This window comes from Sebastes umbrosus, chromosome 20 (genome assembly GCF_015220745.1).
Source record: "Sebastes umbrosus isolate fSebUmb1 chromosome 20, fSebUmb1.pri, whole genome shotgun sequence".
NCBI lineage: Eukaryota > Metazoa > Chordata > Actinopteri > Perciformes > Sebastidae > Sebastes > Sebastes umbrosus.
Window position 1 is genome coordinate 12,243,408 of NC_051288.1, and position 72,089 is coordinate 12,315,496.

Here is a 72,089-nt window from a genome sequence, read left to right on the forward strand (position 1 = left end):
TAATATCATTACTATTAAAAAGAAAAAGTGTAATTTTTGTATAATGACTTAACAGTAATTTTGGTAAACAGGCGTACTCGCTGTAACTAGTAGGAGTAGAGCAGGATTAGGGGGTCAGCTGACTTTTAAAGGCATCTGGCACACTTCTGTGACAGTCCTCTGCGGGGACAGAGATGTGATAGATTTAAAAAGAAAAAGCAGTGAGTAGCAAGACAACAAAATCAAAACCACTTGCTCTATTGAAAGCATATTGCTGTATTTTCACATGTAGGATACATCTGTAGTTACTCAAATGATATTTCACTGGAGCACATGTTTGAACATACAGATACAAACAGGGTGTATAACCCCCCAACAATACTTCGCCAACAGGGCACAATTTTGGACTTCTTTTGTAACCATCTTCACACTGGAAAGGACGGATGTAGCAGGAAAAGGGTAGGAAGAAGAAGAGAAAACTGAATTTATCTCCATTACTTGTAAACCACATACATCTCTTTTTTTTTTCTTAAAAAGTTTCTTCTGTTATTCACATTAATATACTTTACAAAGGAGGAACCGCCACTCGTTCAAAAGAAAAGCTTTGACATACGGTGCAAAATGGCAACACTCAAATTCACCACTGGTATTCACAAACATTTACCACATTAATTCATCAGCAGATCTCCCACGTACTGTAAGTACAGCAAATCGAAGTGGGGGTAAATGCGTCATCAGGACTTGACCGAAAACTTAGTTGACCTGTAACGTCACTACGTCCATCTCAGTTTTCCAACATTTTTTTAAAACATCTCACCAAATAAACTTCACACATTTTTAAACATTATCGCCTAGTTAATCATATTTTTTAAGGACTGCAGCGATAGCTAGACAGTAAATTTGGCAGATTGAGCTGAACCACAGAACACAAAAGACTGAATTTACATTCAGAAATTCAAATGTTTCAGCTCGGCATGAACATGAACAAACCGCATCCAATATATTAAAAAAAAATGTAAATAAACTGGCTTCATCAAGAGCTGATCCTGACTTCTTTCATACACCAGACACTTTAAAATAATTAGCACACCATGATACAAATCTGTAAATTACAAAAATAAACACAAACATTTTTGTTCACACGTTGAAAATTTGGATTAACTACATTAATAAATAAAAAAGAGTTAATCATATATGAATTTGAAGGACGGACGTAGTTCTGTTTGCATACCTGTGTTTTCCACCTCTAACACTTTGCTGGACATTTTCATATCTGTTTTTAATCTTTAAATAAGATTTTCTGCTTTAACATGATGAAGTGTTAAAATGCATGAGCATGAGCATGAATATGCATGTATGGATCTACATGTATGTACGTGTAGTGTGTGTGTTTGTGTCTACAGCTTTATGAAGCCATGGCATCCTGGAAGCCCCACGTTTCTAGCAGTGAAACCTGGAAGCTCTCAGCACACAGGGGCGGGTTGTCGAAGGTGGCGCACCTGCCAGCGCGCCCGTGGTTGAGCTCGGAGTCGATGTAGAGAGCGTTGCCGTCGCCTCCACCTGATCGAGCACAAGGGCACACAGTGTGTATAAGTTAGTAAGTACAATTAGCATTTCTTCTAATGGTTTTCACTTGAAAAAAAAATCCCACCCTACGATTCTCTTACTCTCACAGTACATTGTTAAATCAAAAATGTAGTGTTAAATGTGGGGAAAGTTTAATGTTAAATGTGTTCAATGAAAGTTGAAAAATCTCCACTGTGGCTGCTGCATAACTGAAAACCCTCTACGTTTCTCTACCACATAAAAAGAGAAAAGAAATGCCAAAAACACAACAATAAGATACGGTACTAATCCACTCACCCACTATGATGGAGTCAAAGTTGCCGGCCATGAACATGGAAGTATTCTTGGAGGTGAGGTTGAAGTGGCGGGCGGAGAGGAAGGGCGACAGCTCTCCGACGGGTTTCTCTGGCTGCTGTAAGACATTGTTGTCGGAGTTTTGCCCCTCAGAGGAGGCTGTGTCTTCCTGGCCCTGAGTCTTGATGGAGGAGGCCAACTCAGGGTGGTTGATCACCACCCACTCGTAGCGCTCCATCTCTGGCTTCATCTAGCGAGGGAAACCGCCATTCATTTTCGATTACACAACTGAGCATCACACATTGAACGGAGTAGTACTGCACATTTAATTACATGAGAACAAACACCTATTTTCTTAACGGTATCATACGGAGCCTATTAAGGGTAACCGTGATCATTTTTTGGAGGATTACTTCTGCGTTCCCTCGCAATAACTTATCTTTTTCCATTCCTTCTGAGCGATACAACATGTCTATCTGGCAGTGCATACATGATCCATACTGCGGCGTTGCCCTGGGCGGACTGAGTGGAAATAGACGTACTGCATCGCTCAGAAGGAATGGAAGAAGAAAAGTATTGCAAGAGAACGCAATATATATATTGCAAGGAATGCAAAAGTAGTCCTCAAAAAATGTCTTGCTGTGACCCTTAATGGGCTCCGTAGTATCACACCTATACAATGTGACAATAATACTATCTTAAAAACCCTGATAATTAACACAAGAGATACTTCATGCATGAAATGACTTGACTACTATTTTGCTTTGGCAAAAAAATATATGTATATATATTAGGGCTGTCAATCGATTCAAATATTTAATCGCACATTTTTTATCTTTTAAAAATGTACCTTAAAAGGGAGATTTGCCAAGAATTTAATGAGCAAAAATGCTTGCTGCAAATGTATGTATTTTTTTATTATTGGAAATTGATTAACAACACAAAACATTGACAAATATTGTCCAGAAACCCTCACAAATACTGCATTTAGCATACAAATATGCTCAAATCATAACATGGCAAATTGCAGCCCAACAGTTAACAACAGCTGTCAGTGTGTCAGTGTGCTGACTTGACTATGACTTGCCCCAAAACTGTATGTGATTATCATAAAGTGGGCATGTCTGTGAAGGGGAGACTCGTGGGTACCCATAGAACCCATTTTCATTCGCATATCTTGAGTTTAGAGGTCAAGGGACCCCTTTGAAAATGACCATGACAGTTTATGATGTCAGTATCTTTACTCTAGCTTTAACACTGAGCCTACTACAACCTTCGAAAGATCGATTGCGTTAAAGAAATTAGTGGCGTAAAAACGAATTTGTGTTAACTTTGACAGCTTGCATTGTATGTTATTTATCTATAAGACTCTACTACAAAAACTTCCTCATTAACTCTGCTCTGTGGTCTCATATAAATACTTACTGTCAGGTCACAGGATATTGTAACTTTAGCTGTACCGCATGTTTAAACTGAACTCTGAAGAACTGATTTCAAATACTACGCCCTTAATAATGTAAGCAGCTGCAAAAAAACAGTGAACCTAAAATCAATAGACTATACCTAAATAGTTGCAATTCCAATGGCAATTGCTTTTCTTAACTGTAGATGTTTATTCTTGTACACGGGTCTCTCTTGAAAAAGAGATCATGATCTCAATGAGACTACCCGTTTAAATAAAGGATTAAATGAAATAAATAAAAAAACATCTGATAGACGTCATCGGTCCTTGCCGACTGTCTCCATTTTCTCCTGGTGTCAGGTGAGGGCCGGGCCAGATACTACTAGATCAAGTTACGGGAGTTTCCGATCCGTGTGTGCTTTAAGTATTAGTGCGTGAGATGATGACGGTATTTTCTGGCTCAGGCAGCCCACAGCTGAGCATCAACACGGATACCCAGTAAATAATTCATTCAGAAGGCATTAGAGAGCCGGTCTGTTGTGCTATTTCTAGCCGAGGTGTTATTAATATCACTAAAGCTCAAAGCAGAAGAGCAGGATGTGTGGTTGTTTTTGCAGACATGGCAATGCCAATAGGGTTAATTATGACCTACTAGGCAGGCTTTTCCAGTGACACTGAAATGTGAAAACAGAGTGGATGGTGCCATCTGGTGGCTATAGTGTGGTACTGCTCAAAATAAAAAACATTCCCTTCAGTTGATCCCCAGAAACCTTCTTCAGATTTACCTAAATAAACAAACAAGATATTTCTTTTGCTGAAAGGAAACACGTAAGTCAAGTATAAACTCACCCTGAAGACGAAGCACTCCCCTGTGCCAAAGAAGCTCAATTTGTTGCCTCCTCTCTTCCGCTCCTCCCAATCTGTGGACAGGAAGGCTCCACACACCTGAGGCAAAACAACAGTGGGTTTATCTCTTTGATATCTCTGCAACGACTTCATTCTCTAAAACACTTAGAGGACGGTAAGTTAATTAGTGGAAGATTGCTCTCTGTAAGCTGCCAATGTTCGTGCTGAGATCTGTTTGTAGCACCATAATCCAATCATATGACACCCGTTGTAATCACAACCTCTGACACCAATTCACAGAGTCCAGGACGAGAATAAAACCGGAGTCCATTTTGAAATGCACGAAGCTACTGTGAACCTTTCTAATAATCACTAACTGACTAACCATGTGCAGGTCAGTACAGAAGTGCCTGTAGTACACACTGCAATCGTTTTGGATTTTGCTGACCAAACATGAGTGCAGCTGCAGTCAGCAATTTACTAACATTTCCCCTTTTGACTGATATCCAAAAGAGTTTGAAATAGGAAGTGTCTAACGGTTTATGAGATGGTTACAAATACGGCTTTGTTTGGAGTCCACTTCTGCTCACTTTGTACCAAATGTCAGAAAGTAAAGCTGAGCTCATAATATAAGTTTTACGTAATATTTAACACTATATTTGGCTTTCCATAGCACCTGATTATTAGGATAGTTGACCGATCTGAGCTGCATCAATATTATCATCAAATTTCCAATGATATGTTATCAGGATGTAATCATATCCTATTTATACATTTTCCATCATAATAATATGCATTCTTAATTCCTTTCAACATGGGGGAATTATGGGAGTTTGCTGTCTGTGTAAGTGTTGCTTACATCGCCATCTATGGTCCGGATGAGGAGCAGCGTGGGTTCGTAGCCTTCACAATGTGAGTAGAATCTGGAGGGAAATGTGACAGTTTAATTCAACTTACTTTATATACTGTACACTTAACACTGGATCCAAGGATCAGCACATGTGCTTCTTAATTACTTTATTAAAGACTAATTATATCTGTTCCACAATGGCAGGCCTGCTGGTTACTGCAGACAGTCTGTTCTGTGTATAGAACAGGTTTAGGTATAAAAGGTACAAAACAAAATCAAAAAAGCTTGACAAATCGTCATCTATTAAGTTACCTGTGTTCCGCGTAATATAAATAGTTAATGGAAAAAAAGACAACTGACTTCATGACAGCAGTCTCCACATCTTTTCATTATTTGCAATTTTTTCCCCCCTTCTTTTCTGGAATTATTTTTATTGCTTTACAGCTTTTGCGTTTATATTTCCATTCAGCCTTTTGTCCATAAATCAAATTCAAAGGCTCAATGCAAAAGCAGCACCCTAAGCAGCCAAAAGCTGGATTAATGTGTCGAAGGTGATACCTGTTCAGGCTGCAGCCATGGGTGGAGGTTGTGAAGAGGAGTTGTGGTTGGCACAGGGCAAAGCGCTCGGGGATCCACGACCAGATGTCCCGCATCTCCTTGGCGCTGACGATCTCTGAGGAGAAGGTGTCGGGGTTGAGTGCCAGCTGCACGTTCCGCCTGGAGAAGCCAAGAAATAGGAACACAGGAAGAGATGGAGAGGCACAGAGTGTGAGGCCGATCGCACAGTTGGTGATGCATAAATCTTTATAAATAATCCTTTGATTATATGATTGAGTGAAGGAGCGCTATTTGAAAGAAATGCAGATGGATGTGAAGAGTAGCATAGAGAAGAGAACCCACCTAGTACTGTTGGAACTGAAATAACCAATGCAGTAAAAGCAGGAGTGAAGTGAAGATGAGACACAACATGGTGGAAGGAAAGACGTGGCAGAAACCAAACAAAAAGGAAAACAAGAACATGTGAGACAAGGATGCAAGAGCAACTTAAACCATTTCCCAGAGCATGCCAGAGTATAAAGCTTAAAAAGAACAGGACATTCAAAATTATATAGAATCTGCTGAGCTGAATAATTATCAAATGAGATAATAATAACAAAAAAAAATATTATAGATCAGCAAGATATCCATGTGATGGATTCTACTGTATACCTAGTATAGAACTGAAACTAGGTGTACAGTAGGTGTGCCAAGTAAGGTCACTAGAAGCAGCCTATTTTCTAAATAAAAAAGGCAACAGATTGCTCAATTCACCACATAAGAATCAGATTGTTAACTATACCGCTTCTGTTTGACAGTGATTCCTTTCTGCTGCAGGGACTTTTCATTTGTGAGCTGCAGCAGGGTGATCTCCTTCCGGCTAAACATGCGGATGGAGAAGGCCTTCTCTAGCAACTTGTCGGGCGTGACGGTGGAGGCGATGCCCTTGACGAAAGCCTGAATGTCCGCCTTGACTTTGCTTGAATCCTGCTGCTGGTTGCCCTGGCCTCCCTGAGCGCCTGCTTTATGCTTGCGATAGAACTTGAGCAATGCTATGGCCACGCGGAAGAGGACTTTGTAGCCCTCCACTAGGTAGACGTCCAGGACCCTGACCACGTGGCTGAAAGGCAGGTCGCCCCACACCCAGCGCTGCCAGTCTGAGTAGACTTCGAGGACATCCTGGGCTGTGGCCACGATCAGTTTGTGGGCGGCTGTGCAGTACTTGTTGGCCAGGTCGCCGAAAGTCATGCAGCTAGACTCGTAGGCCAGGAACGTCTGGTCCAGCAGGCGTCTGCCGGGCTCGTTGCAGGCCAGTATGCGGCTGACATGCTCGAAACACTGAGCCTCGTCTGTGCTGAAGTGCAGGAGCAGTGACGCAACAGCCGGTAGTGACGGGCAGTGGGAGATATCTGGGAACTGTCCAGCCACGCAGTTGATAATCTGGTGGGCTGAGGCTACTGCCTCCGTCTTCAGGCTGTACCGCGGCACAGGACTTCCATCCACAAACTCTGGAAGTGGGAAGTGGGAGGAGGGCTTCTTAGTGGCCGCATTCCCCACAATGTCACGATACACTTCTGCATCTGGGGTAACCGTGCGACAGGGAATGGCTTTGATGAGCTGCTGGTAGACTTGCGCCCGTAGCTTGTGGTTTTTGGCCCAGTAACCCTGCCGTGCCATCTGTTTGAACTCTTTCAGGTCTTTACAGTCTACCTTGGTGGGCCCGCTGCTCTTGGCCAGATCACCCATCTGGTTCCAGTCCACGAAGCTGCCATAGTCTTCTTCAGCCATGGTGCTGGAAACTTGCTGGACTGCCTGAGTGGGAAGAGAGGAGGGACGCTCTGGGGTGTTGCTAACCTTTTGCTAGCCTATTTTTCTTAACTATCCATGATGGTTACTGGAAGACACAAAGGAAAAAAAGAGATTAATGTGTATCATCATAAAAAATAGATAAATAACTGCAAAGTAAGCAAAAAAAAAAAAAGATAAATGTTGTAAAATCTCTTCAACCTACAAACAAGTCCTTGGTGAGTTCTACAAGCCTATCAGTTCCTATATAACTGGCTACCTCCTAGACTATGACATCAATTAGTTGAGGATAATACATAGACTTGGGATAAGACTTATAAGTAGACATAAAAGATGCTTTTGCAACAAGTTAGAATGGACGTATTACAAAATGGACACAGCAAATCTGTACTGTAAAACAACATAAGCAAATGTCACTAATCAGATTTGTGCTCCGGTTAAGATCTTCAAATGGAAAAGAGCATGTACATGATGCATTTCATCTGAAGCGAAAACAAGTAAATCCGTAGCTTGAATGGAATGCAGTGCAACTAAGCTATCTTAGTGATACCATGACAGCCACAAAACAACTTCAGATGTCCTGTGATGCACACAAATATGTCAAGGGCACATTTAATTGGCCGGGCAAAGTTTGATATTAAAGCAATTAAACTGGGATCTCTCATGGTGAGGGAAATACAAACTTTGTGTATGCTGTAAAAGTTATATATTTTAAAAAGGGACTGTGATACAATAAATCAGATCATTTCCCGCGACGCTTACCCACAAGGTAAATGGAGATGCATGTCCAAAGATCATGTGCAATATACAGTTTACTGAGAATGGTTGGCATACCGCATCGAATCATGTCACACACACAAGTCACATGGAGATGCATGTCCAAAGATCACTCGCAATATACTGGGAATGACAGTCATAAAATCATCACATCATTTCACATTGCCTTACAACAAGTCACATGGAGGTGCATACCAATATATTACTGTATGTACTGTAAAACTGGAAACCTAAAGTTTATGGTGAGTCTGTAGAGAGATTAACTGTCCTACTTTGTGGGTATGTTTAACTAAGTGTTGCCATTTTACATTTGACAAAGGTAGACTTGAATCCAGACCCAGCAAAAGGACTTTAGACATTTTAGTCAATTAGGGCTGCATTTAACGATTTTTTTCATTGTAGATTAATCTGTCATTTATTTTCTTAGTTGTTTGGTCTATAACTAGTCAGAAAATGGTGAAAAATGTCGCTCAGTGTTTCCCAAAGCCCAAGATGACGTCCTCAAATGTCTTGTTTGGTCCACAACTCAAAGATATTCAGTTTACTGTCATAGTGGAGTAAAGAAACCAGAAAATATTCACATTTAAGAAGCTGGAATAAGATAATTTGTATCCTTTTTTTCTTAAAAAATTACTCAACCTGATTAATCGACTATCAAAACAATTGGTGATAAATTTAATAATTTAATAGCTTGCAGTTCTAGATTAAATACGTTGTCAGAAACAGGCAATATACGCTCTCAATTCTAAGAACACTTAGATGTACGGAGGTCCACTGAACCAAAGCCAAACTCAACCCATCATGTGTGCATACATACATACATACATGGAGGCATGGTAGCATACAGAACTTACAGCTACAGTAACTTAAAATGCTGCTGAGTAAGACGCCAAACCCCACTAGCTTAGGTTCCATAAGGTTCAACTGGCCAGCAATTAAACATTAGTCTAGCTAATTTAACCTTGGGCCACTTACCCCATGATGACAAATTAACTCTGCATACTGTACAGGAAGGCTTGACATAAACAACAGGATATTGGTGCTCTGGCCCTGCGGAGTAGAGTAGCATCCATGCCAATATGACTCAAAGTGGGGTCCGTGGCACTGTGTCAGGGGGTCCGCAAAGCAATTTGCTATACATTATAAAATTGTGCTGTATCATTAAAAAGGGCATATCTGCAGATGGAGACCATTTGCACCAATAACACAAGCATATTGTGTAAATTACTCCCACACACGTTAGCTTTGGGCCAATGGAAACTCTGATATGATTGTGACACACAGCAATAAGTGAATTATTTTTTAAGTTAAAGCACTTACTTTAAGTCAATTTTTGGTAAGTTTAAATGTCTGGATTTATTAGGACTGTGTCTGTCTTGCTTCTGTTCATTTTCTGAAAGCTTTACGATCAATTACTTGAAATGTGGGCTATAAATTACAGTTGTTCCGATACGGATACCAGTATCGGTAATCTGTCCGATACCGCCAAAATTCGTGGATCAGGTATCGGAAAGTACGCCAGTCTAAGCACCTATCCGATACCATAATTTATCAACCCAGAAAACAAATCAACTTAATTAACCAGAAATCAATTCTTCTTAGTAGTAGTAGTCAGAGCGAGGAAAATGTCAGCCATTTGAGAATATTTCACAGTAGTAAATCTGTTAATGTATTACAAAGGGTTTAACCTGAGCCAGGTATTACAACAAAGATAGTAATCATATCAAATCCATTCATGGTCAGTAGTAAACAGCTGTTTAATAATAACAACAACAACTAGGTGTATTTTTATCACGCTGGTATCGAATCGGTACTTGGTATCGGCCGATACCGAAAGTTCAGTATCGGAATCAGTATCTGGAAGGAAAAGATGGTATCGGATCATGTCTTCTATAAACGCTGTCAAGTTGAGTCCAAATGCAATTTGAATAAAATCCTCCTCTGTTTAAAAGGTATATCAGTGGTATTAACATTTAATAACATTGCGAATTCCCCTGCTGTGGAACTAATAAAGGATTATCTCATCTCATCTACTCATGATTCAAACTGGAATGTTATTCTGTTCATCACTATGAAACAGGTCTTAAGTATTTAGGTTGAAACGTTTTAGAATACAAATACTTCCAATGTAATCTAAGAGTAGAAATGGTAGTAAGCATGTGGTTAATCGGTGTTACGATTAAGAGCGGGTCCTGCCCTGTAACGGCTCCCGGGCCCTAAAAAGTCTGAGAAACCATTCTCTAATGTTATGAATACAGTATGTATTGTTTATTGTTTATTTGTTTTGCGCAATTTAAGACTATACAACATAACAAAAAAATAAATGAATAATATAAAGTGCAGGAAGAGGCAAAAAAAACACTGGGCTTATCTGAAGCCTCCACCTAGAGACAAGATTAATATAAAGAAATAATATGATTACATAATAGTGATAAACAATTAGGACAAGATATATATAATAATAACAATAAAAATACAGTAAATATATAAAAAAAGACAAGTGTGTGTATGTGTTGCATGGAAGTGTATGGTTAGTGTTTGTGAGGAGGATCATGATTTAAATATCTATAAAGACTTCTTCAAACAACATTGCGAATGGGAAAAAATAAAAAAAACATAAAAACAGATATAGATGTATCCATCCTGATCCTGAAAAGAGGTTAGCCTGCTTAACTTACATAATGCATATGTATATTAGTCTACACATACAGGCTACCATCTGTACAATAGATGAGAAATGACAATGAGTTGGCAGCTACACTGCATATTGCATAGAATGAGCACTAACAGCTCCCATCAGTGTGTTCATGCAATTTGCTCAAATCCTTTGCAAAAATCTGCAAAAATACTATAATAAAGCTATATATCTATTGCAAATTAAATGTGAACACTTTATGCACTGAATGGAGAAGGAAGCTGACTACAGTAAAAGCTTATTGGTGGTGGTGCTGGCACATTATTAAACTGTCCCTCTGCACAACTGGACATGACAGGGTTAGGTAACGTTGCTGTAGGCGAATCAAGCACTTTGGAGGAGAAAGCAAAATGCACATACAAAGACATTTAGCAGAGAAATGGCTAACGTTACAGTGTCTGCCACATTATCCCTGAGTTGTAGGTTAACATTACAGTATCTGCAAAATGCACGCAAAGCTGCATGAACTGTAGTCGTGTATATAACCTAATAAACGTCAGCTAGCCATGCAGAGGTGATAGTAACCTGTGCACACCGTGGTGCACACGGCTCACAGGGTATTTAACAGTAAATCTGATCCACCCTTTTCCATTCACACTTGCCAAGTTAGCATTTGCTGTAGCATTAGCTAGCCCGCAAGCTGCTCCTGTCAGTGCACGTATAAGCAGCTAACAAAAACCTTAAACCAGACACACACAGAACAAACTAGCAGCCTAGACACACGAAGCCATGCACATATCAACCGAGTAACCATAACAACCTAGTATTAATAATGTGTTGCTAAGGTTACAGCAGCAGCTAGCATGAATGTTACCGCTTCATCTGGTCCGCGGGCTGTCTGTCTGTCTTGGAGTTGTGATTTCGGCTTGAATTTGTGGGAAAAGCGATGCATTTAAAACACCAAGGAAGAAGAATAACCTCTACTGCTCAACACTGAAGACTGGTAAGCAAATGATAAGTAGCTGACAGCGAGTAAACTGCTGTTATCCTTACCTGGATGGAGAGATGTCTTGAGACGAGCAGCAGTGTTCATATTAAGTTGCCTTCGCGCATGCGCAGTGGCTCCAAACCTCGTTACGGTCTGTCAGTGATGCTGGAGCTGCAATGAGGGGCTCAGGTGGGCTGCTTAGAATAATATATACACTGTTTATAGACACTTCTCTAATGCACAAGAACTTCTATTAGAAAACAATTTGACGATTTAAAGAGGGTGAATTAAGAAAAACAACTAGATTATATATCCACATACCTCCATAACACTGTTAAGAATTTCCCAGTAAAATAACAGTAAAGAACTGGCAGCAGGGTTGCCTTTATGTTACTGTAAAATTAACATTATTATACTGTCGCTGAAATTTACAGCTTTGTACTGTTAATGAAAAATACAGTTTGAACTTTTTTTTTATTAATTTCACAGTATTTTACAGTTAATTTACTGTTTAAAGATACATTATATAGCTGTTTTTCACCTTTCTTTTACATTATCTTAATGATTTGTTTTAATGCACTATTTAGGTTGTATTTTTTACATACTTTTAATAAACATTTGCCGAGATGAATAGACTTAGCAGGTTACAGACATAGGAATAGTCACACTAAATACAATTAAAGGCACTAGTTAGGAAAAAGGCTATAATAGATTTATAATAGAATGTCTGTCTATAGCTGGCTACAAGCACAGAATGCAAACCATAACAACATGTGAGTGAAGAACGGAGCTAATTCACTGATTTTACAATCATGTACAATGTACAAGCCTCACATGTGCAGATCAGGTCCCAGAATTCAAGAAATACTGCATGAAACTGTTACTGATGATACTTTAGACAGTTGATCAGCAGTAAAGTGATGTTTTTTAAGAATGCATTATAGTTCAGTTCAAAAACGGCCTATGAGCGTAATTTAACAGGTTTTCTTTTGTATTAACAGTAAAGCACTGTTTTTAGCAACAACAGGTTAATACTGTTGAAATCCTGCTGTAAATTAACACCAATTGTTTACAGTGTAGGCTTACTGCCGTATAGGAACACCACAAGATATTAAAACCCGTAAGATTTACACAAAATTAGTTACTATATGTGGTACAAACATAGTTTTAAAGTGGGACGAATTCCTGTTTGATCTTTTACTTTCAACATCTACAAATACTAAAACAAAATACTTATTTGGAATATTGAGTGTAGCTGCTAGAAAAGCAATTACTAAGAAATGGCTTAAACCAGATACCCCATCATTGGAGAACTGGTATGATGTAATTTATGAAATATTTGTAATGGAAATAATTACTTTCTCAATGAGGCTTCAAGAAACTAAATTTGAGGAAATTTGGAAGCAGTGGAAAAAGTATATTTCCCCAAAATGCCCTTCTTTTGTTTATTTTTTATTTTTTTCTAAATGTAATTTTTTTTATTATGATTTATTTTATCTTATTATTTTACCTTACACTTTCACACTTTCAAAATGTCCCCACTGCTGGACTAATAAAGGAATATCTTATCTGATCTTATGAAAAGCACCCCATGTTCTATTTGAGTGTTCTATAATTTCATTGGTCCACTTCATATTTGTATCTAGCTAAGTATGTTTATGTAAATGTATGAGTAAAACCAAATAAAGGAAAAACAAAATGAAAAAAAAAAAAGATAGTAAAACCAATAAAATTGTGCACCAAACACAAATATTATGCAGTTTCTTTCATGATTTATTTCTAGAAGCCAATTTTTCACTGATGTGATCAGGTTACAATGCAGATCAGATCACAGTATCTGATTTTTCTTGTTTAACTTGCAGACTGTGAAATGAGTGATGGCACTGGGACAGGACAGGAAGTAGCCTACCACAGCGAGGGCAACAAACCCTGCTTTTGTCCTGTGCTCAAAGCAACCCGCCAAAACACAGCCGTCCAACACATGACACTTATTACTGCTAATTAAATTGTGGAGCCATCATTGCCTTCCAGGACTCAGAGTAAAATGTTGTTCGGCCTTGTTTTGTCCCTCGTAAACACGGCTGATGTTTTTCACGTCCTAATTTACTACGACCTTTTACTGCAAAATGATATGTGTGTGTTTAAGCCTTAGCCAAAGATTTAGCCCCATTTGGCTGGAAGCTTACTTCAATAATAAAAGAGAAATCCATCAACATCTCGGCATCCATGACACAATATTAGACTTCTTCATGATTGTGTTTTGTCTCTCTTGAAGATGCACGAGTTCCTCATAGCCAAAGGGGACGCCCCACAACCTCTGGCTACTTTAAACAGCTTGTGCTAATCAATTTGGCACTAAAGTATGTTGGAAAGAAGAGCGCAACCACCATGTCACATGATAATCTGCAGAAACTATGATGATTTCACATTTCTCTCCACAGTCTAAAACATAAAACATGTATTAGTAACCCCAGATGCATGTAAAATGGATGGGTGTGCATGCAAAGTGTGTGTGTGTGTGTGTGTGTGTGTGTGTGTGTGTGTGAGAGTGAGAGAGAGCGACAGATGGGTGTAAAGCCAGTAAGCCTTTAGGTCCTAGCTTATGGAGGTTTATGCTCATCAGATCCTGCTTCTCCTACACACACTGTGTGACATCACTCCAGTAACCCCACCCCATCCTCCTGTCTCACATGTACACACTACTGAACACACGCAAAGAGGCATACAGGTGCACACAGACTTGTTTACACCCGTAAGACGACACAGAACCAGGACCTGAAACCGACCTGAAAGATCTGGCCAATCCTGTACCAATTAGTAAAGTAGTCCCCCTGGGGTTTCACTCTAAATACAACTTAATTAGGGAGTTAGACATACAATGATGTTTGTACAATTAAATAGACATCTATAGCCTAGAGAGATTTACAGTATGTGTGCGTGCAAAGTGAAATGTGTAGTTCTTTTGTCTCTCGGCGGTTGTCCTCGAACAAGGCAGTAAGTTGCACTGTGCAGCGGGCTAAACAAAGCCTAAATACATATTTATCCACAAAAACTGCTAATTTTGCTAATTCATAAATCTGTAAAAATTAAACCATTTGCCAGTGACAGCTTTTCAAATGTGAGGACGTGCTTGCTTTTCTTTGCTCTTTTGTCTTTTTGCCGTTCATCAGACAAATGTGCAAAAATGTATATAAATAAGCATAACATAAGGCATATGTTAGGGTAATCGATTAGTTTATTAATAAAACATAATCAAGAGATAATCAATGATTAAAATAATCTTTAGTTGGAGCTCTCGAAGTCATAGATCCCTCTCCATATACGGTGTGATCTGTAGAGTCTAATTGCAGCTAGAAAGCTTCCTGTAGCCTCCACTTGGCAGGTTTATTTCAACTGACATTGGTACTGTCAGCCAATCAGGGTTCATTGTTGTGGCTGCTTACTTGTTCAGGGGAGTTTGGTACAATACGGCATCTGGGCCCTTAATTCGACTGCTAATTGTGTTCATGGCCTTTTTTCTAAGAACTCCCCTGTTTGTAGCATCGCTGTGTGTCAGCTGATCCAGCGACATATGTGTCATCTCTATCTTTATCAAATGGGATGTTGTTAATTAGCTGGCGTGGAAACTTTCGACTTGCTGTACGGCGCTGTGTTCTGCAGTCCTCCTAATTACTGTTACATGTTCATTCTCATGATCATCCTTTTCAGAAGCCAATTTTTAATAGATCACAATACCATTTTTGTTTCTGTCATCTTTTTCAGTTTTTTGTAGAGTTCATTTGCTTTGATTCGAGTACCCAGAGTTGGATTTTTTTTCCCCTCAGTGCTTTAAGAATTCCCTTTTCTTATTCATTCAACCTATAATTATTATTATTGTTTTTTTTTCCCATTACCATTATACCATTTTCTTTTTACAATTATTTACTATTATTTTAAAATGCACTGAGATAGAGACCTCATTTACAATATAGGCAAGTAAAAAAATATCAAACAAACAATCATAGCCACCAAGAAACACCAATAGGAAACTTAATAGTAAATAAAGCAATTATAATTTAAGGCAAATTAATCAGCTAAAACAAAAACAACGGGAAGTTAAATGGGATAAAATTTGTAATTTAAATTGCCTCAATAAGCTTCGAAGCAGAGGACAACATGTTTTATTATTGTAGAAGAAACCAAAACGTTTGCTCACAGTTTAGCCACATGCTATTCAAAAGTTACCTCCACATACCCGTAGATCCAATAACAAGGATACTTGTACTCTGTGACTCTTTCAATATTTGTAACATTCTTAGTTTAGTAGAGATAATGATATTATCAAAATCAATATTTTTGGCTCTAGTGAAAAGCATGAATTTCGTTTTATCTGTATTAAGGACTAATTTATGATCGAAAACAGCAAAGCAACAGTAAAGGGATTTAGCATCCGCATTACAGTACAAAATAGAATCATCAGCATAAAGATGTATATTACACCAAGTTACAGAAGAAGCATAATTTCTTCCATAATTTCCAGTACAGTCTCTGCTCTGCAAGAACACCTTGGCATTATGGCGCCCTCTTCAGGTACCTGGGTGACTCTGATCTGTCGACCTGTGTGGCTTTTCTACTTAAATCCAATTTTAGTGCTTTGTCACCAAAAGTGCAATTTGTGCATGATTTAATAAACCAATATTGTAACTAAAAACTACAGCTGAAGCTTAGTGAAACATACTTATCTTTTAATATTGTGAGACCCCTTAATAACTTGGTTTCTCTCTCATACATTCCCATTCTAGCACTTCAAAATGAAACCTCCAAAGACATAAATCTGATAAAAGTCTGATTGAAATATTTGACATCTGTGTTACGACCCAGTAAATCAGAATTACGACTTAATTGTTATCTATAAAGTTTCCACTGGGTATTTTCCTGGGTCTATTATTACGCTTACTATTGTCACTGTCATTAAATTTGTACTGTCTTTTGTCTGTATTGTGCCATTCAGTGCCAGAGGTTTGCACCATTTGAGCTATTTAAATGAGCTCCCTGCTTGAGTATCAATTCACAACCGAGGCTTAAGTCTAGTCGGCAAAGACTGAAAGAAACTGTGTCACCCAATAGCGTGGGCTCCATTGTATCCGTGAAAGGCCTAAGCAGCACTCTGGGTATTGTTTTCTTTAAAGGGGAGTCAGGTTACCTTGACAACCGCAGGATGCCTACCCATAGGCCCTGAGACAGAGAAAAGACACGGCCAGAGAAGGAGGGAAAGAAAGCGAAAAGAGACAAAAAAAGGAGGCGAGATACTTCCCAGCCCCGACTTTATTTCCCTTTTTTTTTTAGTTTGTGTGTTTTGAAAAACAGGCCTGATGGTTGCCAGTGGGCTGGGACGGAGACCCAAGGAGGTGAGGATGTGTGTGTGTGTGTGTGTGGTTGTCCATGTGCTGGTTTGTCTTGTTCGCTGAGCTGTTGACATCTCTGTATCTGTCTCACATTGACACACAGCAGCAGTTTGTTTTTGTTTAAGTTCAGTATTTCTGTCAGTTTATAATGAACATGTTTAACACACAGGCTGAAAAAGGCTTTCATGCAGTCATGCTGGTAACAGCATTACTTGAAATCTATTTATGCCTTCAGACTTCATTGATGCAATTCATGGAATGTGTGACCATTCATTTGCAATATAAAGTCTGAAGACTACAAGAGACCTTTAGTGCTTAAACCCAAAAATGGTGGTGGTGTAATTGTTTATCAAAAGTGCAATCGTGTTTTTCTCTGCCCAAGACATAACTACATTTATTACTGAGCATGTTGAACTTACTGGGATTTTGCAATGTCTTTGTTTTGACAGTGAGATCCGGTGTCCTGCAAACAGAGGGCCATGCATGTTGCACTGCGGCCACGCAGGTAAGGCTCAGCATCGCTAGATCAGTGGCCAGGATGTAGTAAAAATGTACAGTAGAGAGTAAGTAACTGATGCACCGTGCCTCATCCATGCCCGCCCCTGCAGTGTGCACCGACATTTTGCTTTACTTATTTTAACTGGCTGAAAGCAAAACATTGCAAATGTCTTTCTCATTTTGAAAGCTGATAGCATAATGTGTAAATGATTATATCCGTAATTACATTTTCCTTTTACGTGAAGCTGGACCTCCCCAGCACATGACATCACCTACAGTACATATATACAAAGTAATCTGTTTTAAAGAGGACCTATTATTCTTTTGTGCTTTTTTCCCCCTTTCCTTTAGTGTGTTATATAGTTTTTTGTGCATGTAAAAGGTCTGCAAAGTTACAAAGCCCACACGAAAGGGAGTTACTCTCCCCCAGAGAAACACTGCTCCTGAACTGTCTGAAAACATCTTGCTTCAAGTCCCGCCTTTTCTTCTGTAACGTGATGATGTCACCAAGTAACACATTTGAATGAAAATTGTCTAGCAGCTAGTTTGGCACGCCCTCAAACAAAGCTTGTTAGAGCGAAGCTGTAGCGGAGTCCGAAGAGTTTGGTTCGGTTGACCAATGACGTTTCAGACAGAGGACGTTTTTCGAACAATGAAGCATGTAAACACGTTCTAATAGAGACCCACCTGAAAAAGAGCATATGTCCTCTTTAACATGATCTCTCCTGTGCAGCTTTACAGCTCTGCTACTTTTCCGTAGTAACCAAAGACGTAATGTTGCGATGAGTGCTCTGACATCTTTGATGAAATGCCCATTGATAGAATGAAATGGAAATAATTTGTTTGGATCTGAATCTGGAGCTTTATAGGCACAAGGGGAGCCTTGAATCTATTTGTACATGTACTTGATTTTGGCTACGCCGTGTTTCTTCGGGTAAGGGTGGGTGGGTTTACTGGCCTGATGAAAGCGAGAGCGAAGCGACTGCTCTCTCCGCACCAGTTAAGCCGAAGCTGGGAGCCCATGTGAGCGGTGAGCAGACACATGCTCCTAATGGCACATCACGCTTCAGATATTTGTTTTGACACACCAGGGTCCTCACGTGAAGTCATGGAACAAGTTAGTTCTCCATGTATTTGGCGAAAGGCGAAGTCAGGCTGGACGCTTTTATTGCATTAGATCCGCTCATAAAAATCAAATATATGAAGTTAAAAGGAGATTTAACTGGTTGGTTATGACATAAATTATTAAAAGGTGTCCTTTTATGTCATGTCCAATACGTGGCTCATAAATAGTGGCTACTAAGAAAATATATTGATGACATATCTGGGGTTGTTTACTCTACTGCGTATAGCCTATCCCACAGCTGTGTATGTGTTTATTAAAAAAAAAGATGATGCATAAAACTGGGCACAAGAGATTGAGAAAATAGAAATTATAATTTGATTAAAAATATGTAGGCTACCCACATATTGAGTCAGCTGTATAACCTGAAATTGAGAGTGTGCTGAACACTAGTTAGCAAGTGAGCAGGCAAGTTAAAAGTAAAAGTTAGATAAAGTTAGCTAAAGAATAATGGATAAATGAAGTAATGAATAGATAAATAGTTCGGTAAATGTAATGGATAAACAGTTGAAATAGTGAGGTAAAAGTAGCCAAATGGATAGGCTGAATGGTTGAAGTGTGTTAGATGGACTACAGTAGCTAAAACCATGGCTCAAACTAATGAATAAACAGTTGAGATAGTTAGCTCAAAATAACAAACAGTTGAAACAGGTATCTATTGGACAAATGGTTGAAATAGCTAGCTAAAAGTAATGAATTAAGAAATCAAATTGTTATCTTAAAGTAATGGATACATTCTTGAAATTGATAGATTAAAGTAATGGATGAATGCTTGAAATTGTGAGCTTAAAGTGATGGATAAGTCTTTGAAACTTAAAGCTTCTGCTCTCCAAGATAGAAGTACAAATGCAAACTTGACCAAACCGACCCAAATATAGTTCAATCACATAAGAAATATTGTAACAAAAAAACACGTATAAACTGTGTTGAATTGCACCATGGGGTACTTGAGTTCAGACAAAAAAGGGGTTCGGGAACCACTGACTTGTTTGCTTTAGCATTTCAAGAGGTTTTTCTGTGTGTATTGTGCCCTCTAGTGGATGCCTGGTGATCTGCTTGTGTCTGTCTGTGCTCACCCTGCTGCTCCAGAGCCTCTGGGTGCCACTAGAGATGACCAGGGATGAACCTGCTGGGAGGTCACCTGAGGAACAAGGTAAAACACACACACACACACAGTTTAGTTTAGAAGTGGACTTTTGTTAGAAATAACAGAAGCCCTAACTTTTTTTAATAGCAGGTAAAAACATTCATGCATTCATGGAGCCATATAGCCATGGCGTTTGAGCAACACTGATTATGAATAACAAAAATAAACCCATCACATAATCTCAGTCAGATCATGTGTTGTCTTCATACTAAGCATTGATTGGGAGAAATAGGGCAGCAGCAGTGTATATTTAGCAGAGATTTTCTGTATTTTCAGAGGATGAGACTCTGATCCGACTGTCTTCCCAGTGTTAGATGAAGCTTTGTACACAATTCGCGGTGGGTCCTCCCATGTGTCTGACAGTTGTGGGTTTGTGGCCAAGATATTCCTGTTCAACTCAATTGTCTGGCTAAACTGTTTCCCTAGAGGACGGTATTTAAGGCGGCAAAAGCTTTCTTCCTGGTTTACAAGGACGAGACAAATGTTGTCAACAATCTCCTCCAGAGTGCGCTTTTCTGTAAAATCAGCATTCTTTCTTTTACACCCGAGGAATAAATTAGCATTATTCTGGCGCCGTTTGTCTCCTTCAGGAATTCTTAAACATCATCAGGAAACATTTTGGAAATAGACTAAGCAAGCTCCACTCTGTGTTAGAAGTGGTTCCAGCGGACTCTAACTTGTGTTCAATGGGTTATTATTTGTTGCTTTTATCAGAAATCTTGATTTAATAATTCAACAGTGTTTGTATCATTTGAATAGTTTCTGATCATGTTTTTCTTTTTCAATTAGATCAATTCGATTTACAGACGCTGGTTCATGTTGCATTTGTTTGTTTTTTTGGAAGTTCCTTAATTCAAAGTAACTTCTTAATTATATGGAACCCATATATAGAAACCCATTTATACATATCATTTAATTCCGAGGTCAGTAAAAGCAGATATTTTATGAGGGTTAATAATAAGATAAACAGGTTTAACTTTAGACAGAACAAACTCTCTTTTGCGAAAGACTTAGATAAGATAATTCTGTTTCAAAGTCCTCACATGAGGTCTTTTTTAATCTAAACAGGACTTTTTTTATTCTGATGTTTAGTTATCTAAACATCCCAATCCTTTTCTTCTCAAATTCTAGGACAATTGTTGTTGTTTTTTTAGCAGACAATATAAACCACCAGTACATCTCAGCCACAGACCCACATTGCTCGGTGCGTTGAAGGACCCACCACGAGTTGTGTACAAAAAGCCACCCGGCGACAGTTGTGTTGGAAAACATACCACATGCGGTCAGCACACAAAGTTAATCCAGCTCAAACTGACCAAATGCTTAGTCAGCCAACAGAACTATTTAAAAATGTCTAAAAAGAAAAACACGAAAGTAAAAATGGTAATCTAAAACATAAAATAGTGCAGAAGTTAAAATATAGGAATAAAATGTAACGTATATTAAATATAAAATAAAAAATACATAAATACATCACTATAGTTCTAATTATTTTTAATAGACTTGAACATGATGATACGAAATGACATAAAACTGAATTGTCTCATTCAATTTGCAAATATATTGTACTTATTTTTAACTAATTTTAACTCTATATTCATGTTTCTTGATTTATCTTTTACTATGTTTATATTATGCACCAATACACTCAAGCAAATTCTTTGTACGTGAAACTTGGCAATAAACCTGATTCTGATTTCCTCTATGAAAAAGAAATATGTTGATTCTGACACAGTTAATATAAGTGGATTATTATTATTTAATTATAACATTTTATTATTGTTATAAAAACATATAAGGAGCTTTGTGCTGCATATTTTTTGTCTCCATGTGATCTGACAATATGCAGTAACAACTTAAACTATATTTTCTACTATGTGAGGACAAGTGAGTATTGCACACACGTACCCACACATCATTTTATAAGCTGCACACACACACATCTTTATGAGTTTTTAAATGATTTGGTCATATAGTTATCTCACCCAACTGGCATTAAGTTATTACAGGACCCCACCTCCTCTGTCCCATTCATCTTTCATTGCGTCTGTGCCCTAAGGGCCCCTGGGCATGCAAGTAGTGATACGCTGACAGTCAGCTGAGCAAACAGAGACGAGGTGACATCACCAGTCTGGTGGATTTTACTGTGTGTCACAGGTTAAAGCTCTTTCCCCAAGGGGATCCTTACTCTGACCTCAAATCAACCCCAGCAACCCCCCCAATATAACACTCAATATTCCTCACTGCCAACACTTTTCCTTTTTGCCTCATTCAGATGTTTCAATCAAGACATCCTGGATCTTGAATAGCTTATTTAAGCTCCATTCAGCACGCTTTTAAAACGCACAGTTTTTTTTTTTTACAGTTATGGTATGTCTGGTAACGACCGTAGATTGTCTGGCAACTAGCAGAATAAAACAGTATTTCAAGTCAGTCAAACACTTTACACTGGACGACCTATCAGAGAAAATACTGTACAAGACGTACTGTAGAGTTTTCATTTAACATTGTTCGTTAAAAACAGTAATTACACTGTATATAGACACTGTAACCCACATTTTATGGCTTCACAGCAAAATTGTGAATATTGGAAGTCTTTTTTCTTTGAATACACTTTACTATTGTTTAAGACAGTGGTTCCCAACCTGGGGGTCATGACCTCCCAAAGGGGCTCCAAGATCAATCTTAATGGGTTAAAATGTGATTAAAGAAATATGATTGAAATAATAGATATTTATGTTACATAAAAATTGTTTTATTTATTTTAAATTGAAGTTTTCTTTCTCCTTGTAAAATATTAGACACTTTCACCTCCTCAGGCCTCTAAAACTATGAAAAACTAAACCGCTTACAACTCATTTCTGCATCAAGGTTACTTCCTGTGACGAGGGGTTGCAAAGACATTGAGCGTTGAGAGCAATATTTTAAAGGGTCACAAGCCAGAAACAATTTGGGAACCCTGGGTTAATGCATGCACAACGAACGCAAAAATCAATGTAAATGGGCTGTTTGTGAATAGCTTGATGTCAGCAGTTTGAGCATAACCTTCAACCATGAAGGTGTCCGTGGAAACATTCACAAAAACACCTATACATCTACTGTATATGAGTGTATGTGCCCATGTGTGTGTGGGCCGCCACTGAAGCTCCAGTTACACTCACAATATTTTGTTGTCAGATATTATGGCAATCTTTATCTGTCATGAAATAGTCCTTCAGGAAAATTCCCCGACTAGATGCCATTACCCCCTACAGGGAACATGGAAAATACACATAGCCATAATTTGCTGCTTCATTTGCAGCAGATCAGGTTAAGAAAATAGCATTACACAACCCTGCTGTTTCATGATGCACAGAACAGGATTTGCCATGACATAATACACCATATTACTACTTAAACATTATGATAGGGATACGGTATGTACGTGACATGACGTGTTTTGTACGTACTTTATGTCCCAGGTCAGCGAGGTCTTGGCTTTCGTAGGCTGGCTCTTCGCTTGGAGGCTTTGAGCACTCAGGTGCAGCGGCTGAGCAGAGAGAGAGGACAGGTCAGCGAGCTGACCAGAGATGATCTCAGTGTGCTGCTGCAGAGGTATTTCAACAACATCTGTAACATATAAACAACAGAATATAGCTTATTGTATTTCTTCACACAGCGTGGTTACATGTGGGGGGTTGTTTTCCAGCTTCAGACAGGACCAGCAAGGCTTAGCCCGCTTGGTGGAGAGGGAGCTGAAGAGAGTGTCTCAGAGGCTCGACCAGCTCAGCCGTCACCAACACCATCAGTCTCACACACCACCACCACCACCACCACACGATGACCTCAGACTACACACAGGTAAAGCCCCTTTTATCACATGGAATTTGCCTTAAATTATTTGATTTTGATGTTTTATTGGTTTTGATTTTAGAGTTTTGTTTTTACATCAGAAAAATATGGATTTATAACATGATATCAATGATTTTGCAAGCAGCACGCTCATAACTACGATGCTCTATGATATGAAGGAAGCTAAAAAGGATAAAACAGACTAAGGATCTGGGTCCGGTTGCACAAAGCACCTTGAGTTTTCATATGGACTCTTCTCGTGAACACGGTAAACATGACCCCATTTGAATGCACCAGGTGATACCTGTTGTGTTTTCGCCTCACAAAGTTGGCCTATAGATAGTAAAAAAAAAGGGAACTTCACAGGAATTTCACCATGATGTTCAGCAGACGGATGTTCAGACTCAGACTCCAACACAAACTACACGGAAGCATGTAAAACCTCAAAGTTATATCAAGTGAAGCCCGTCTTGCAAAACAGTGTTGGCCGCGGTCGTAGTATGCGGGGGAGACCGTAGCTTTGGTCTCCAGGGCCAGACTCAGCCCCGGAGGCTGAAGCAGGAAAAGCCAACACTAGGATCAGCATTGATTCATGGAGAGACCTTCGTCTGGTCAGCTAACATTACTGCCAAGCAGGTGAAATATAGAGTGATATTGTTGTTTTTAGCTGACGTGTGTCGCCTCACTGTGTTGAGCGATGCTCGTTCATGTCTATGTAAAGCGAGCAAGCGCGAAACCCGATGCTGACTTTCGTTGACTTAACGTCCACAGGTGTCGCTGTTAACAAGCATTTCTGAAAGTTACAAACAGTCCCTTTAAGTTAACATTTTATGGAAACCTTAACTCAAACTTAAAATCCTAACTTGAGGTGTTTTGTGTAACCGGCCGCTGTGCGTCCACTTTTCTCTGGATGGAGAGTTTGGGAGACAGTTTTGTATCTCAGTCTTTAGGTTTGATTTGTCATGTCCTGTGGGTGGACTAGTACATACCCCAAAACAGAATTTGATTTCAGCAGATAGGGTGGATCTATGGGGTTTAGATTAGTCTGACTGGGGCCCCACAGTGAGATTTATACAGGTGTATTAGGCTATTACATACAAATCTTGCCTGGTTTAGCTTTAATTTTACGATGCACTTTGCTAAAAGCAGCTCATTGTCCGAGCTAAAACAGAGATTTTAGGGTTTGTTCCAGTTATAATATGCTTTAACGTCCTGGCTACGCCAAATAAATACACTCTCCCCCTCCACCGCATGCTGCCAGCTTCAATAATGACAAGCTTTTCTGTGGTTTACTGCAGTGGTAGCGTGATACTCCGAGCCAAATGCACGGTTCATAGCCTCAATAGAGGTTAACCACACAGTGAAATTAACAAGCTGTGATAATGGAGGGTGTGAATGGGAGGGGGGGTTAAAGGGCACTGGGTGCAGGTGGTTATGGGGGATGAAGTCCTTGAATAGAAGTTTAACAAGTCCCTCAGAGGCAGTGCCGATCAACTGGCCGTGGGGAGGAAAAAAAGTTTACATCTACGCTACGACCCTCCAGAGAGGTGTCAGGTGAGAGTCGGGCTACGCACCCGGGTTGGCACGCAAGGGGTTGTGTGTGTGTGTGTGTGTATGTGTGGGGGGGGGGATGACATGCTTACCTCCCTTCCTGAAAAAGGGAATTCATAAAGCCGGGGCCACACAGACACCATACCGTGAGGGTACGCACTTGTCGACACACACATGCCACCCGCATGCACACGAACACACACTAACCCCATCACCAGCCTGTTCGCCCCCTTACCCTCCGCCTCTCACATTACCTCACACCCATAAAATACGACCGAATTACCCAGGAGTCCTTTCACCAACTTGTCTACTCATACTCTTGTTTTTGCAGAGGGAGCACTTTTTTTTGCTGTTGCTCCTATAGCATATCACTGTTTTTAGGCGTTCACACCTCGGGGCTACGGGTTTTCTTATCTTTTTTTCTCTCTTTTCTGTTTTACTACGTTGTTTTACATAGTTAAGGACTGTGTATTTTGGCGAGGGCTGGCATTGTAAAAAGGGTATGTTTGGTAGGAGGCAGGTGGGTCAGGTGTGTGTGTGTTCATTCCAGTTGATTGACATTGGCTAGAGATGGTGGGGGGGCTTACGGGAAAAGGGCCTCTGAGAACACACTGCCTCTACTCTAATGCCTCTTACACGCATGGCAGCACCGCACTACATCGCGCTGATGGCTGCTATTCATTGTGAACATTTCAGTCGAGAGGTTGTATATCAAAGTTATTATCCACTGTTCTTCATTACCCACGTCGAGTTAAAGCCACAATGTGCTTTTTGTTACTCGTGGAATAATGATACATTCAAAATGGTCACATTAAGAAAAACTGTGTGTGTGTGTGTTACGGCTAATATCTTAACCCACAGGGCCCAACGAGAAGTGTGAGGTGCCAATGGATCGCGCGTATCCGGTGTGTGCGGAGAAAGTGGAGGTGAGAAAGTGGAAATATATGTGGTAGCATAAACTTAATGGCTCTGTGTGTGCGGTGCACTGTTACGGCTGTACTGAAGTGCTTTCTTCGACTTAAAGGGGCTATATGTAAGAATCAGAAATTGCTTGTTAACAGTGACACCTGTGGCCGTTAAGTCAGAGACAGTCAGCGTCCCGTTGCTCGCGCTCGCATCAAAACAGTGACGCGACATACACGAGACTGAGCGTGACTGACGGACATCATGTTGATTAACGTTAGCTTCCATGGAGTTTGTGTTGGAGTCTGAGTTGTGGTGGGGGCTGGTTGTTTGTTGGCGTTAGCGGACCCCATTTCTAACCGAACGTTAGCTATGGTTGCACCTTTAGCCCTGAAGCGTGCATGACGTCACATGTTGGATTTTCCCGGAAAAAACACTTCCTGCATTCTTCACATTAAAAGCGGTCTACAGGCTGATAGAGAAAAAACAGAAAGTCACGAAAGGTCAAATTTTTTTAGGTTAAGTTACAAACTATTCACACTATTAAAAAACATCTATATGTGTAAAAACTTACATACAGTCCCTTTAAAGATTTAATATTTAGTTCCCAGTATGAGCTGGATATGGAAATACCATTTTAACATAATGGGTATTACAATATGTTATTAACACTGTACATCACTAAGAATGTGCCTCGTTATTTTGTCTGATTTAACATCTGTCTCCGTGGCAGTTCCTGCGGGCCCGTTGGCAGTCAGACCCCTGTTATGCCTTTTACGGGGTGGATGGTACCACCTGCTCCATATTGACATACCTGAGCCAAATAGAGGACTTTTGTCCCCCTCGTCTCGGAAGAAACCATTCTGCGCTGCCATGGCACCCGAAATCTCACTCTTACACAGCGAAGGTACAAATTAAGCTCATGATCTACACTACTCTTTTCTATCTGATGTACACTTTGCACTATCCTACTGTTTCACACTACGATTGTACACAGGCTGAGATACGCACAACTCTGAGCCCGCTGTATGAGGTCATCAGCAACAACAGCGGTCCTGCCGTGAACTTCATCCGGTCCAGAGTGGAAAGGATGTCAGAGCGGTGGTCACAGGCTGCTCTGAGGATGAAGCAGAACAGCAACAAGACAGCCTCGACCCAGATGAGGGTATAACCAGCAAGACGTTAATCCCAACATATGTTTAAGATGGATTTTAGACTTTATAACGTCCCTACCTCCCACCCTCTAGGTGCTGCTTTATCCCGGGGCCCTGGCTGGGAGTGTTGGCCAGCGTTTTGCAGCCCTGGTGGAGAGAGGGGGTCCTCTAGGGGAGCTGGTCCAATGGGCCGACCTCAGCGCCTGTTTGACAATCCTGGGTCACAATCTGACCTTCAGCACTTCACAGCACCAACTCCACAGGTTGGCACCACTGTCATATACCACTATGTTCATCTGACACAAAATATGATGTGTATTTGCTGTGTGTTTATTGTGATTGATCCAGCCTGGTAGGTGCTGCACCAGGCCGAGGCAGTTGTCCAATCCAGACGCCCCTGACCTTTGACCTCATCTACACCGACTACCACGGCCTTGCTCACCTGCAAGGCGCCATGGGACTGGCTTTCCTGCATTACCAGTACGACTACATAACCACCAAATGCATAATTATGTTTCTAGTGTATCAGCACTTCTCTTTTCTCTGAATAATATTACATCTTTATTTTACATTTACACAGTTTGAGAAATTTTGCAATGAGCTACAAATGTGTTTCATGGTCTTAAGGATCAAGAACTTTAATGTAACAGTAAATAAAAAGATTTATAAACCCTGACCGCCACATTATGATTATCATTATTAAAATAGACACATCCTTATAGGCCTTTAGGATAGTTCGGATGTTTTGAAGTGGGGTTGTATGAGGTACTTTTCCATAGTCAGTGTTTTACCTACAGTAGATGACGGTCGACACGCCTCCAGCTTGGAGAAACAGACAGGAGTTACAACACAGAAGAAAAAACAATGTACTGCTGTGGACACGGCCGGCAGCAAAATTTTTTAGTATTTTAGCCACCTAAAAGAAAGGCTGACCTAAAAAAAACAAAATTACTTTAAGTGTACGCTATATTTAGAATATTTTCACCAGTTTACCTTGCTATCAGGCAGCCCTTTCCAACAAGGAACTGAAGCCGTTGTTTGGTGAATCCGAACTAACCAAAGTCTCACAATAACACGAACAAACTAACTGATCGAGGCAGTGGTAGATCAGCAATTCCTGTTTTCTGCGAGGTAAAATTACAAGTTTTTCCAATGTGAGTCTGGTGGCTTTGGCGAGAGCATAGATAACGGCTTCAGTTCCTCGGTGGAAACATAGACTGTATAGCTGTCTCACAGAAAGGTAAAGTGGCGAAAATATTTTAAATATAGCGTACACTTAAACTGATATGGATTTTTTTTAGGTGAGCCTTTCTTTTAGGCGGCTAAAATACGTTTTGCTACCGGCCCCGTCCACACCAATATTGCTTTGCTTCTGTGTGGTAACTCCTGTCTGGTCCTCCAAACTGAGGGTGTGCTGACCATCGTCTACTGTAGGTAATACGCTGACTATGGATCAGTACGTCATACAACCCCACTTCAAAATACCCAAACTATCCCTTTAACTAAAAGACTGACAAATATGGAAACTGTTACAAATTAAATTTGTTGAAAACCAGCGTATGAATGTACATTACATTTTGTAATTAACTATTTTTTATAAAAATCGTTCTAGGTGTCGCTTCAGAATCGTGGACTCTTTTGGCACTGAACCAGCTTTTAACTTGGGGAGTTATGCTCATAGTCATGGATATAAAACACTGTGGGGCAGCTGGGGTCTGCAGCCTCTGCAGTACATGACCATGTTCCGTAAGTCTCTGTTTACGTGTATTTATTTATTTGTGTGTGTGAGACCACAGCTGTGACACCGCATGAAGGCAACAGAAACGCACTACTCGACACACATTTCCAGACGTATTTCTATCTTGTTGCCACAGCACTGATCCTTCACATACACCCCTCTAAGCGTCTTCACAGCGAAAGGATTAATAGCTGAGGTTAAATAAACTTGGTGCCCAGACAGAGCTTTCATTCCAACACCTCTCCCTGTCATCTTTCCCACTCTGCCGGGAGACGGAGGCGAGCTGGCCGACACTGGGCCGAGAGCCACTCTTCATGCACGCCTCAGCCGGGAAACACTGTTTATTTGTCCTGCTGAGGGGGAGACGGGGATGGATGTTAGCTGATGGTGGGGAAGGGGCAGAAAGACAGAAACAAAGACACAGGAAGTGGAGAGAAGCTTGAGAAAAGAGCTGGCGGGTGTTTATGCTCCTGTTTCGAAACGAGGGAGAGGAGGATAGTCGATTGAAGGATACCAAACAGACAAGCAGACGAAGCAGAACTGTAAACACTGAAACTAAAGAAACTTCATTCCTTCACGGCTTCCCGTCAAACCCCCCCGCGCGTTGCACGAACCTTATCATATCAGTGTGCTGTTGCATATCTCTACTACTCTGATAGGTGAGCCGAGACAGGTGTAAGAGACAAGTGGGGTCAAATGGAGCTGGAAAGGAGCCAGGAGCTGCGTGCTGCTGTACGGGGGAATGAGGGGAGATTTGGCAAAAGTACCTTGAGATTCAGCTCAATGTGATGCTTACACACACGTCCACACACACACACAACTTTGCCAGCACATTCCTAGTAAAGTAAATACTCATCTTTCACACCTTCTTTAGTGTGTCGGAGGGCAGCAGGGTGGCAGCTGCCTATCCAAACAGCCGGTTAACCTCTCATTTCCTTTAACAGCTGATTTATACTGTACAGCATGTTTTTCCTCTCGCATAGATATTTACCTTTAATATTTCTGGCCTGTGTTGTCCAAAAGTAACTTTAATCTGAACTGCTCTGTGCTCTGCGATCTCTAGCTCACACTCCTGATAACTCCTTCCTGGGCTTTGTGAGTGAGGAAGCAGCGAGGCAGGAGGCGAGGGAGGAAGAGCTGGAGCCGGACGCCTACAGGAAAGACAGGATAGCCGTCGTCTATGGCAAGCAGGACTACATGTGGCAGGTATACTGACCAAAAAAAGTAAAGCATAAGTATGTAGAAAAGTCTGCGAGTTTGCAAGAAACTGACTCTGTGTCCTGTATGTCTCTGTATGTGTGAATATATACCAGGGTAAATCTGAGTATGTGGCGGTGATCAGTGAGGAGCTGGAGACCCACGCTACAGTCTACCAGCCTCCGGGGCTCGCCTCTAATCTGCCCAGCTTCATCAGAAACCACGGCCTGCTGACTCAGGAACACTTTCTGCGACTTCTCCGCAGAGCCAAGGTCAGATAAGAGCTCATCTCACAATCAAGCTATCAAATCAGTGAATCAGAAATGTTCAACCCGATATCACGGCAAAGCGTGTCAGTGTCTCGTTTTGCCTCGCCGAGGCGTGAATATCACATGCGTGTATGAGGGTGCAGTACCAGCAGGGGGCAACAAAAACAGTTAGTTAGGTTTAGAAAAACATCATGGTTGACCTTAAAATAAGTATATAAACTAAGTACAATATGTACGGAAACAACGTAACATCAGTACGGAGAACACGTCACTAAAAAACACATCAAAATGATCGTGTCATTCAGGCGCCTTTCCGTGCGATCGGGATGAATCATTTGAGTGCATCTATTGTTTCTTAAGTAGGTTATCACTGAGAATTTGACATGTCACCGCTGCTGCTTCCCACTCAGGTGTTTGTAGGTCTCGGGTTCCCCTATGAGGGTCCAGCTCCCATTGAGGCGATAGCCCTGGGCTGTGTCTTCCTTCAGCCACGATTTGACCCGTCACACTCATCAGACAACAATGACTTCTACAAAGGCAAGCCCACCACGAGACAGGTAGGTAACTCCTCAAACTGAAAGAAATTAATTGAATATAAATATTGTACATCAATGTTTAGATCTTAAGACAGTTAATAACTTTGGATGACAGATCTCCTCCCAGCACCCTTATGCTGAGAATTTCATCGGCAAACCCCACGTGTGGACGGTAGACGTGACTAACAAGACTGATGTACGGGAGGCCGTCAGAGCCATTCTACGCACAGAGGTGGTGACCTGAGAACAAGCAGCTATACTATATATAGACACACCTTATAATACTATACACTTAAGTTACTGTAGCGCTGAATAAAGGTCCATGTGTATGTTTTTGCAGGTGAAGCCTTTCACTCCCCGAGAGTTCACTTGTGAAGGAATGCTGGAGAGGGTTCGTGGTTATATCGTTCACCAGGTACAGAGATGTAGCCACATAGGACAGACCTGTTGCTCTTTCTACCCGATTAGACTCCAGACATGGCCCAATCTTAATCTATAAAATAGGCAGATTTCAAGCAAGAGTTTTTGTGACATAAAATAGTCTAAAAGATGTTTTTAAAGGCTTTTCCACCCTGCTGAATTCTTACGATAAAAGAGAAACCATTCAGTTGTCTTTTGGCTCAAACTCTCTGCATTGTCAACTTTCTTTCTCTTAAATCCCTCCAGAGTTTTTGCAGTAAATCTGTCCCTACTTGGCCACCAGAAAGCGCTCTAAGGGTGCACCTGGGTCCCCTGAATCAGTCATGCGTGAGTGTGTGTCGACGGTCCTCCCTCGTGTGCGAACCTGCTCTGTTTCACCACCTAAACAGTCCTGCTGCGTTCGCCAGGTGAGGAATCAGCAGGTACACACTGTACCAGAGCTGGAAAATTACCAATGAAAGGGCCTTTACAATATATTGTCTGTGAACTTACTGTAAAATACATGCAAATGCTTTATGCTGCCATTTTGTGCTGTATGCAGCTGAAAATCAACAAATATTTGGTCATAGATCACAAGTATGCATTCAAAATGTACGCTCCTAAACCAGAACATCCATACAAAAAATGGCAAATCAATAAATACTATGTGTGTATTACAAATACACAAGTAAACACACTTTCATTTCTAATTTTTTAGACTCAAGATAGGCTGCTCCAGCATGGGAGAGGAAGTCAACCACCTGTTTCCTTCCTACACCCCTTGGGGTCGACACTGTGGCCTTCAGCAGCAGCCTCTGCTGTTCAGTTGCGCCGGCTCCGACCCCTCTCACCGCCGACTGTGTCCCTGCAGAGCTCACCTACCTGGACAGGTGGCACTGTGCCCTGACTGCCTCTAGGTCTAGATACACCAAACCGACGTCGAAGGCTGACCGTTGCGTCGCTTCATGTCGCCTGTGTCTTCGCCAAAAAGTTGCACTCAAACACACCGCAAAGACTACAGCCAATGGACAACTACCACGTACATCCTGCACCTGCGAGAGAGGAAATAACTCTCCATACCGGCAGGTAGCGGTAGTCTGTATTCACCGTTCAAAGGGGGAAAACGTAACTGAAGACTGCGGATATACAAGCCGTTGTTATGATACGTACATGAAACAAAGCGGCGTCTGCCGACCATTTTCACGCCACTCTCACTCACCACTTAGCTGCATTCCGGATGGCCATGTCGTTGTGAAAAGATCTGTGTATGGGATGATCAGATGAGATGAAGATGCACGGATTCGCTTAAGCTGAACAGCCAGAGTGATTCCTCTCACTGACAAGCTCCCGCTGACGATTCAACATACTGAATCGGCTAAAAAACCTCCGACACCGGCAGACTAGAGCCAACGGTGCAGGACACACCACAAAAACTAGGCCGACAGACGCTCACCGACGACCCCGAACTGTCCAGTGGCCGACCGTCGGCTTGGTGTGTCAGGGCCTTAAACAACACCGTGAGAAAACTCAGGAAATAGCGGGAAGGGAAGAGGAAAAAGATAATATGATGAAGGCAGCACCAAAGAGCCGTCTGCAATACATACTGTACGGGTGAAGAATTGATCTCGACCAAAGAGAGCCAGCTGTCCTGCCAATGCTACTGAAAGCTTTGTGGTCTTGTTTGTGGATCTAACAACGAGGTTGAAAGATGGTTGATCTGCACTCTATTTTATTAAAATTCATAAAAAATGTGGTCGAGGTCTTGAGACCAAGATCGATCTTGAGTACTACAACCATTTTCAGTGCCCCGGCAATCTGAATCATCAGTCAGCATCACTGGCATTTAGTTTTCACAACAATTTTAGTTATGTTGTGCCAAGCGGGTAAAGTTTACTTAAGTGAAAATGAAAATATAGCAGGGTGCGTCCACTTTCTAGATTAGTCCATTGCGATTGCTATGGACAAGTTTTTTTTTTTTCATTACTCAGGAACCAAAAATGAATGATTGTCATTTCATAAGTACTTAAAGTGTTGAAGGATGATGAATTCAAGGCCTAGTGTTTCGTGGTGCGGCATAAAATCCCTCTTGTTTTTGTAGCTTTTCCTTGATCCCTTAAGCAAACAGTCTTTAAACGAAGGCAAAATGCACTTTAGGGGAAAGGTGCATTTAAATGAATATAAGTGAGAAGTGGCACTCATGACTCTAAAGCCATTCAATTATCTTCTCCCGCTCCAGATTATACACGGTACAGTGCACTTCAATATTATGCTGAATAAGTATCTAATCATTCATTTGCTTACAGTAATGTATCACAGCGGTCAGCGTTGCATGGGATTACCGCTCATGTAACCCCTCAATGCATTGCTGGCTGCAGATATTAGCCCGGGCCTCGGAGGAGAGCGGGTGACAGCCTAAGTGATGAGGCTCATTATCTGAGTGAATCATGGATAACCTCTGGATGCCTTTGGGAGGTCACACAGCCATATGACCGTGATTATACTGTCATATAAACCATTGGTTCCCAACCGTCTTTGACTTCGGAAACCCCCTCAGCTCTGTTTAAATCCATGCCCCCCCGCCAGTATAGGCAGAACCTCATTGTTTGTCTTTCAAACACATATTTTGCGTCATTTAAACCGGAAAAAAAAAGTCACTGAAGGCAGGATTAATTATGTTTTCTTGAGTTATTTTACAAAAAATTATGATTTTGATCATAACAGATGACTCAGTTCTTGCATTCGCGCCAATATTATTCCTTGACTGCCTCATGACCTACAGATACTTAAAGCCCCCTCAAGGGTATTTTGCACCCTAGGTTGATATGAGCAAACATGGAAACTTTACATACAGTGTTTTGGCTACATGACATGCGCAAAGAGAGGTGAACGTTTCCATTTCAGAAGTCTCAAAACGCTCACACAGACTTATCCCATCATCCCTGGCTGCAACACAGCTTGTGAAAGAAACAAATGATAACAACTAAAGGCCAAACTACATCCCACAGTCGGTGTTGTAAGTGATGGGGTGCTAGATTTACACGGCGCAGCTGTTAAGCGAAGATGGCTCCGACAATGGCAACACGCTGCTATTTTGAAACCGGGTCGATGGGAGGTTTTTCTTGGAAATGACGCACTCGTGAATGTTAATTGGCAGAACAAGAGACCTTTTCCGCCCCGATACACCTCATGTGACCAGAACATGTTGTCACTCAGGGATCAGACCGCTCAGGGCTGCGACGACAGGACAGGACGTACAATGTGATTGACCGGTAAATGCCTGTGAAACGGTGCACGAAAACAACATTTGTGATGACTTTGGAGGTACTCTGGTGAATTCATTTGGACCTGTCAAATGTGACTTTTTGCTTAATTAGCTGAACGGGTCCAAAGACGATGGAAATTAACTTGTGTTTATGTCAAAAGGCCTGCTTGGATTAAAGGAAAAATAAAAGTTGCTTTTGACTCAGAGGGACGTCTCTGAAGCAAATTTTTGGAAAGTGATGTGTCATTTCTGGATGAGTCATGTGCTAATTCATATCAGTTACATGGGTTATGGCGTATAAAAGCCGTCACTCACTTCCCAGGGGGCTGATAGCGCAGGGTTCAAACTAAGGGTTCAAAAACAGCACCGAGTAGATATGGAACAAACGCGTAGATGTGGACAGACAAAGGTTTTAGTGTTCCACACGGCTGACTACAGACCTCATAATGAATGGGACTACATGGGAGTGCAAAACTTCCATAAAACTGTCAATATGTTTGTCAGAAACCCATTTGATAGATAGGTAAATATAAATATTGCTCAACATATTGTAATCTCAGTTAAATGAAAGAGTCCACAGCCATACTAATAGCTCTGTAAGACTGTACTTAGGAACATGCTCACGACGACACTGCTAATATGCTGATGTTTAGCAGGTATAATAGTTACAAAGTTAACCATTATTTTAGTATGTTAGCAACTTAGCATGCTAACATTTGGCACTTAACATAAAGTAGCAAGTTGAAGTATTAAACCAGAGTATATGTTGACCTGTTGATGATGTTTACACTATAGAGGAAACAAAACCGATCTCACAGGAAAGCGTATAAATGGCACAACATTATAAAAGGACATTCCGACTGTCATGTACGCCACGCAAAAAAACTATGGTAACGTCCACGGTTAGGTTTAGGCAACAAAACCACTTAGTTAGGTTTAAGAAAAACGTCATGGTTGAGCTTAAAATAAGTAAGTAAACTATGTACAATAGGTACGGAAACAATGTAACATAAGTACGGAAAATACGTCACAAACGTCACTAAAAAACACGTCACTTACAAAAAATAAAACACCGGTCTCCTGGTTCAACGTCCTGTGGTTGCCGCCCACCATAAGCAGTCTTTCTCACTTTTTATACTACGTCACTAGCTCTGAGGGTAGCATATTTATGGTGCTCTTACTGCACGCTTTTGCCTTGTGCGTTATCGTGTCATTCATACGCCTCTTTGTGCGAAAACTTAGGGAAGCTAGAAAAGTTAGAAAAGTGATTACAATTCAGATTTCATCTTAATCCATCAAACAGTTGAGATATTTCAGTCTGGAACCAAAGTGATGGACCAACCGACATTAGGGCCATGCCACTAGCATGGTTATAATACTGGACTCCGTACTTGTACGCCACCTCTACACGTTGAAATAACGATTAGACGGTTTGAAAATAATGGATGATTGATGGAGGAGAAAAAAACATCTAAACCCTTGAGAAACCAAGAGAGGAAACATGAACCTGTGACAGCGTCAGCCAGACGTCGTGGAACGTTCATGCTCCAGTAGAGGTTCAATAATGTTTGTCTGAGTGCTTTTTAATTTTACATGAGAGACGGGATCTCTTTCGGCCACATAGTGACTCTTTCTTCCTTTACCTTTTAACTGTGGAATGTGGTGGCGAATCAGACTTCGCTGCCAAGAAAAATGAGAGATCTTATATAGAAGAAAGCAACACAGGAGAGTTTCACTTAAATTCAAACTTTCAACCTGTGTCATGTCTGTCGTTTTATATGAAAGATAAAGATTTATTCTGAGAAACCTCATGTTATAGAGAGGTGAGATGACAATTCACATTTTTCAGACTTCATTTTTTTTTCACATACATAATTTACTCACAAATTGGGATGACAAAGCACAAATATAGTTTACATTTAGTACGAATTATTGCCGTGTGTCAGGGTTCAGGATCAGCTTAAAGTTACAAAACCAGAGGGATATTACAGACATAACTCACCCGTGTCTTTTTCTTCCAGAGAGTTACGGGAAAATGTTGTAAACACCCAAATTTGTAGTTATTGCTGTATTATATTTGCAAGACTGTTTACTATCAATCACACTGTTTACACTGGATCTTCAAGTGTTTCCCAACGTACTTCTTGTGTCCAATCAAACACCACTTCAGACTGAGTGAGTGCCCCCTCTTTTTCTCAATTCATTTGGTCTCCTGCCTGCTTTTTTCTCTCTTTACTTTCAGTTTTCTTCACATGCCTTTTACTCTCGTCTCCTCTCTTACTGCATCTTTATCCAATGTTATATTCCCATGTGACAATCAATGTTGACATGATCTCTGACTTATCAAGTTGGTTTTGAGCTTAAAAGAGTTCATAGAAAGAAAAGTGTTATAAAATATGTGTTTATTACCAAAGTGTTTAGAGCTGCAACGATTAATCGATTAGTTGTCAACAATTAAATGAATCGCCAACTATTTTGATAATTGTTTAAAGGGACTGTTTGTAAGAATCAGAATTGCTTGTTAACAGCGACACCTGTGGCCGTAAAGTCAACGAAAGTCGGGCTCGCGCTTGCTCGCTCTACATAGACATGAACGAGCATCGCTCAAAACAGTGAGGCGACACACGTCAGCTAAAACCACAATATCACTCTATATTTCACCTGCTTGGCAGTAATGTTAGCTGACCAGACGGAGGTCTCTCCATGAATCAATGCTGATCCTAGTGTTGGCTTTTCCTGCTTCAGCCCCGGAGGCTGAAGCAGGAAAAGAAACCTTATCACCTCCGACCGCAGCCGGAGTGAAGAGGGAGACACCGGCATCCGGTCGGAGACGATAACGTTACTCGCTGCGGAACCCCGTCACTTCACAAGACATGGGGAAACCTCTGTTGGTCTGGAGGAGCTGCAGCATTTATTTCTGCACAAACGTCCACTGTACATTCACTAGATATTCTCAGAGCTAAACTAACTCTTCTGCAGTGTGTAGTGAGCGTGCATAAACGTGAGGTGGAGCAAGAACGAGCGCGTTGTGTGAGTGAAGACAAGCAGGCAGCGGAGCAGAGGAGCGGTCTGAACAGCGTAGCCACACAGGCGAGCGCGCATTGGAAACTGACCCGGTAGATTTATAAGTATAAAAAGTTACAAACAGTCCCTTTAAATCGGTTTGAGTAATTGTTTAGGAGAAAAAAGTCAAAATTCTCTGATTCCAGCCTCCCTATATGTGAATATTTTCTATTTCCTTTGAGTTGTGGACAAAACAAGACATTTGAGAACGTCATATAGGGCTTTGGGAAACACTGATCGACATTTTATTGACCAAACAACTTCTCGCTAATAGATTAATCGAGAAAATAATTGACAGATTAATCATCAATGAAAACAATTGTACGTTGCAGCTCTAAAGTGTGACGAGAAGAAGGGATAATCTTGGTATAAACAATTTTGCCAATGTCTGATGTGATGAAGACCTCTAAATGCAGATGGGTGGGAGCAGTGACTAACTGGCTATAAATATAAGGCATGTGTTAAAATTAAATTGGTACGCGCAACTGAAAGGGGCCCGAATAATTTTTAATAAATCATTTCATAGCCCATATATCCCCCAGTCTTTAGGAACCTCTGGCTCTTTGCCTCTCCAGCTTTGTTGATTTGCAACAGCAGGTTGTCTCCTAAAGGGGGCAGTGTGGTCAAGCTAAACCAGCTAGCATTGGATGAAGTCACAGCATAAAACCTCAGCAACCTGCTTAGGAAGTGACACAGATGAGAGCAGAGAAAAACAAAAAACATCGGAGAGAAAAGTGATTTTTGCATGTCGCACTAGAGAGTTAAAGGAGAAACAGAAGTAATGTAGATGTGTCAGTGACAAATGGAGACACTTCCAGTCTTCTCTACAGGTAGCTCCCAGTTTAGTCCACCCACCACACTCGCACAAGGGAGGGAGGGAGGGAGGGAGGAGAGCGGCTTAACTACCATAAGAAAGCAGCTGCTTTTATTGAAACCTGTTATTGGCGTGCCAAGATTACACTGAACAACAACAACCCTCCTCCCTGGAAGCCAATAAAATGCCGACAACAAACACTTGGCTTGCCTACAGCGCTGTTAGAAGCCGCAGAGGTTGGCCTTAATGATACTTGGTAACTATTACGGACTATTAAACTGAAGGAATAAAAGAGAGAGAGAGAGAAAGAGAAAGAAGGGGGAGAGGAGCAACAGGGATTCGTTCAGAAGTTGTTTCCAGGCATAATGTAGGTAGCTGACTCATTGTTGGGCAACCTTACAGAGATGCACTACTTTGGTGTGTAAGTTTTTTTAAGATCGTGGAAGTCTATGCTGTTACATCCATCAGCAACACACTACAGGCCAGAGAGCTGTTGTGTATGCTTGAGTGGTCGGGGCATGGCACAGGCCTTTCTGTGATTTCCCCCAAACGTCTCGTGTCAGTATCTCGCCACACCTGAGTAACTCTGAGGCAGACGCGATCCGGTCCGCGTCTCGTGTGCCTCTATGTGTGTGTCCGGATAGCTGCTAATCCCATTGTCTTTATGTATGTATTCAACTGAAAGCATTTTATGACCTCTAGGGGACAGGAGAGGTCATCGGCGCAGACCGAGATCTTTAGAAACAGCAGCCACAAGGTAAAACGTGGTATATCGGAAGTCAATCGATAAAATATTTAATCACAATTACTCGCACGATTGTCCGTAATTAATCACGATTAATCGCAAATTAATCGCACATTTTTTATCTGTTTAAAATGTACCTTAAAGGGAGATTTGTCAAGTATTTAATACTCTTATACTCTAATACTCAGTACCCTCACAGGTACTGCATTTAACATTAAAAATATGCTCAAATCATAACATGGCAAACTGCAGCCCAACAGGCAACAACAGCTGTCAGTGTGTCAGTGTGCTGACTTGACTATAACTTGCCCCAAACTGCATGTGATTATCATAAAGTGGGCATGTCTGTAAAGGGGAGACTCGTGGGTACCTATAGTACCCATTTTCATTCACATATCTTGAGGTCAGAGGTCAAGGGACCCCTTTGAAAATGGCCAAGATAGTTTTTCCTCACCAAAATTTAGTGCAAGTTTGAAGCATTATTTATCCTCCTTCAGCTAGTATGACATAGTTGGTACCAATGGCGTCCCTCAGGTGTCATATGATGCCAGTATCTTCATTCTAGCTTTAAAACGGAGCCTGCTACAACCTAAAAAATCCCAAGTTGCATTAATATGTTAAAGAAATTAGTGGCGTTAAAACAAATTGGTGTTAACGTGTTATTATCGCGTTAACTTTGACCGCTCTAATCTGAAGTATTTTCTAAACGTGTCGCAAAACAGAAAATCTGACAAATTTTGCAAGGAAAGCTCAGGAGAAGAAGTGAAATATTCTCTTATTTTGTGCTGGACTGGTCCATCCCTCCTTCTGAGACCACAAAAGAGAAAGTTGTGAGGAAACACAGAGCTAACCCCAAGAAAGCCCTCGTCATCTTTCATCCTACACCTCTGAATTGCCCTTCATTTTCTGGGGGCCCATAAATTGGCTCTTATTGTCCCATAAAAGGCTCCTTTTCGGGTGGGATTTATAGTGAGGGGTGGCAATGGGGTGTACAAGGTGGGTGGGTGGTTAAAACCCACCTTTTGATGTCCCCTCTGCTTAACAGGCAGTGCAGACGCGCCTGCCCATATGCTGCACGGTGCCTTCGCCACACACTGCTAGCGTGCGACTCTCTCTCACACACAGGCACATTAAAAGATATTAAAAGTGCTTTTCTGCTTTCATTCAGAGTCATGGGATGTAACAGCCAAGCAGGGTGGTTCACGTTAAGCTGTGCCACTTCCTCGGCTGTAATTAAAGCCGCCCGTGCAGGGGGTCTCCGAGCAGCCTTGTTTTTCTACACCCCCGATCCTGACCTTTTAAAAAGGAGACGGCGAGGCGTTTTTTTTTTCTAACACTGCGGAAAAGCTTGAAATAATATAGTCTGGAGTTAATTTCTGGGTGGTGATGTGGTTTTTCTGTAGTTTTAACAATAAATGTACATCAAGCATTTGACAGGTGGTGACCGAATTCATCAACCCAAACAAACACTATAGGCTTGTTAAGGAGGAAAAATCAGCCTCAGAAACATTTCAACCAATATCTTGGAGATATTTCAGTTCTGACGTCACAAAATGAAAGTCTCAACTCTCACTTGGCACTGCAGGTAACACTAGATCACAGATCTGGTACCGAAAAGCAGACTCGGGAGGCAGGACTGTGTCATAAAACACTCTATAGAAGGGTGTCAAATTAGAAGGTGAAACCTACATAAGTCAATATGGGTGTTTTAATTGATGACGTTAATATCTGGGCATTTGCACTCCAGCCCAGTAGGGGGCATCTACATGGTAATAGTGCTGGCCCTCAATATTACACAATGTAATGCACATGGGCAGTTGGCATGGTGCAAAATGGATAATCCACTAATTGCAAAACTGTGAGACAAGTCAAACTTCAGGTCCATTGTGGCTCAAGCTAGTGTTTGTTAAGTAGAAGTAGTGAGAACAAACTCATTCAATATCATAGTGTCAGTTAGCCAGCTTAAGGCCTTTGCATTGGAAGTCCATATTTTTCATATGTGTTATTTTAATCCATCAGAGGGAATCAGTTTATCAGATGTAATGTTGGATGATGACGTCTGAACGGAGAGTTGCTCTGAGGGGGTCAAACAACCCTCTTTTGGCTTTTGACTAAGGCTGTCAGTCAATTAAAATATTGAATGGATTCCTTAGGTTTTCTAGTTTCATATGTTATATGTACCTTCACTCTAGACTTCATCACTTTAAAACTGAGCCTGCTACAACCTAAAAACTGCAAGCTGCATTAATGCGTTAAAGAAATTAGTGGCGTTAAAACGAATTGGCGTTTAACTTTGACAGCCCTACTTTTGATGGATGCAAAAAAAACTTTTACGACGGACAAAGGTTTCGGAGTCGGTGTGTAAACATGATTGACACCACATGAGGTTGTATTTATTTTTAAACCTGCAACGAAAAAATATGGACTTGAGTGTTGCCAATTGCACTATAAAAGCAGCTACACTGTGCCTTTGCATTGATTCTCCAACACTACTGTACAGTACAGTCTACCTCCACATTGTACTGTAGGTGCTCCAACTGGTTTGAGATCTGATGACTGAAGGTCATAGCATATGTTTCCCATCATTTTCATACTGAAACATTCGGTTATCCCAATCTGCCCTGAATGGTCTGCATTAGTTGTGTTACTTCACTGATTTATTTTGATTTTTCATTTAAATTGTTACCAGCCTACAGGTCTAAAAACAAACTCAGCGTTGGGAGTGAGAAGACAGTCCTCACAACCGGTCTGAATACTTGTATAAATGTGATATTTCATTTTAAATTTTTAATAGATGTGGTAATAATTCTGAAATCCTGTTTTCGTAAAACTTTATTTAAATTATTTTAGCATAAGGCTGCAACTAGAGATACACTGGCTGTCAATCCAAACCGCCTGGTTATCAGCTGATCAGCCATGACCAGTGACCGGCCAATCAGTCTCATATTTCCGTTTTTTTTGCCGGTCACATTTACACACGTGTGCCGCATGATAGTTTTACATCGGCACACAGCGGCACAAACAGTAACATCACAGCCACACACATGTCAACTTAAATAAGCCGTGAAGGAAAAACCTTAAAAACATTTGGAACAACCAAGTTAAACCACTTATTATCTTGTAATTCATTCCTATGATGCTGCCCAGAGTCATTCGGAATTATTTCCTAATCATTTGAATTGTGTGTTTTTATGCAAATAACCACTATAGATGACAATAACGAAGCAAAATAAAAATTTACGACTTCAGGATGGTTGAAATTATTTTTCGGGATGGTGGTAAAAAAAAAAACTGGAGCCTTGCTGACAATTATAGTTCCTAGAAAGAAAGTCGGAAACGCCCAAGAAAATTGCAATCAGTGCAATGTATTGAGGTTTTCCTTTTGTTTTTCAGATAATCCTTCACTGTTCGTTGACATTTGTCTCTCAGTTTTCCCTATTCTCTGTCTCTCTAGAGTAAGAATCCATTTGTCCTTTCTTTCTCCCCATCTTTATCTCACTCACAAACACCTTTGCTCTCTTTTCACTCTGCCTTTTCAAGCTTTTCCCCCTTTTTCTGCCCACTTCTCTCTCTCTCTCTCTCTCTTTCTCTCTCTTGCAGATGAGCCAGGTGATAGCGACACAGCCAGCTGTATGCCAGTTACCACGGCGATGACAGCTGCCAGCCCAGGTGCACGGGCAGCTGGGGAAGGCCAGGAATGTGTGTGTGAGAGAGAGAGAGAGAGAGAGAGAGAGAGAGAGAGAGAGAGAGAGAGAGAGAGAGAGAGAGAAAGAGAGAGGGAGATGTCTGTGACACTGGTATCTGTGTGTATGCATGCTTCTGTGTGTGTGACAGAGATGGGGGGGGGGAAAGGGACCTGAGTGCTGATGAGGACACAGGTGTGTTAGTGATGGTGGGAGCGTGGGAGAAGGCTGGGAGAGGAGAGCAGCGGTGGGGGCACAAAACCGACCTTTGACCCTTTTCACCGTCTGAGCAGCTCCCAAGATCCATCTGCGGCGACTCGGATGTGTCTCACCGTCTGCTCATTGTCTAGACGTTTGTCCGTCACTCAGTGCTCGGCGACCGCGTCCTCTAAGCGAACGTAATTGAGTCAAGGCATGAAATCATAGCAGGAAACACGCAGCGGGCCTAGTTAGTGCTCGGATGACATCAGCTTGTTAAATTGGAGCCTGTCAAATAAAACTAGGTTATGAGATGAACTACAAAGATAATGAGTGAAATCCTGACCATTCCCACACCGTTTGGAAAGTTTTTTTCTTTGCTATTTCATTGATGGGTCAACTGCTATTGAGTCATCACAGCAAAGCACATTCCTCCTTCCGCTGCACCTGTGAGACGAGCACAGATGATACAACTACCATCCCTTCAAACGGCCTCTTTCTTTTTCTTTTCCTCCTCTTTTCTGTCTCTTCTGGGAACATTCCAATCTGCTCCTCTCGTGCACCTTCTCCTCTTCACCTCCTCCCCCTCCTAACCCCGTTTCCCTCTCCTGAGAGCGGGAGGCCGGCGGCGGCGTCACTCACCACTTGGTGATAACCGGCACAAAGGGGGCCTTGGTGGCCCCGGCTGCGGCCGCTCGGGGTGCACCGCCACTGGGGGAGAGAGTGGAGGAAAGTCCCCCGCCTCTGCCGATTCCCTCCAGTCCTCCATCGTCCCCACCTCCTCGGACGATGAAAACTCTGTCAGTGCGGATTAGGAAGGAGCGGTGTGCGTCGGCGGAGGGAATGACTGTGATAAAAGCCGTGCCGCCGCACCTCTGCTTGTCCATCCCTCTTTCAACTTGCTCACTATTTGTCACTTTATACCAATTTTGGGATTCCAAAACCTTTTCATGCTGCTCTCACGTTGCCAAGCTGGTTTCAATTTTTTTATGTGGCGTTTTAACGGGTTCCCATTTAGCCTCGCTAGTGCATTTTGATGATCAAAGGCAAGCTTTTTTTTTTATAAGTAAGTCTTTGAATTTATGCAGGTACTCCGCACATACAGGTGGTAGTAAAACAGCACGCTCAAGGTGACAGTGAATCATAGTTTTACTGATTCACAGTGTGTGGTCTCAACTATCTGTGTGAGATACTTTTTCATATTTAAAATTTCACATATATGGTAGAAAGATGGGAAACATTTTGAACAGTGGGTGATTGCGATGAAGGAAGGGAGACGGGATGACGACGGCGGGCGCCATGAGGGCATAGCACTGAAGAATTCTGGGACAAGATGGGGGGCATTAAGTCGGGAGGGGAGGGGGGTGTATTCTCAGGCTGGCACAGCAACGGTCTCGCTTCATGGTGAGAGAAAATGGGCGCCGAAGAAGGGTGGTGGGAGGGTGCAGGCTCCGAAATTGATTTCATGCCGGAGTCAGACACAGCCCCGAGGAAGGAATAATATGTGTGTGTGTGTGTTTGTGAGGAAGAGTAAGAGAGTCCAGTGTGAATTCGGAGGGGCACACAATGGCAGAAGCAGAGAGGGAGAGACAGGAAAAGAGAGGGGCCGACCTGCATCAAAGAGGGACGGATCTGCATGAGAAAAAGCATGTTGCCATTATCTGCTGTTGACATCGGCGGCAGGCAGCGCCACAAAAAGTGGGTGTTTGTTGTTTTGTCGATTATCTCAGTTCCACACATTCCCAAACTACACATCCAGAGAACTATATTTTTAATGACCATTATTTTCACTCACTGTGTCAGTTAAGGTCTTTGCACACCAAGTCTGTAATTTCCGTATTTTTAATCTGTCATCGGAAAAAAAAAATGGTATGCACAGAAACCTTGCACACTGAGTCTAATGCGTTTTATTATCTTATTTGTTGCGAAACATTCACAATACGAGACAAAACTGAATTCCTTTTGTGGGTGCAATGGATAGCGCTAGTCCAAAACCGGGCTAAATAATGAATGACATAAGCAAGAAGCTATCGTTTAGCTTCTAGAGCACAATCACTACTGTCTAATCTTTCGTACATCCTTTGTTTTGCGACCATCCCCGTTTCCAAGCTGTTCTGCAATCACCTGTCACAATCCATCTTTAAATACCGCATCTTTGTATTCTTTTATTTCTTTATCGTAAAGTGTTTTGCGCTGGGAGACGAAGTGAATGTTTATCATGCCATTTTGGACGATGAGGTTTGCACGGACGGTGTCTCTGAGTGGTCAAACTACCCTATGAAACGCAGCAAATCAAACCTGTTCCGAGAACTTTAACGACGGAGTCGGTGTGTGAACGTGATTGACTCGTGTATATTTTTAAACGTACGACAATTTCGTACGAAAAATACAGACTTGGTGTGAAAAGGCCTTTAGCATCTAACGGATCTAAGATGGGATTTGTGGAACCCAGAAATTATATATATATATATATTTCCATTGACAAAAGTCTGGCCAAAATTGAACTTTAACAAAGTTGAACTAAATAAGAATCTTTATGATCTCTTAAAGGACATTTAATGTCACTTACTGAGGATCGTTTCACCCCAAAAAACAATCATATTTTGTCACATTCAACATCTGATAAAACCAGACAAGGCATCTACAATATTGCACCAGGGAAATCTCATCAGTGCACATTGCCATTTATGTAAAACACATGCAGCAGACCAGCAGTGATCTCGAATCACTGCAAAATAGTGAGACCTTGAGGAATGGATTACAACATTGGGGATACGTGCCATTTAAAATTCAGGCCGTTTCCTCCTCCTAATGTCTCCCCCCCGCCACACACACACATCCATGTGCACAATTGCACACTCGGAATCCATCTCTTTTAAGTATTCTCACACGCGCACAAGTATACATGTACACAGACACGCTCGCAGAGTGCATACCTTTGAAGAGTGTTTTGAATTGGTCTGCTCCACAGACCACAGACCTGCACTGATGCCTTTATTCGTACTCATTACACCTATCATGAACTCAACCGCTTTCTTCCGCTCTTCCCTTCCTCCTTGCTCTCACTTTTCTCTTACTTTTAGTCCATCTTTCCCTTGATCTCTCCTTCCTTCCCTGCCTGCCTCGGTCTCTCTCCATTCTCTCTCTCTCCTCTGTCCTTTCCCCCCTTCTTGGCATCGGCGGCAGCATCTCTTTTAAGGCACATGTCAAGGGAACTGTCTGCCGCTTTCAAAGGCCTTTGTGTCCGGCCTTTCTTCCCCTTAATTTGGTTTCCCCAAAACACTTTCCCATAGCATGGCCGTCTCGCCCCCTTTTCTCCCAGCTACCCCTCTCATCTCTCATCTCTCCCTCCCTCTCACTCTTCCAACTGTCCTAAATACGTTTTACTGGAGATGATATGCATAAAGTCGGGGTATCTCAGACTTTTTCTATAATCTGACATAATTTCTGAACATGCGTGTGTATTATATGTGGAGGTAATGAGGATATAAATTATGCTAAATGTATTCAAATGCAAAAATCTCTTGAATCCGAAGATCAGTCAATTCCTCGAAAGACCAATTTTTGACAAATGTATTTTCAGACGACACTAGGGAGGTGAAGAATATTTGATCAAAGTGATAAAAAAAAATGTGGAGCAAGAAAAATCCACAGCATGGTAGACATACTTCGTAGTACCAGGCCCTCCAGTGCGTCCCGGGCATCCGGTTTCCCCGCTTTTCCCTCTTCCCATGACTTTTCTGACCGCATAGGTTTCTTCAGGGAGCTTCTCGTCATGGCAACGCTTACCAAAAGTATTGTTCTGTTTGCAAGGCCGAGTAAGAGGGAAGATGACCTTGGAACAAAAGAGTGTATTTATTTATTTGCTTTGCGAGACGAAGGAGATGAAAGACGCGTCGGAGATGGCACGTTTAAAGTTTTTTTTTGTTTTTGCGAGCGGCAGAAAGTTGGCAGGAGGAATAAATTCTGGAAACAAGCGTGCGGTGCCCCTGGTGGGTGCAAGTGACGGCATTCTTCCTCGCATGTGTGTGCAGCGTTGCGGTGTCCTCACCTCAGGCAGACACATGTGGTTTTAATCCGCCGTATACGGACAGACTCCTTCGCTCTATCTGCATCTCCTTCTCCCCCCACAAACCCCTCTCGTGTCTCTTCATCTATCCCATCAGTCCTGTCTTTGCTCCCATTCCTTCGTCTTTGACAGCAGTCTTCCTTTCTTTCACAATATATATTTCCTTTTTTATATTTCTCATATCCCTTGCCAACATATTTTCTACGTCGTTTCACCTTTTTGCTTTCGTCCTTTTTTCCCTCTTTGTGTCTCCTGAACACGCCAGCTATCTGTGTACCTGTCATTCACTCGATTCTGAAATCTTTGAAATATTTTCCTACAGGAGCGTCGCAACTGTGTCACTGCAGGATGTATTTCTTCTCTTCTGTGTTACCTCTCACATCCTGCTGCTTTGAGAGAGTCATGCCAAAAACATCTCTCTTCTCCAGAGACGTGAAAGTGTGTTTCATCAATGGTTCGAGTTGTATCTTAAACCGTGAGGGATCAGAGAAACATACTGTATGTTTTTGTAACTATCCAGGGACTTGAAAAGTCCAAATCTGGAGTAGATAATCTTTGCTTTGAGGTGTGTGTGTGTGTGTAACTGCCTTTCCAAGAGACAGTTTTATAAGCATAATTGTGTCCAAGTGTGAAAGAGATGTTGTGTCTTGGCGCTGAGAGCTTTAGCGTGATAAAAGGAGATGGTTGAAAAGGAGATGTCTGTATTGACTCGTCCACCTCACGGAACTTATTTCATCCCCCGCCGGGAGTCTTGAACTGCTGTTTACAGTAACGCCGGATGTTTCCACCGCTCTGGAGGAAAACAATGAAAATGTCCATTTCTTGAAAGTGGTTTCAATTTTGACAGGCGTAAGAGGGCCAACGCAAACCGTCTTCGTACCCTTCTAAAAGGGCGGGGGGAGTTGGACTCTCTCTATCGCAGAATCAACAATGGGATTGCATTACTGAGACTAGAGGAAGTCTGTGAAAGCAATGAGACATAAGATGCTTTTAAAAAAATGGTTTACCCAACTTTAAGGCCTTTTTTCAGATGGATGACGGTTATTGAGAGTGATATTGGAGTGAGAGTGATACGGCTCAGGGTCAGATCAAGTCCTCCTGCGAGCAACAAAACACGAGAGAGACGTACTACAATGGAGCGATCATGATGGAGGACATTTGCTTCTAATTGACCTCCACCCTCTCGACTGGGCCCCCCAAGTCAGGCGTGGCCCGTCGCCCCGAGTAACCCCCGCGCAGCATCTCCACATCCCAGACTGGTGAATAGGAGCGCTCTCCCTCTCTTCCATTGACACACACAGCCTTGTACCTTTGGCCTGAGAAGCAGGGGAGAGGTTGTTTTTGCTGTCTGAACTCAACCAACCATCAAACCGCTCACAGCTGGGACCCAGAACCATGACCTGGGACCAGAACTCTGAGGAAACTTGCTTCCTCCAGAGCGACGTCAGATACATCAGCAGCGGCGATGGTGATAAATGTGATGTACTAAAATGTGCTGAAAGGTTTCCTTTTCCATAATAAATTTCTTTGGGTGCGGTCCTACCAGCGAAGGGTTGAAGAAAAGAGCTACGCAGAAAACAAAGAGAGGCACTTGATATGATACGACACGACATGACGTGAAAAGTTGGTTCTATTTTCCACAATCAGTTAACCTGATGTCAAACAACTCAGTTGAAATTGGCCATTTATTTGGTTTCCAAATGAGACGGGCCGCCACTTCAAAGAGATTGATTACTGCTGCCAAGCATGCATGAAATCACGAGACATATTTTCAGTTGCGCCTAAATTATTCCGAGCGCTGCATTTTAGAGGTTAGACCTTTCCTGATGGCTCGAGAACAAGGCTGCACACGCACATGCAATGCACAACAATACAGACACACACACCACAGCTCAGACAGCCAGACTGCCCATACACCCCCCCCCCTCTTTCTTTCTCTGACTGTTTGTGTAAGCGAAGACTCAAAGTGGAGCGAGAACGAAGGGGTTGTGTGTGATGGGAGGTGGTGGGGGGATAAGAGGGAGAGAAGACACTGAGAGCGAGCTGGTGATCTGACAGCGTTTTGATGGCCACGGGCTGGAAACAATTTGTGGAAGGGGGGGGGATGAATTTAATACAAATTCCTCCCAGCGCAGCCATGTGTCCCGGTCGACCTGAACTGCCCCAGCACACCTCCCTAGAAACTCACACCCTCCGCCCGCCTCCCGAGCTCTCCGGCACATGCTCGGCTGTCACTCACGGCCCGCCTGTCACATTCTCCTCACGCTTGATGTGCCCGTGTTTGTGTGCATAAGAAATGCGATGTATGAAGAGAAAAGCATTCGGGGGAGTCAATCATCTCGCGGGCCGAGAGTGACAGTCGAATTTAGTTTCACGGTATACCTGAAAGCGTTTTGTCTCGGCGGACCTCGCCACGTAGGTCTAAGAATGTAATCCTGTGGCGGCTCTCAGCTCCTGTCATGAGGTGCTGCGACTGATCAAAATGATATATTGACTTTGAGCGGAGCTCCGGAGTCGGATTTGTGGAGTAAAAATAAAACGAGATGTTCAGGAAAGACGGCCTCGTACTGTTTCAACCTGTCTGCCATTAGTGCATCATTTGTCCTCCTTTTGATCAAATGGGTCGTTTGCGGTGAGGATTAGACAAAGATTATACTTAGCAATCATTGTTCCGAAGCGGAGCGGCCCGCTCCAACTTCATCATCCACTCTTCTCGTAAAAGGATACCCTACACTTTTCTGCACCATTGGCAAGCATGATTGACCACAATTAGGCCAATTACAGACAATTTTAATGACCAGGACAAATTGATGACAGGGTTTATGGGAGCAGCTGTCCTCATTTTCACCATATTACTCTCATCAGCCCGGACATCACCGAGAGGCAGTTGGAAAGGTGGGGGAAGTTGCAGAGCGGAATGTACCGTACGTGTGTGGAAGCGTAGGCGAGCGCTGGAGTACGTTTTTCTGTGTGAATGCAAGTGTTAGGGTGTGTGTGTGTGTGCATTCGGGTCGGTGTTGAATCACGTCCAGCGCTGATCTGTACTCACCGCTGCGCCAGAGCTGCAGGTGTCCCTGTGCCCCCGTCGATTGCGAGCCGCCTCTTTTTCCCAGGAAAATGCTTTCAACCGGAGTTGGGTTACCGCAAAGCAGCGCAGACATCTGAGAGATGCCAGGAATGTCCCTCCCCATCAAAGGGGCAGCATTTGGCCATTTTTATATCTGCAATTAAAAAGCGAACAATAAGAGGGAAGAGAGGGAGCGAGTGTGAGGATAGACTGAGGAGAGAGTGAAAGAGGGTTGGAACAGAGGGAAGAAGTGGAGGAGGAATGTCAGCACCTGCTATGGCTGTATGCGCTGCCAAAGAAAAAATAGCTGCAATAAGAATGATGAAGTATGATTCTGCTCCTCCCCCCGTATTATTTTTTAATAAACCCCTTTAATAAAAGGGAATGACCCCTCTTAACCTCCACTTTGCATCTGGTTGTAATTGTTGGGGGAAGAATTTGCCAAGTTCAGAGACCTGTGAAGGTAAACGTGTCTCTTGTACATGATCTTTCTCTGTGGCTCCTGGAGCTTGAAAAAACCAAAATACTACAATCTCTCACTTTATTGCTTTTGAGTCAAATATAGTGTTTTACGACACTAAAATCTGTTACTGGCAGAACCTGATCCTTATTACCTTGTTCGGCTCATTGTTTTGGTTCTCAGGCTAAAACCTTTGTTGGTTCACTCTTACCACTCTCATCAGCATCTTTCTAAAAGCTGAAAAAAACATCCACTGTACACTACTACCTGTCGTGCATCAAACAGCAGACAGACGAAAGTTAGCGACCAGCTGGTGAACTAAGTGGAGCGTTTAGCAGCTAAAGAGACCAAAAAAGAGCTAATAGGGGAGTACATATTGGACTTACATTCATCAGGTGGACACAAACACGACTCCAAATCATAGACTGTTCATAAGAAGTAGACAGTCACCGTGACGTCACCCATTGGTTTGTAGTCTGCCGTTTTGAAGCCTCAAATTCAGCATTTTGGCTGTCGCCATCTTGCTTTTTTGCAACCAGAAGTGACACAGGAGGGTGGAGCTAAGTACAACGAACATTTCTAGGCGATGAAAATGTTACAATTAACTTTCATGAACTGAAAACACATCGTGAAAGGGTTACGCTGGACAACGCCGTGGTAGCGACATGTCAAATCACAAGGTAGCCACGCCCTACAGCACCCCCTGCTTTATGGTCTATTTGACTCTAAATGGGACCATAATTTACTAAATGAACATCATGCTGTATTGAAGAAGACTTGAAACTAGCGATTGAGACCATAAACTCATGTTTAAAATGTTTACTGAGGTAATAAATCAAGTGAGAAGTAGGCTCATTTTCTCATAGACTTCTATACAATCAGACTTCTTTTTGCAACCAGAGGAGTCGCCCCCTGCTGGTTATTAGAAAGAATGCAAGTTTAAGGCACTTCAGCATTGGCTTCACTTTTCAGAACTGCAGGTTGCAGCCTGGTAGAGACCAAAAAAGAGCTAAAAGAAGAGTGAATATTGGATTTACATTCATTAGGTTGACACAAACACGTCTCCAAATGAATGATAATCTCAATCTGCTGGATGTTAAAAAGTTCGCTGTATCAACTTAGTGTCAGTGTTCACCACTTCTTGCCGCTGCCACCAAGTGGCAAAAAAAAAAAAGTTATTGCAGGTTTAAACTTTATCCTTTTCCTTAAGAGAGCAAAGAAGGCCAACTTGCTCCTTAGTGTGCCTACAACTCTGTTACTGTTCAGTCCTCTAAAGGTCAACAATGATCATCGTAAAGAAGATGACCCAAGTTGTTCTCACTTGGAATTGAGGAAACCATCACGTTTAATGGGGTTTCATTTATAAAAGTGTTGCAGTGCCTTTAAAAGCTCTGTGCTCCACATATTTCCCTTGAAATATGCTTGTTTTTATGGGCCAGGAAAACAGTCCAAACACAACCCAGGCACACAACATACACCTTGGGGTTTTTGAGGCTTGTAAAAATGGGTATTCATTGCATTTTCTTCCTCTAAGCCACCTGTGCACACTGGCTTTGGTTTAATCTAGCAGTTTGTGAAATGTAAGCTGTACATTCTGAGTTTTAACAAAATGTTCCCTTGGATTTTCCCCAATCAGTCACTTTAATGGATATTTCAATTTTGACCCATGAAATTAATTTTTCGTGGTTGGCAGTGACCAAGTGGTGGAACTTCGTTGATCCTTTGAGTTGGGTGTGACCGTGTTTGGCAAAGCTAGACGAGTCACTTAGTGGTCCTTTTTTCATACTCTATGCCTAAATCCTTTGCATGCTGCCTCAGTTGCTCCCCTCCCACTTTGGCTTCCCCTCTCTCTCTGTGACTTGGGGAGCTTTCAGTCGGCACATTGCGTGCGACAGTGGTGCTACAGGCTGTAAAGGCACAGTCCAGGAGCAATAACTGGTGCAACGTAGAGGTGTGTATATATGTGTGTGTGTGTTACTGAGACAGTGGATGCACCTGTAGTAAGCTTGGAGTGTTCTGTCAGTGTATATACATATGTGTGCTTAAAAGACTTAACCATCTGGCCAACGCCACTATAGATCCAGCAGCTTCGCCCGTGACACGGACTTCCATCGCCAGCTCCAACAGGCAGCTGTGTTCTGGCGCCCCATAAACAGAATTCCTGCCTGATTTTACAGTTCTTTCCTTTTCCTTGTTCCCTTCAACAAAATGTGGATTAGGAGTCGTGCCTTATAGGGTGTTGGCTGGAAAGCATCCCGAGACATCCAGCGACTTGATCAGTGCCACATATTCAAATATAGGAGGTCGACATATACGGCCGAAATTGTTCCAGTAACCTTCAAATCCAGGTGGCGATTGAGCTACACGATCCAGGACGTATTCCAGCTGTGGGCATGCTGCTCGTGAAAACATCCATATCATGCGAGCAGGTGGTTGAAAAACGCCAACTTCTCCGTTTCCACTGAATGGACCGCCATCTTTACTGGCGTGAGTAATCTGACAGGCACTATGACTCGGTCTTATATATTTTTTTTACATATAAATGAGTCCATATGACCTGAAAGTCCCTTAAAAATCCATTCACTGAACATGGGGTTCTGGGGAGAGACATTGATTGGCTGGTGCCCTGCTGTGATGCTACAGAGGTGGCTTTTTATTGGACTTTTTTTGGGGGGGGGAAGCAGGAAGTCCCTTCGGACGCTATAAAGCTTGCTCATATAAAGGGGTAATCCCCAGATAATTACAGGTGGGGCGCTCCATATACAGACTCAGACTTTGGGGGGAGGCACCATTACCCAAGGTCAACCCACCCCCCTTCAACCAAACTCCCCTACCTCAAACCATGGATGATAAAACACTAATAGACTGCGGCTAACGCTCGCTATTGCCAGCAGTTTATTTCCTTACTATGGTGGTAGAAACTGAGCCTTAACAGGTGGATTCCACCAACTGTTTCTGATTAGACGTCATCTTAACAAAGTGCAGGTAACACCAGGATGGCAACCACTTTTTAAAATTTATTTTGCAGGGTTTTGGGGTTAAGAAAAGGCTTCAGCGTCTTGGGCATCAACTTGACGCTTGTGGTTTGACCCACAGTTCTGTAGAGACAGTTTTCCACAACCAGTGGTTTAACCTCTTCCACTAATGGTAGCGTTTCTCCTGCGTTCTCTCATACCACACATGCTGACATGGTCACAGCTAGAGTTACAAACCGTCCGGCATAAAACAACACAGTCGGCCGATAATTAAAGGGAGAAAAAAAAAGCGTTACGTTACTTAATAGATTAATACAGAATGTGGTTTATTTTGCCAAGTTGATCAAAATGAGGAAAAGGCTGGTTTAATTATTGACTTGAGTTTCTTGAGCGGATCACGGCAGAGAAGAATAAATAACAGTGAAAGAGAGAGATGAAAAACAGACTCCTGCACATGTATGTGTGTGTGTGCACTCCTCTGTAGCTATTTCAGTGACTGTTTCTAAATTTACTAGAGTGTGAGAATCCCTGATTGGTTAGTCAGTTAAAGAAAAAGCCTCATGGAAAATTCCATTTTCTTGTTGAATATTGAACATAATTATGATGTATTACAGTGCACAACAACATTTACTGGACGGGCAGTAGATATGATTTCGAAGCCTGCTTTTAAATCCCTGTATGTATTCTATTGTTCATCATCAGCAAGTTTATTGGATTCCTGAAATATTGACTTTACTACACTTTACATTCACATTATAAGTAGTCATCTGGCTGAGATTGAATATTGATGACTTATTAATGAGATCTTCAGTTATGTTGTTTACACGTTTAAGTTGCAACATCCACTATCACATTTCTTATAAGATTTACATTTCTCCCGTTTTTATCCAATTTAACTTAAGTGAGTCTTAATTGTTCCCAGAGATGACTTGTTTGCCAAACAATATGGCCACTGCTGTACTGTTTTCTTCCTTGAATTTTCTGTTAATGAAACGTTCTGTAGATGAAGCTCTTTTCTCTGTATGTGGGCTACGGCTGGACAAGCGATTAACGGAGTTCTTCTTCTGTTTATTCAAAAGAAAGCTCTGTTGCTGCTGCCAAATATATAAAATACATCACATCCTGGCAGGGGAGTTTCCCTGGGAAAGACCTACCCAGCATTCGATGTTTTAACATTTCATTAACTGATATTGTTATTTCAGTTTTGTAGATTATTACTAGGGCTGTCCTCGACCAAAGAAATTCGTGGTCATCTAACACGATACGATTAGTTGATTCAATTGACAGATCTGTCAAAATGAGTTTCTCCATAAAGAATCACACAGAAGCTAAATCTTCTGTTTCCCAGAGATGTGCTCATCAGTTTCTTGGAAATAAGTGATTCAGCATGAAAAAGCATTAAAAAAAATGACTAATCGACTAAAGAAATCTTGAATCAAAACGATCAATTTGTTGACTAATTGACTAAGCGGTGGCGGTCCTAATTATTACTGTAAAGTCTTTAAAAGATATTAGAGTTAACTCTTGTTGTCATCTTGGCTTCTCTCGGCCTCTGCGAGTTGATTTACAGACAACAGCGGTGTGGGTATACAGTAGGTCTGCGACAACAACTGCCACCATTCCTTAAAAATACCACCGCTCTAGTGTACACTAACACAGACTACTAGACAAATATGTGGCTTTACTGCTCTCTTAAGTGTGCAAACTATGGCAGATACAACATTTCACATAACAGTTGCTGTACTGCTGGGTGGGATGTCTGAACTGTGTTATCGGACAACACCCGATACATATTTCCAAGCAGATTTCTGATAAAGAAGTCTTTGACATGTGCCTTTTGGCAAGTTCAGATGGACACTATGGATGTAAACCGAGTGACTGAGTGCTCAATTGACTTCACAATAACTGCTGCAATTAAACCATTAAAAAAAAATGGAATTAATCTATGCACTTATGGAATAAACATATACAGTATCAGTGGAGATATCAGTGGAGATATTCAGTAAGCAGCATGTTCTGTATGCAAAACAATTGGGGGAAGGAGAAGGGCAGTTGTGGGAGCCACGGTATTCCCTAAAAACACTGGAGGCCAAGTGAAATTGAGCCTAATTCCCTGGAATGCCGCTTCCGTCTGGACATGTCGATAAAAATAAAGCTTATTGTGATAGTGGGGGTTCAGCCCCCAGGTAGAGTAATGAAAAGAAAACTGGCAGAGCTCCCAATGGGAAAAGCTCACCTTCCACCCTGCTGGCCATGAGCTGGATACTCGTATATGGGATGCATACCTACAGGAGAGAAGTGTGTGTTTCTCTCTGCGGAAATTGTGTGTTTGTGTGCACGTTTATGTGAGCATCAGAATGTTAAGCTGCACACAAACATGCACTTATCCAGTCTCAGTGGAAGGAAAAGCTATGGAGGGAAAGTGAATGAGGGGTTTGGAACCACAACAGGTATTTAAATGACTGTGCAGGTGTGTGTGGTGGTGAAAGGTGACGGTCAGGGGCTGAGTCACAGATAAGAAATTCTGAAATGAATGTGCACTGGAAACTGAGTCGTCATGTCCCTAACACACACATAAAAAACAAAGCAGTGATCAAGTTGAGTCTGCATGACAAGGTGATAAGTTAGCTGTGAAAATTAGGGATGTGTGGCGGCTAACAGCCACAAAGCCAGCGAGCAAAAACAGACAGACAGCTGCACAGGTCGCTCCGGCTGGAGGCTTTACGAGCCGGCTCAGGTGTGCCTCTCTGAAGGGCCTTTACAAGCCTGAGGATGCATTTAATGAGACTGGCTGGGTCTGACATATGCACGCTTAAGCATATGTATACGTAGACATACAAAACAATTATATTTTCTACTAGAGCTGTCAAACTATAGATATTTATGTCACAACTAATCTGAATTCAGAGATTAACCACAGTCATCACAGCATTTCCTCACGTGCTGAATGAGCTAAGCTTTGTGCCAACTGTGGCTTCACATTTAGCATACAGACATGAGAGTGGTATCAATCTTTTCATCTAACTGTCGCCAAGAAAGCAAGCATGTGTCCCAAATATTTAGAATTATTCCACTAAATTATCTTTGTATTAATTGTACAGTATATAGAGCCCCAAATCGCTGGATCACAGGATGAACTGGATAACGTAACTGAACAATTAACAACATGAATTAAAGGGATAGTTCACATGTTTTGAAGTAGGGTTATATGAGGTACTTATCCATAGTCAGTGTATTACCTACAGTAGATGACGGTTGGCACGCCTCCAGTTTGGAGAAACAGACAGGAGTTACCGCATGGAAGCAAAGAAATATACTGCTGTGGACAGGGGCAGCAAAAAAACATTTAGCCACCTAAAAATATCATTATCAGTTAAAGTGTATGCTGTATCTAGAATATTTTCGCCGGTTTACCTTGCCGTGAGACAGCTATACAGTCTATGTTTCCGACGGGGAACTGAAGCTGTTATCTATGCTCTCGCCAAAGCAACCAGACTCCATTGAAAAAAAACAGTAATATAACCTTGCAGAACATGGGGTGAGTCTGGTGGCTTTGGCGAGAGCATAGATGGATACAACGGCTTCAGTTCCCCGTCAGAAAGGGCCGACTGTCGGCAAGGTAAAATGGTGAAAATATTCTAAATATAATGTACACTTAAACTGATATTGATTTTTTTTAGGTGGACCTTTCTTTTAGGTGTCTAAAATACATTTTGTACATTGCTTTTCTCCCATGCCCGTACTCCTGTCTGTTTATCCAAACTGGTGGCGGGCCAACTGTTATCTACTGTAGGTAATACACTGACTATGGATAAGTACCTCATACAACCCCACTTCAAAACACCCAAACTATCCCTTTAACCCTTTAAAGCTGAAATACTTCACTTTTAGCACATTGTGGTGATCACTAAAAATAAGTTAAAGCTATAGAAAATATGCCAGTGTTGCTGTGGCAGGAAACTGAGCACTATATAAAAGACAAGTGTAGAGTAATGTTTCAGACAAATTCATCAAGATTGTGATATAAAAAAACGTTTTTGTTTTACTTTTCAACATGAGTAGTGTTTCCACAACAAGTCTCTCCTATTTCACCTGGATGAAATCCATCCCTGATGCTTTCAGTTTAAGCAAAAGATCCAACATGCACTCATTGTTTAATTGAATGAACTTTGGTTTACAGGTTGAGTCAGAATAAGGTCTAATTTGTGGTCAGCCCAACGCATCAGGATTCACTGCATCCTGGCAGAAGGTTAACTGACTCTGGGCCGCAGCAGCTGTGCCTCTCTTCGTTTTCACCATCATCTAACGTTACGCTAACATTGCCACAACATTATTCAGCAGTCGGTGGCTGATGCTAAGCAGACGGGCAGGCCCAGGGTGTATAGGAATGCAGGCTTTCTGTATGTTTGTACTGCTGCAGCTGGGCTTGGCCGCAGGTATGTACGAGGCTGTGAGGTGGAATACTCAGAGTGGGCGGAGGTCCATGCCATCTGCAGCCTGACTGTGCTCTCTACCGTGGGAGAAAAAGCTGAAGGAAAGACGCAGCAGCTAGCACGGTGGTAAAGGATGTCAAGACAAATAGACAGAGGGAGAGAGAGAGAGGGGAATCCCTGTGCTGCACCAAGGCTGAATGGATGGAGGTGGGGAGGCAGCTGTTAGGGGTGTAGGCTAGCTTTAAGGGTTGGCAGACAACAATAATGACTGACATTTGGTGTTGACAGCAACACTAAAACTATCACACAATTGCTGACAGAGACAAATTCACAAATGTATAATCAAATTGTGAGGTGGAGAAGTTGGATAAACTTACTTAAAAGGTGCTAAATCCGAAATTCAGATCGTATCTAATGCCTCCGTATGGTTCTCAACATGGCTACAGCTGAGCTGGCGGCTCGCAACTAACGGTGCTAACAGCACTAACAGTGCAAACAACGGCAACAATACTGACAGAGCTAACAGTGTTTACCTGGGAAGCGGAAGGTGGCCACTACGCTTTCGCGACGATGTCGTCAGTCAGGAAGGCGCTATCAGCTGTAATCATACGACGTATAGAGAACCTTGAACTTATATGTGCAATGACTCTTTTGGCCACTTGGGGGCAGTAGAAACAAGTTGTGAACACAACATTGACATATCATCACCCTCTAAATTGATATGGTAAACTTGTTAGTAATTATGAAAATAAAACACTCTTTGTAGTAACTATTTTCTCGATTGCCTTGACCAACCTCATTTAAAAAGGTAATTCAAGGTTTTAAATTACGTTTTGTTCTGCCATCATAAAGTCAATTACATGGACATTTAAGTAAATAAGCTACATTTTATTCTTCCTTTAACATGAACGTTCCTGCCAACTGAAGGGCAAATTAAATGACATGATCATGAAATTACACTACACATGCTTATGACAAAATGAGCATGTTTGCCAAAAAATGTTTAGGTGTTATAGGGCTGGGCAATATGTCGATATATAACGTCAAAAACGGTATAAAATGTCTATTTAGTAGTGTTTCAATCGCGATATAGGCTAGGCCTTGATTTTTTTTTGTTATACAAAAATAGGATTTACCATGTGGTTATTTCATGTAGACTATTTATTGAATTACCAGAAAACATGCTATATCGTGATATATATCATTATCAAGATATGAAATTACCTATATCGGAATAGAAGATTTTGGCCATAATGCCCAGCCCTAAGGTGTTAGGTGATAACAGATTTGACAAGATTGTGCTATCCGACCTCTTCTGGCAAAATCTAGGAGGTGACGCTCTCTGGATTATAATTTAGTGTGAAGTTCTTTGCAAACAGTTGCTTATATACACATTCAGAAGTTACATAGCAACATTATCATTCATTTGGGGTCGTGTGTCTGGCCACCTGATGAATGCCAGTCCACTATTCACTCTTTTTTAGCTCTGTTTTTGGTCTCTACCAACTCTTGAAGGTAATATCTGGCTCTTTAAAATGCTCCACAAGCTGAGCAGGTAGTGTACAGTGGGTTTTTAGAGCTTTTTCACTTTCCTTACTGGTTTACCAAGGTCACATGTTTCTGTGAAGGATAAAAGCTGAGGCTGACTTTAACAACAGTAGCCTGGATATCACTTTCTAAAAATCCTTATTCATTTTGATAAATGCTTCACTGTCTCGCCACGTTCTTCTTGGAAAGAGCTCACCTCTCAGGTATAAAAGTGAGCGCTGCACACATGTGTAACTTTCCATCTTTTTTGGGGGGCGGGGGGGTGGAGCGTATGCGGTGGGGGTATCCAGATGGCCCCTTAATTAAAACCAGATGGTGGCAGTTAAAAAAAGAATTGGAAAAAATGAAAGGATGCATGTATTACGCTGAGAAATATAAAGACAGTCACCTTGTTAATGGCATGTGATTATACAGCTCATCTTTTGTTTGTGGGGAATCACAAGTGAGCGCCAATAAAAGACAGGAGGGAGTCATAACAAAGTTTAACATATTAAAGCAGAGAGTGGTCTATTACTTCTGGGGTGCTCATTAATTATGTAAGTATAGATAATACATGCCATTATAAAGGGAATTTATTCTTAGTATTGAACTATTTTACAACAGAAAATATATTTTGCCTTGAAACAGTGATGAAATTAAGATTGTCAAGTTCTCAAAACACACAATTTTCCGCCTTCTCTGAACTTACTAAACTCTTGTTTTGGCTAAACCACACAGCAAAAACAAATACGCCTGTCAGAGAGAATTTCTGAAATGACACATGTCATAAATCTGCTTCAAATTATCCACCCACAAATAACAATTCAGGTCCATATATTTCTGAGGTAAAACGCTAATGGCTCCAAGTCAACATTAATTCACTCCAAAAGCGCCTGAGTCGATCAAACTCCACAGTAGGCCGTGCTAACCGCCGCTGAAAAGTCATAACCACAGTGGTTATTGTAGGGCTGGTGTTAGCCATATTGTAGCTCAACACCTCCTAATGACCGTCAGCCTATTGCAGCTCATTTTAGATGTGTAATCTGATACTGCTGTTCACACCACAAACCAACAGGTCTTCGGGGACTTTTCAAAAGGTGCGTTGTAATTGACTACCACTGAAACGTCGGCCTTAACTTGACTGACTTGAGTAGTTAGATTTGTTGAAAGATAAATAAGGAATGAAGAGGAGTTCTGGTTGGAGAGTAAAAACAAGGCGAGAGCTGCCAGAGACCTATGGTGTTTCTGGCATAAAACGAACACATTTTGTAATATGAAAGCAAGTTTGGCTTGTGCCGTCTGCACTTAACTCTATTATGATTACACGCTTGGCAATTTGTGAAGGTCAAGTATGGCGTTTTTGACAAGGAGGACATAAACAAAATCCTTCTTCCCCTTCTTTTCTCACTCATTTTTAATCCTTGTTTTTTTATTTTTGCAATCACGGAGCTTCAGGAGTCTTTTTGCATTCCAGCGAGCTTACGAAGCTCTCTCACCTGGTTGTTATTATGCATGCTTTTTGTGTGGTATACGGCCGCCCGACTCCCTTTCCCCTCCCCAATAACCCTCTCCTCACCTCAGCCTTGAAATAATAATCATAACTTTGTCATGGCACCCTGGCACACATAGCCCACCACCTCTGACCCCAAAGATAACTGTCATTTGTAGGGTTCTTTGCGCTGCAGCCGAGGGGATCTAGCCGGATTCAGGAGTTAAGTGCTTCTTCATGATGCTGCTTTCAGGGCTGCTGTGTTTTTGATTATGCGCAAAGCTGCTTCATCTCTCTGCGAAATGGCCCGCTTGTGTCAGTGGGCTATGTAAACACCCGAGCACTTCATATATGAATATCGGTGTTGACTTTTCAAAGCACGAGAGAAAATATATATAGAAAACTAAAGGTCACGTGAGAGTGCAATGCCGGTTCAAGGAGAAAGGAGGATCATCAAGCTTTAAAAGAAGCGTCTTCATTTTTTACGAATAGAATGTGTAGATGTTAGGGCTGCTTGGCAAAAATCATAAATCGCGATTTTGGTCAATATTGAGATCACGATTATTCAAAACGATTACTTATTGACTTTGGAAACATCATGCATTTAGAAAGAAAAGTTTGTAGGTTTCAAAGTTAGATGCATCAATCTGGTGCACTTGTGGTGAGAGGAAAGTTAAGAGGCTAGATCTATGAAGCGCTCTAGTAAACAATTTAATCATAAACACATTGGTTGTATAGATATGAATGGTGAAGACACGGCAAAAAAGTCACACTCACAGAGCACGGTAAACGAGACGGGGTCTGTGTTTCAAGATGGACTAGGTTGGTTGCCGAAATCACCGCACTGAGGACAGTCCACCTCACAGCGAGCACTACGCGGTGAGGTCCGGGGCGAGGGGTGCTGTAAAGCGCCACCTTCACCCTGGGCCTTTCCAAGCTGACCTACAGCTGCTCGCGTTGCACCACCACGGAGGAAATACACCCCGTCGAGCAGGGCAAAAGTGCACCGTTGTAAAGGAAAGGGGTGCGCTGGATTTATAACACAAGACAAAACGAGAGCGTCATTGCGAAATGGTATACGGCACCATGTTGATCTTGTTTTCATAATCTTTGGAAAAATCGTAATTGAAATTTGATTAATTGCACATCCCTAGTAGATGTCCTGTTGCTTATAAGATGGTCTCCTTTAGCAAACATTAACCACACTAAAGTCTGTTGAAATTCTTTAAAAAAAAAACACACACCAAGTAGCACATCTGGCTCTGTCACAATCTCTTCTTCGATGGGGTTTTCCCTGCCCCCCATCCCTATCTCGGGTTTCTGGGATAGCTAGGACAGGTGCACATTCAGGTGGAGCGTTACAGATCCTCTCTATTGCTCCTTACTGACAGTCCCATATCTCAGAATATCATTGCTCTTGTATTGTGCGGTAAGGTTTGGGACACCTGCGTTTAATCTTTTTTTCTCTGTAACTTCAAAGCAAACATTTTCATCCTGTCTTCACGTCCCTTATAAATTGCTTTTTTTGTGAGACCGAATACTGAATACAAGCTGAACTTCATCAAGACAAAATTCATTAGCGGCGCCATATGGTAAAATGATCCAAATATGACACACAGTGGAAACCATGAGGTAAACACAACCATTAAACATACTCAGTGTAACAAGTGATTTAAACAGGATCGCCGAACATTATGATGGAAATAATTTCTATAATGCATCGCAGTCAGGCTTCCCGGATGCAAGGCTGAAGTCTCCACGTATTGAAAAGAGGAGAAGTTTAAGGTCTGGTTATGCTGCCAGTGGTTAGGAGTTTCTGGCCTATGCTGCTGGTACGGATTGTTTTTCCAGTCACTCGTGTTTGCACAATGAGGTACCTTTTCTTCCCCTGCAACGAGGCGCCCGAAAGTAACAATTTACCAACACGGCCGCGCCACTCCAAAGCTCGCCAACGTCCTGCCAAGCATGACTCTTTCATTATGCCCGTCGGGAGGAAAAGGAAACATGCCAGGATGGTTCTCGCCTGCGCCTGGATGCCCGTCTAGCATGTCACGTGTGTTTCTGAGCGCTTTGGCGGTCTCGGTCGGTGCTGGTAATGCTGGCCTTAAGGTTAGGGGTGCCAAAGTAAATTGTGACGGCTTCTTTTATTTTGTGGTTCTACTACATGCAGGCCCGCCGCTTGTGTTTTTGCCGTGGCCGTAGCTTGGCTTCAGCCGTTACCGCTCGAGAAACAGGAGTAGAGGACAGGAAGTGTGGTTTCCTCTGGTTTTACAGCACCGTGTCAAGCCTTGGGTCCTGCACAGCCCAGCTAGCCACTGAACTGTGACACACACTCACAGGAATTTGACTTTATTAAAAATGACTGATTGCAGCCTCGATCACTCATTATATGTGTATTTTGGTGTTTTGCAACTGCTGAGGTTGTTATTTCTGTAAGCCATGTCATAGGTGGCAGTCTCTATGTGCTTTTTTTTTTTGCAGGCCAGAAACCTTCATTTGGCGCCCATTTGTGCTTCAACTAGGATATCTGAATGCAGACACTGTTACACAAATGAAACCTCTCTATGCCATGAAAACCAGATCTAGTCCGCGGCTCCACCATCACGCTAGCGAGGTGTTTTACTGGCCTGCGGGCGTGGCTGCCGAGTGGCATCTGTCATCAGAGCGTGCCCTCGCTCCACGCCAAGGTGAGTTTATTTGGTTTGATACGTGGTGCGCTGCCCATATTTTCACAGGTGCCTGTGTTGTTGAACCGAGAGCCTGATTCCTGCTTTCCCTGGCAGACACAAGGCCCTGGTTGTCCAGAACTTCCTCTCTGGTGGACAGGGGGGTGGGGTGGGAGGAAGGGTGCCCCCTCTGCTCCCTTAGGAAGCATTCCCCTTCAAAAATGTCCTCCCAAAATCTCACCACCCTATCTCCCTTAATCGAACGTGAATTGTGTTAATGAGAAGAATTATTTGGGATGGATTGATACTACTTCTGTGACGCTGCTCTGGAGCCGCCCATGTTGTCAGATACAGCAGCACAGTGTGACGTTTGGTTTTTAATAGTTACCAAGTCTGCAAAATGACAAGGCTTTATTGGGCCAGTGAGTGATTGAATGTCAAAAAAAAAAATAGGGAAAGCACCATGGATCAAGTAATTTGCTCTCTTGCTATTTTTCATACTACATCAACATATTTAAGTGCAAATATCCATGGCCGATTTAGACGTGGCGGAAGAGTAATGGTCCAGGAGCCGTCATTAGCTGTGATGAGTCTCTGGGCTGGAGTCGTCCTGGCAGAACCGCGTCCTGGTGAGCAGCTGCAGTCCAGTCACGCCACAGCTGGGCTGAGGTTTTGTGGGGGTAGGGGGGGCAAGAGCAGGTCGCTGCCATGTGGGGAGCTTTGCTGGCCCTTTTTATAACCCTGTGACCCTGATAGTGGGGGGAAAGTCCGTCACATGCCTGTTGATGTTGATCTGGGGTCAGATGTAGACCTTGGCGTAGCTTAATTGTATTCTGGTAAGAGTTAAAGCACCATAAAGTTTCAAATTAAGTACTTGTAGCATCTTTGAACGGTGTCTGAAACCCCCTCCCCATCTTGTCAATACTTTATCCCATACTTTAGTTGACCAAATACTTGCCAAACTAATGGCATTCCCATCAGCCTCAGTTGTTTTTTATGCTAAATAGCAAATATTTGCATGCTAATATCCCAAATTGAAATGGTAAACATGGTCGTATGTCAGCATTGTCACTTGTTTTAGTATTTCGGAGTGCCTGGATTGCCTTCTTATCTAAAAGTATTGATACTTTAAATATTTTTTACTCATGTAAAAGTACTTGTGTAAAAAATGTACTTAAAGCGACAGTTTGTAACTTCTTGCACGTATAAATCAATCCAGGTCGGTGTCCCATGCGTGCTCGCGTGTGGCTACGCTGTGCAGACTCAGACTCCAACACAAACTACATGTTTGTAAAGTTCTATCTAGTGAAGCTGGTCTTGCAAAACAGTGTTGGCCGCCGTCGGAGGACACGGGGGAGACCGTAGCTTTGGTCTCCAGGGCTGGAGTCTCTACTGTACTCTGCTCCTCTGCCTGCCTGCCTTCACTCGCACGCCGTGCTCGTTCTCGCCATTTTGCTCCACTCTCACATGGATGCGCGCACAATACACACTGCAGGAGAGTTAGTAGCTCTGAGAATCGCGGTCGGGAGGCTGAAGCAGGAAAAGCCAACACTAGGATCAGCATTGATTCATGGAGAGACCTTCGTCTGGTCAGCTAACATTACTGCCAAGCAGCTGAAATATAGAGTGATATTGTGGTTTTAGCTGACGTGTGTCGCCTCACTGTTTTGAGCGATGCTCGTTCATGTATATGTAGAGCGAGCATAAGCGCGAGCCTGACGCTGACTTTCGTGGTCTCCTAATGACCCACATCCATGGTGCTTATAGAGAGGCGAAGTCTCGCCCCTTCCAGTGGACCACCATGGGACCTTATTTCAGAAAAAATATGAATGGTAGTCAACGGATAAATATTTTTTTGATACCTTTTGAATTGCACCATGATCACAAATATGATGTTTTTAATAATTTAAAATCTTATTTTGCAAGTCAAGAAAGTCGCAGTTTGTTGTGAAACTGCTGTAGTATCAGACTGTGAAAACACATAATTAGAAAGACTACACCTAAACCTACAGTAAAGAAGCCTTTTTATTTATGTGCAAAATGTAATGTTTCATGCACTTTTACAACACAGAAGTTGTAAGAACGTGTTGCTTTTAAGTTTCGCTTTGACTTAATGGCCACAGGTGTCGCTGTTAACAAGCATTTCTGATTCTTACAAACAATCCCTTTAAGTAAAAGTAAAAAGTTTGCAAAGTAGGGGGTATGATTATATATGATACTGCTGTTAAATTAAAGAGTAGGCTACAAAATAGATTGCATTAAATGTTAACTTATACACAAGTGGAACTACATCAACAACAACAACAACAACAAGACCCCTTCTGTCCAAACCAACAGATGTGTACTCTGCAGTCTAAACAAGCAAATGCCCTCCTCAGTGTAGCCTCACATGAATTAACCAGAAAACTCAACACAATTAAACAAAAATGATCAACAATAAATAAAACCAGCTATGGACACCACAGTGCCTGAAAACTTATTTTAGAATCAACAGTAGAATAAATCACCATCAAAGCAGCAGACAACAAACAGTGGACATGTAAAGTTAAATAATAAATCCACAGCTGCAGCCACTAACACAAATATCACAGCAAAGGAGAGACTGCACAGTGGTTATTATAGAGCGCAACACGCACGTGGTTGTTAACATCTCCAGAGTTCAGCAGTGTGTTGTAGTACTCACCTGTCTGAACAGCAACCTGCTAGTCCTCCAGACAATGCTCCAGGTTACACTTGGTGGTGTATTTAAATTAATTAAGAGAGATGCAACAATTATTATTTAACTATGCCGAGGTGCAACAATGCTAATTATAACCACACAACTCTAATTTAATTGTGCTTGAAGTGCTAGCTCTGGCCTTGTCCGTGAACGCAACGTTTATAACGTGACGTCATCATTTCCGGAGCGTCATCACGCTGTGGACGTGACGCTCTGCTGCCCCCCTGCGGCCGCTCACACACCTGCAGCTGCAGAGTTATCTCTTTCAGTTTATCAGGACTTTTTTTGTTTTTATTCTGTAACGAATGCAACTTGAATGTAGCAAAGTACAATACTTGTAAGAAATAGTATTTAAGTATAAGTAAAATTACAGATTTTTTAAAAAATACTCAAAAAAGTACAATTACATATAATTCACAACTTATACTTTGTTTTTTTTATTTATTTTTTTATTATTATTATTTTTAATTTACTTATCTTTTTGTGTTTTTGGTCCTTTCCTTTTTCCTTTTTTGCATGTGTTTAATTTATGTTTCTACTGGATTGAATTCATTTACAGCATATGTATAAATGTAATTGTTTATGAAATTAATTCTGCTTATTTAATGGTGCAGTAATATTGTTATAGGGATGGGGGTATAATTTGTTTATACAATTATTTCTGTGATTTATTGGATTTTGTACAGAATACCAATAAAAATACTTTGAACCGATAGAAAAAAAAAGGACAAGTAGGCTTACGCAAAAAAAACACACGACTTTGTTGCAGTAATGAGAGTAAAATTATAAAATATAAAATATAACTTATATTTGTATTATTATAAATATAATAATATATATAAAAATAAATATGATAATATAAAATATTTTCAAATTTTCTAGGCTATAGATCAGAGGTTAGCAATCTTTTGTTCAGCCAAGGACACGATAGAGAATATACCGGATACCCCCCTTACGTATGTCCCTGGAATAAATTTGACATAGCCTATTTTTTTTTTTTACACTTCTATAGTCTTAGTTATGCGAAAGAACAACACAAGAGAAATGTGTTAGAAAGATATTAGACATGTATTAAACATATTTGCAGATTCTAAGAGTTATAAATTTGTTAGATTAGAACGTAATCTATGAACTATTATACTGTAGATTTAAAAATTAAAATGTACTATGAAGCCTTTTGTAAATATATATATATATATATAAATTATATCATGATAATTTAAATGAATGAATCTGAAAACTTTTCACAGACCCCCTGGCAGAGTGCCACGGACCCCTGGGGGCCCCAGGACCCCACTTTGAGAATCACTGGGCTAGATATGGCGATAATATCGTGAATTATTTTCGTAATCGTGTAGTAAAAATCTGATATAGTGGCAGCCCTATTTCAAGCATACGCCAACCTTATGGCGTTTATGCTATAAGAAACCAAATGGAGAACAGTATATGAGCTGCTCTTCTCAGCACCAGACCTCCTACTTGTCAGACTGTCACAAACTTAAAGACCACAATTCCCACTGGGCAAGGAAAAGCCTCCAGGTCCTTTTCTTGAGAAAGTGGACACAGAGGAAAAGAGAGTCGAAACTTCTAAGAGGAAAAAAGGGGGACGTGCTTTACACTGGGGGGTTGTGTTGGCCCTCAGACTGAAGCGTGACTGCTGAAGTCCTGGTGGACCGTGGAGCTTGATGACATCTCAGTCTGGACTCATCACTGTCGTCTCTGGAGGGTTAGACCCCTGTCTTCACAAAACCATCAAAACCACATAGATCACTTTTTACACATTTCTCAACCGCCGTCCATTCTTCCCACGTCGTCCTCGTCCTGTCATGTGGTCTCTAGTCTTCACGTCATCCTCTCATCACTTTCCTTTCCTCTCTCAACCCCTCCTTCCACCCCTCATAACCCTGCTTGCCCTCTCTTGTTTTGAGCCCTCCCCCCTGCTCCGTCTCTCTGTCCGTCTTCACAGATAAGTAGGCATCCCTCACCTTTCACATAACATCACATGGTAGCAATCAGAGTGGGCTTTGGCAGACAAATTAGGGCAGTTAATGTAGACCGGAGATCAGCGCAGAGGCGGGGAAGCTGGTGCTAAATGCCAACAGATGGGGCCTGAAGTGGATCGGCCCAGCCTATAACGCAGTACGGTACAGTATAGCCTTGGGTGTGGAGCTGAGAGAGGGCCTGAGTCCAGAGGAACGAGGAGCATTCTTACTAAATCTATTTTGTTTTTATTAGCGAGAAGTAAATGCATGGAAAGATCACACATTTAAAGCTGATTTCAGTCCAAAAGGGAGTGGTTTTTGATTGGAAAACTATTCAACTCGGGTTTTATCTGAGATTAAATTCTGTCATAAACCAGATACGTTTGGAAAATGCTTAAAGACATATTGTCAACACCATTCCCTGGCTCTATATGACTCTGCAACAGCAAAACATGTTTCTCTCTGTCCATTTAAGAAAGAAACTGTGTGTATGTATTCCAAAAAATGAGTCAGATTTATTTTAAACACAGCTTGCCCCCTAGTTCACCACTGAATTATGCATATTTAATCAAGTGTTTGGCCCGAGACGGCCGACGGGACTCAGAGCCAGCTCAGCGTGGATACTCCTCAAATGGCACATTTTCACCAATCAGTCTGTCATCACTTGTAAAAATGTGAGTGAATAATGCTCTCTGAAATCTATTAATTCAGAATACATTTCTCCTATAAAATGTGGGACTCATCAGACGCTGCCCTGTGAGTATTTCTCTCATTTTTTATATTCAAGTTAATCTGGTTTGATGAAGCCTATACGTCATATATAGATGATTAATTGACCCTTTACACCGGATCTAGTGAGTCCTCTCCTTCTGTCATGCAGTCCAACTTTTAAAGAGTGCGAGCAGAATTATCTTTTTGACATTCCTCTCTTCTCCGAGACAAAATCGAAGCCAAGACGCTCTCTGATTTCTGTATCTTTATCCCGAACCCAAATGCCTGCTTGATCCTGAAGTAGCCCCACCGCAATCAGATGCAGCGTTCACGGGGCCAAACACAACACTGCAACATATTGAAGTTTTTTGTTTTTTTTATACATCATTAAAAGTGCTTGTGCTCACATTGAAGTGAATGTTTAATAATTACTCAGCCCCTAAAGCCAGGATTGTAATTCTTGAAGCAAAGCTATTAAAATGTGGCTTACGCAAAAAGTATCAGTGTAATTTCTATTTGTCCATCTGCACACAATCCGCTTTTTGTGATCACCTTAATACACGGGCAGCACACACACACACACAGCAACACACACACACACACACACACACACACACACACACACACACGCACACACATTCCTCTTATGTTACAGGCTTTGAAGAGGCAGACTCATCCCCATTTTCAACAGTCCCCAATCAAACACAAAGCTGAGGGGCGGATTAGGAGCGGCCTTGTGCTGCACAATGCTCCTATCAGGGACCACACTGGTTTTAAATTACCCCCTATTCCTCACTCATTCTCAATCACTCACTGGCCCAATAAAGTTTGTTTCTCCAATAAAAGAGAGCAACAAAGGAACACTGAATCCCAGTTTTGTGCGACAGCAGTCTTTCACAATCCTCGACACTGTGTGTTTGTGTCTGGAAAATTGAGCATCGTGGATGTGATCGGCCCATTTAAGATTGGACGGGGTTTGACAGTCAGGAGATGTTTCCTTTTTGGATGCATGAAATGTTTAGTTTAAACGGGAAACAAAATGGAAAGATGGAGAGATTGAAGGATGACAGATGTGCGAGCGGAGGTGTGGTCATTGTCACGCATGTTGTCAGATCCAGAGGGAGTGGTGTCTCCTCAGTCGACAGCTGGTTTCACTCAGAGAAAAGACATGCAGCAGAGAGAGAGAGAGAGAGATCAGACCTTCACCACTGAATATTTATGATCTTGGTCCACACAGATTTCTCGCCACATTTTTTGCGGTTTTCAGTGGGGGTTAGCACTTGGTGACCCACGCAGACTCACAGACAAGCATACATGAGTGTTCACAGATCTACATTCAGATATTCACACATGCTTTGGCTGTCTCCGAAGGGAAAGAGATGGGGGGGGAAAAAAGAAATAAAAAGGGGGAAATAAGTCATAGAGATCATTAGAATGAATGTGGCGAAAAGTAAAACATTAGGAAAAAGAGAAGATTTAGGAAACAGACACAGAGACCCCATGCTGGAAAATGTCGTTGTTGAGCTTTTGAAGCACAGTGGTAATGAGGCTCCATTTAAAGCCAATGAAGCCGCTTTGGCAGCTTATGAAAGCACGATTGGTAAGCCCCCCTCGTCTGCCGCTGGGTGGTGGTGTGTGTTTGTGTGGATGTGTGTGTGTGTCAATGTCAGGGTAGGGGGAAGAATGGACAGTATTTGGCCGGATCCGTTTTACTCTTTTCCAGCAGCTCTGTCCTGAACCAGTCGCTCTCCAGAGCTCCAGATTTCCCCGCAAACACTGAAGTGGTACCCCAAACACACTTGAAGTTCTCATCGTTGAGTTACCATATTACACAGTTGTAGGAAAGTGACAATCATCAATATAATGCTCTCTGTATCCATTTCATTATAGCTGTAACTGACAACGAATGCAAGGCACTGGTGGACTCAGGGTGGGGCCGACTTTGTGCCCCTATGTTCGAACAAACCGCAACAAAAGTGCCCTCTTGGATGCCCCTATGGTAGATAAAACATGATAAAGTGCCTTCTAGGATGCACTTCCAGTGGAGAAAACATGATAAAGAGCACCTCAAGGGTGCCCCTTTGGTGGAGAAAGCATGATGAAGTGCCCTCTAGGGTGCCCTTCCAGTGGCTAAAATGTGATGAAGTGCCCTCTAGGGTGCCCTTAATTGAAGAAAACATAATAAAGTGCCCTCTAAGGTGCCCTTCCAGCGAAGAAAACATGATAAAGGGCCCCTTAGGGTGCCCTTCGAGTGGAGAAAACATGATAAAGTGCTCTCTAGGGTGTCCTTCTAATGAGAATGCGATAAAGTGCCTTATAGGTTGCCCTTCCAGTGGAGAAGTCATGATAAAGTGCCCTCTAGGATGCACTTCCAGTGGAGATACCTTGATAAATTGCCCTCTAGGGTGCCCTTTCAGTGGAGAAAACATGATAAAGTGCCCTCTAAGGTGCCCTTTCAGTGGAGAAAACATGAAAAAGTGCCCTCTAGGATGCACTTCCAGTAGAGAAAACATGATAAATTGCCCCCAAGGAACATGAAAACATGGAAAGGTGGCCTACTGGCTTGACAGACTTTGGGGATGGACCAGCCCAGGCTCAAAAGTTCACAAAAAGAAGGTCACCACTTCAAAAAAAATGGCTACGCAGCCATGTGAAAGTGAGGCAACTACATTTACTCTATTGGTATTCGTTTTGTCGCATCTCCATCGTACAAACTCAAGGGACAGGTAGGCATGTTTACAGATATCTTCTGGTGTGAATTTGTACCAAGATGAGCCAGATGATGCAGAAGAGTTCTAAAAGGTGTTTTGTTAACA

General features: G+C 41.9%; 2 protein-coding genes across 6 annotated transcripts; one reads left to right on the forward strand and one right to left on the reverse strand.

Annotated features, from left to right (window-relative positions):
* Nucleotides 1-235: 235 nt before the first annotated feature.
* On the reverse strand, nt 236-11,856 carry tbc1d24 (TBC1 domain family, member 24). 3 transcript variants are annotated; one of them, XM_037755674.1, is made up of 8 exons: nt 11,746-11,856; nt 6,277-7,368; nt 5,838-5,852; nt 5,496-5,654; nt 4,947-5,010; nt 4,091-4,186; nt 1,843-2,089; nt 236-1,539 (listed from the first exon to the last, which is right to left on the reverse strand). In XM_037755674.1, the coding sequence occupies exons 2-8, from the start codon at nt 7,260-7,262 to the stop codon at nt 1,385-1,387; spliced, it is 1,722 nt and encodes a 573-aa protein (XP_037611602.1). In that variant the 5' UTR covers nt 7,263-7,368; nt 11,746-11,856; the 3' UTR covers nt 236-1,384. The 3 variants fall into 3 exon arrangements, with proteins under 3 accessions (XP_037611602.1, XP_037611603.1, XP_037611604.1); XM_037755675.1 differs by lacking the exon at nt 11,746-11,856 and adding an exon at nt 11,567-11,694; XM_037755676.1 differs by lacking the exon at nt 5,838-5,852.
* On the forward strand, nt 11,558-34,878 carry LOC119479752 (alpha-1,6-mannosylglycoprotein 6-beta-N-acetylglucosaminyltransferase B-like). 3 transcript variants are annotated; one of them, XM_037755671.1, is made up of 19 exons: nt 11,562-11,695; nt 17,006-17,067; nt 17,514-17,569; nt 19,723-19,838; nt 23,294-23,426; nt 23,521-23,672; nt 26,076-26,140; nt 26,851-27,024; nt 27,115-27,282; nt 27,365-27,534; nt 27,620-27,751; nt 28,884-29,017; nt 30,073-30,215; nt 30,323-30,478; nt 30,886-31,032; nt 31,127-31,243; nt 31,352-31,426; nt 31,678-31,838; nt 32,129-34,878. In XM_037755671.1, exons 3-19 carry the CDS (start codon nt 17,544-17,546, stop codon nt 32,325-32,327), a joined length of 2,268 nt encoding a protein of 755 aa, XP_037611599.1. In that variant the 5' UTR covers nt 11,562-11,695; nt 17,006-17,067; nt 17,514-17,543; the 3' UTR covers nt 32,328-34,878. The 3 variants fall into 3 exon arrangements, with proteins under 3 accessions (XP_037611601.1, XP_037611599.1, XP_037611600.1); XM_037755672.1 differs by having other exon boundaries at nt 11,584-11,695; nt 16,849-17,067; XM_037755673.1 differs by lacking the exon at nt 17,006-17,067 and having other exon boundaries at nt 11,558-11,695.
* Nucleotides 34,879-72,089: the final 37,211 nt, after the last annotated feature.

Bases quoted from the DNA above. Each gene is read 5' to 3' on its own strand.
- tbc1d24 (XM_037755674.1), bottom strand. From the start codon at position 7,262: ATGGCTGAAGAAGACTATGGCAGCTTCGTGGACTGGAACCAGATGGGT. The intron at 5,011-5,495 runs GTATCACCTTCG...ATTTCCCTCCAG, and splicing joins CATGGCTGCAGCCTGAACAG to ATTCTACTCACATTGTGAAG. The intron at 1,540-1,842 runs GTGAGTGGATTA...GTGCTCGATCAG, and splicing joins CTTTGACTCCATCATAGTGG to GTGGAGGCGACGGCAACGCT.
- LOC119479752 (XM_037755673.1), top strand. From the start codon at position 17,544: ATGCATGTTGCACTGCGGCCACGCAG. The intron at 17,570-19,722 runs GTAAGGCTCAGC...TGTGCCCTCTAG, and splicing joins GTTGCACTGCGGCCACGCAG to TGGATGCCTGGTGATCTGCT. The intron at 30,216-30,322 runs GTATACTGACCA...AATATATACCAG, and splicing joins AGCAGGACTACATGTGGCAG to GGTAAATCTGAGTATGTGGC.